This window comes from Zingiber officinale, chromosome 1A, assembly GCF_018446385.1.
Source record: "Zingiber officinale cultivar Zhangliang chromosome 1A, Zo_v1.1, whole genome shotgun sequence".
NCBI classification, from domain to species: domain Eukaryota; kingdom Viridiplantae; phylum Streptophyta; class Magnoliopsida; order Zingiberales; family Zingiberaceae; genus Zingiber; species Zingiber officinale.
This window is the reverse complement of record NC_055987.1, coordinates 118,268,787-118,340,875: the sequence shown is the minus strand read 5'-3', so window position 1 is coordinate 118,340,875 and position 72,089 is coordinate 118,268,787. Positions and strand designations below refer to the sequence as shown.

Here is a 72,089-nt window from a genome sequence, read left to right as displayed (position 1 = left end):
TGGTGACCAAGCAATGGTCGGCCACATCCTCTTATAGGGGCCGGCCCTATAGCTTGGTGACCAAGTTTGTAGGGGCCGACCAATATTAATTTAAATAGGAGGGTTGTTTTGAATTTTTAAAATCTTCTTTTTGTAGAAAACTATAAGTTTTAAAAGAGAGATTTTAATTTTTTAAAACTTTCCTTATTTGAATTTGGCCACATGTTTTAATAGAGAGTTTTAAAAGTTTTAAAACTTTCCTTTTTTAACCATCCTCATGGTTTAAGAAAAAAAGGGAGATAAGTTTTAAAATTAAAATTTTCTATTCTCATGTTAAAAAAGGAAATTTTATAAGAGAGTTTTTAAATTTAAAACATGGTTTTAATTTTTAGAAACTTCCCTTTTTAACTCCTACTTTAGGAAAGAGAGCTTGTAAAATTTTATAAGAGTTTTTTCTCTTGTAAAATTTTATAAAAAATTATTTTTCCTTTCCTTAATATGGTGGCCGGCCACCTTGCTTGGTGCCCAAGCAAGGGATCGGCCAAAACTTAATCCTAAACCATATTGGATTGATCACAACCATTGAATGGTGATTGATTCAATCAAGAGGAAAGAAAAGGAAAAATAAAAAGGGAAAAGAAAAAACTCTTGGATGATTTTATTTTTTGTAAAAGGTTTTTCCTTATTTGCCTTGGGCAAGTAATATAAAAGAAGGGGTGAGGGGGCTTCATGAGATACAACTCTTATTCTTTTGGTTGGGTGATCTCTTGGTGGCCGGCCCTCTCCTTTCTCCCTTTCCCTTTGCTCTCTTTGTTGGTTGCTACTCGGAAAACCTAGAGGTTCCACTGTACAAAAATTTTGTACAAAGGTCTGAACCTTTTCCTAGCTACCATGTGTTCTTTTAAATTAAATTTTGGATCGCCTGCGGAACTTAACACGTTTGATCCAAAACTTAATCTATTTGTTCTTTTAGGTTTTGACTTGGATCTCCTGCGGAACTTAACACGTTCGACCCAAGTCACCTTAAGTTATTAATTCCATTAAATATTAATTTCCATAATTGGTTCCCAGTACTGACGTGGCGAGGCATATGACCTTCTTGGATATGGGAGCAACCACCACCGACTAGACAAAACCTTTTATGGAAAGCTAATATTTAATTTCCTAAAATAACTTTAGGTTAACCGAAAAGAGCAATCAAATCACAAGGAAAAAAAATAAAAGAACACAACTTCGAAAAACATATTCGAAATACTAGAATCGTAAGCCTCTTGTATTTGGTATTATTTCCATAAATAACTAGCATGATGCGGAAAGGAAAAATTACTAGTTATACCTTCTAAAAAGACCTCTTGATCTTATACCGTATTCCTCTTCTAACCTCGGACGTTGTGTGGGCAACGATCTTCCGAGATGAGAACCACCAAGCACCTTCTTCTTCCTTGCAAGTTTCGGCCACCACAATTCTCCAAGAGAAGTAGAGGTCCGGCCACCACCACCAAGCTCCAAAGGATGCAAGAAACAAAACCACTTTTCTCTCCTTCTTCTCCTAGCTAGAACCGACCACCATCAAGAGCTCCAAGAGAGGTTGCCGCCGGCCATAAGAAGAAGAGAAGAGGAAGAAACTAGGGCCGGCCACCAAGGAGGAAAAGAGAGGAGAAGAATAATAGAGTTGATCACCCGTGAAGGCACCTCTACCCCCTCTTTTATAATCCTTGGTCTTGACAAATAAGGAAATTTTAATAAAAAATTCCTTAATTCTTTTGTCATAAAAAAAAATTATTTTAATTAAAAAACAATTTTCTTCTTTTAATAATAATGGCCGGCCACTTCTAATTCCCCAAAACAAGGAAAATTTAATTCACACAAGAATTAAAACTTCCTAATTTGTTTCTAGAAATTTATAAAATTTCTCCAATAATTTTATCCCTTCATGATTGGTTAATAAAAGGAAATTTTATAAATTAAAATTCTTCTTTTAAACATGTGGATAATTTCCAAAAGGAAAGTTATCTCTAAAAATTAAAATCTCTTTTCAATCTACAAATAAGGAAAGATATCAAATCTTTTCTTAATCTTTTGTAGAAACTAATAAAAGAGAATATTTAATTTTTAAACTTCTCTTTTAAATTATTATCATGGTTAAAAAGGAAAGTTTTTCTTAAAAATAAAATCTCCTTTCAATCTACAAATAAGGAAAGATTTCAAATCTTTTCTTAATCTTTTGTAGAAAGCTTTAAAAGGAAAGATTTAATTTTTAAACTCTTTTTTAAAACTATGATATCCACATAAGAAATAATTTTAAAAAATCCTTTTTAATATGATGTGGCCGGCCACCTAAGATTGGGCTCCAAGCTATTGGCCGGCCACCTTAAGGCCAACCTTTAGGCTTGGCCGGCCCTAAGCTTGAGCTTCAAGCTTAGCTTGGCCGGCCCCTATTGGTTGGGTAAGAAGGTGGGTATGTGGTGGGTATAAATCTCTATATACAAGAGGCTACGATAGGGACCGAGAGGAGGAATTGGTTTTGGTCTCCCGATGAAATTAAGCTTCCCGTGTTTTCCCCGAACACACAACTTAATTCCATCAATAATAATTCATTCCACTAAAGAACTATTATTGAACTACCGCACCAATCCCAAATTACATTTTGGGCTCCTTCTTATTATGAGTGTGTTAGTCTCCCTGTGTTTAAGATGTCAAATGTTCATTAATTAAGCGAGTTACTGACAACTCATTTAATTAATATCTTAGTTCAAGAGTAGTACCACTCAACCTTATTATCATGTCGGACTAAGTCCACCTGCAGGGTTTAACATGACAATCCTTATGAGCTCCTCTTGAGGACATTCTCAACCTAGATCACTAGGACACAGTTTCCTTCTATAATCAACAATACACACTATAAGTGATATCATTTCCCAACTTATCGGGCTTATTGATTCATCGAACTAAATCTCACCCATTGATAAATTAAAGAAATAAATATCAAATATATGTGCTTGTTATTATATTAGGATTAAGAGCACACACTTCCATAATAACTGAGGTCTTTGTTTCTTTATAAAGTCAGTATAAAAGAAACGACCTCTAATGGTCCTACTCAATACACTCTAAGTATACTAGTGTAATTATATAGTTAAGATAAACTAATACCTAATTACACTACGACCTTCCAATGGTTTGTTCCTTTCCATTATGGTCGTGAGTTACTGTTTATAATTTATAAGGTACTGATAACATGATCCTCTGTGTGTGACACCACACACCATGTTATCTACAATATAAATTAATTGAACAACTATATTTATCATAAATGTAGACATTTGACCAATGTGATTCTTATTTCTAGATAAATGTTTATATCAAAAGCTAGGCTTTTAGTATACACTCTAACAATCTCCCACTTATACTAAAAGACTAAGCTGCCATATCTGCTGCCATACATCTGATTCCCAACCCTTCAACATGTCCATCAAAAGCTCTCGCCTGAAGGACCTTAGTGAAAAGATCTATAGGTCATCATCTGATGCATTCTAGGCGGCAACAACTTCTCCTCGTTTATACGATTTCTCGTATTGGGTGGTACTTGCGCTCTATTGTGTTTACTTTCCTTATAGACTCATGTTTTCTTCGAGTTTGTTACTGCACCATTATTATTACAATAAATTGTAATAATCTTTGGACAAACTAGAAATCATATCTAAGTCTATCTTGAGGTAATTAAGTCATTCAGCTTTTATGGCTTCCTCAGAGGCTTGCCATATACTAAGCTTCTATGGTGGAGTCCAGAAAAACACCTATGCTTATCACTCTTCCATAGTTATGACTTTACCTCCTAAAGTGAACACAAAACCCCGAGGTTGACTTATTGTTGTCCCTATCCGATTGGAAGTCAAAATCCGTGTAACCCACAGGGACCAAATTAATTGCCTTGTAAGCTAGCATATAATCTCTAGCGCCTCTAAGGTACTTTAATATATGCTTTACTGCAGTCCAATGTCCTTGTCTAGGGTTACTTTGATATCTGCTAACTATGCCCTTGGCAAAACAGATTTCTGATCTCGTGTATAGCATACATTAGGTTGTCTAACTGCCGAAGCATAAAGAACTGCCTACATGTCCTTAATCTCTTTTGATGTCAACGGAGACATCTCTTTAGATAGAGACACTCCATGCTTAAAAAGTAAGAAACCTTTCGAGGAGTTTTGCATGCTTAAAACGAGCAAGGATTTTCCGATGTATCAAGCTTGGGATAAGTAAAATATATTTTTCTTTCGATCCCTTATTATTTTGATCTCAAAAATATATACATTCTCCCAAGTCCTTTATATCGAATTATTTGGACAACCATACCCCTACTTCTGACAACATTTTGATATTGTTTCCAACTACCAAAAATGCTATCTACGTATAGTACAAGAAATACCACCACGTTTCCATCACACTTTTTGTATACACAAGACTTATCTGTTTACTCAATAAATCCAAAGGTCTGGATTACTTTGATAAACTAGATGTTCCAAGACCTTGAAGCTTTACCTCAGTCCATAGACTGATTGAGCTTGCACACAAGATGCTCTTAGCCCTTTACAATGAACCCTTCTGGTTGCTTTATATGGATGCTTTCTTCAAGACTTCCATTAAGGAATGCTGTCTTGACATCCACTTGCCAAATAGATAAAAGAATCCGGATAGATTTAAGCATGGCTACCAGTGAAAAAGTTTCCTTTTTCATCTAGCCTTGCTTTTGAAAGTTTCTACCTTCCTGTCTATCCCTCTTTTCCTATTATAGACCTTTTTACACCCAAAGGCTTCTACACCATTTGGTGTTTCTACAAGCTTCCAGATTTTATTAGAATACATATATTCTAATTCTGTTATTCATTACTCTTTGCCAAGATGTTGCATCTTTATCTTGGAGTGCTTCGTCATATGTCCGGAGATCAGGTTCATGTCCTCCAGGGATCGAGTCCAAAAACTCTCCCAAAACATGAATCCTTTTTAGGTTGCATAACAACCCTCCCACTACGACAAGGCACTTTCTGCAATTGTGTATCATTTGTGATACGTGTTGTAGTTTCCTTGTGGTATCTCATCTTGTACAGTTGGTACTAGATTAGACATGTCTTTTATTATTTCCTTAAGAACAAATTTTCTTATGGGCATTTGGTTTATTACATAGTCCTTTTCTAAAAATCGGTCATTGATGCTAACAATGACCTTCTGATTTTTAAGACTATAAACCTACTTTCATTTCACTAGGATAACCCACAAACAAGTGAATTCCTGTCCAACTTATCATTGTCTCTCTTCTGCATATGTGCTGGACTACCCGAATCCGAATATGCTTCGAAATAGGCTTATGCCTATTCAGCAATTCTATATGAGTAGAGAGTTCTGACTTTAGAATGTACTATATTCACTCCTGTTTCCAGAGTATATCCTTAGAATGATAACTCATCAATCTACTTATTTCCATAAGAGTCCTATACCTTCCTTTTCCTACACCATTCTGTTGGGGTGTACCAGGTGCAGTTAGTTGGGATTGAATCCCTACTTCTGATAAATGACTCCTAAATTCTCCCAAGAGGTACTTGCCACTACGATCTTACCGTAGTGTCTTGATACTTTTACTTTGCCGTTTCTCCACATCAGCCTCGTATTCTTTGAACTAATCAAAGCACTTAGACTTGCGGCACATCAAGTAAATATATCCGTATCTCAAATAGTTGTCTATAAAATAGATGAAATATTTGAAACAACCTCTTGCATGGATGCTCATAGGATCACACAAATCGGAATGAACCAATTCCAATATATCTTTGATTCCTTACCCCTTAGACTTAAAAGCTTCTTGGTTATTTTTCCTTCCAAGTAAGACTCGTAGGTTGGAAAGATTTCCACTACTAATGAACCCAAAAGTTCATCAGCTACCAATGAATCCTACTCGAGTTAATATAACCTAGCCTTAGAAGCCAAAGATATAATTGGTTCATTTTCGAAGGTTACTTTCTCTTAAAGTTAGAAGATGTGTTCCTAATCTCCATTTGTTGCATCGTGAGAGTTATTGGATTTATAAATTGCCAACCAACGTACCAGAACAGATAACTTCCCTCTTTTCCTTAATAACAACTTTGTTATTTAAAAAAAACAGAATATTAAGTTCTTTGAATAGTTTAGAAACTGAAAACTAGTTCTTTCTAAACTTGGTGCGTAAAGACAATTACTAAAAAATCCATATTTTATTCATATCAAAAGATAAACATCTCCCATTGCAACAGCTACCATTTTTACAGTAGTGCCCATGTAGACGGTGTTTTAATTTTCATTTAGTTGCTGGGTTTCCTGGAACCCTGCAATGAATTACGGACATGATTAATGGCATCTGTATCTACACTCTAGGTTCTGGTAGATAACACCACTAAACATGTTTCAACTAATGAATTAAATACACCTATATTGTTTTTAGTTCTAAGAAGACAATCTACCTTAATGTCCAAGTCCTATTTCCAATCATTACAATTGGGATTGCTAAGTCTTTCTTATAGTATGACTACTAGGGGATTGACAAACATTTTAAATCCTAAGAATCACAAAAATATTTGGTCAAGATCAACTCCTTAAAATCTCCATGAATTTTGTGTATACAAAATCGAAGAGGAGATTTTATTCATTAATTTTATTATCTCGTCAACTTTACTTTATGACGAATAAAATTAATAGTTGATCTGTCTTTGATCAAATATTTGGTCAAAACTCTTTGAATTAAAAATAACATTGATTCCTCAAACAATATTATTTAAATTCACCAACACCTCAAACACCGTGAATTTTGCATGCCACGTTAGTGTGGACGTATACAAATTCATCATTTGTAAGAGGAGGGTTTTACCCATTGACTATCTTGTCAATATAACTTTTGACAAATAAAATTACCTCAAACACCATGAATCTTGTATGCCACGTTAGTGTGGACGTATACAAATTCAAACATTTGTAAGAGGGGTTTATTAATTTTATTATATTGCCAATCTAGTTTTATGACAAATCAATAGTTGGTTTCCCTTTGGTCACACAAGTGATAGTAGTGACTCCGTTGGGGAGGATACTATTAAATGTGTCTAAGTGTATACCATTACTTGACACTAAGTCCATTAATAAGATTATGCCCCTTCCGTTGGGGAAGATCACACGCTCTTAATTAACTTCCTATAGTCATCCAAAAATGGAAGTCTATTCTAGTGATCCACAAACAAGCTCATCCGTTATGGAGGAAGGCACTCGGAGCCAACGCCAAGCTTGTTGCATCACTTACAAACCAGTAATGGAGACCATGGGATTTACTTAAAAATCCCTCTCCCACTTAGTTATTTATAAATGAGGAATTTTAACTATGCTAGCCTACTAAACTTGTAAACTAACATGCACACACAGCACAATATAAAAGCAATAAATAGAAAATCTAATTTTCAACTATTATGGCTTTTATCTCTAGTTGTCCTCCGTGTGTTGTCATCCCAAGCTGCTGCCATATTTAGCCACCGCCACCGGGTCTAGCTGTCGCATCCATCTTGCTCCTAGTTCCGCTGCGCCCCTGGTCCTTAGAAGGTTCCACGCTTTGCAAGATTTGATCCGCGACATAAATAGAATTTTACAATTTTGATCCTATATTCCATAAAAGGAATGTACATGTATCTAGATCAAAAATAAAATCCTAATAAAACTAAATACAGCTCTTGCTGTATTTTATAATACAATCATGCACACACATATAAATGCCCTTGACATGCCCAAGGGTCCAATCACACACATAAAACTATAAGCCATAATAGTTGGATCCTGCATCCACAAAGTTAGCACATCCTACTATTATCCTGCCTAAATTATGTATGACATGTGCATAATTAAACTAATACCAAATACACAGAGGCAAAACCCTAGCTCTGATACCAATTGTTGGTTGCTACTCGGAAAACCTAGAGGTTCCATGCAAAAATTTTGTACAAAGGTCTGAACCTTTTCCTAGCTACCATGTGTTCTTTTAAATTAAATTTTGGATCGCCTGCGGAACTTAACACGTTTGATCCAAAACTTAATCTATTTGTTCTTTTAGGTTTTGACTTAGATCTCCTGCGGAACTTAACACGTTCGACCCAAGTCACCTTAAGTTATTAATTCCATTAAATATTAATTTCCATAATTGGTTCCCAGTACTGACGTGGCGAGGCACATGGCCTTCTTGGATATGGGAGCAACCACCACCGACTAGACAAAACCTTTTATGGAAAGCTAATATTTAATTTCCTAAAATAACTTTAGGTTAACCGAAAAGAACAATCAAATCACAAGGAAAAAAATAAAAGAACACAACTTCGAAAAACATATTTGAAATACTAGAATCGTAAGCCTCTTGTATTTGGTATTATTTCCATAAATAACTAGCATGATGCGGAAAGGAAAAATTACTAGTTATACCTTCTAAAAAGACCTCTTGATCTTCTACCGTATTCCTCTTCTAACCTCGGACGTTGTGTGGGCAACGATCTTCCGAGATGAGAGCCACCAAGCACCTTCTTCTTCCTTGCAAGTTTCGGCCACCACAATTCTCCAAGAGAAGTAGAGGTCCGGCCACCACCACCAAGCTCCAAGGGATGCAAGAAACAAAACCACCTTTCTCTCCTTCTTCTCCTAGCTAGAACCGGCCACCATCAAGAGCTCCAAGAGAGGTTGCCGCCGGCCATAAGAAGAAGAGAAGAGGAAGAAGCTAGGGCCGGCCACCAAGGAGGAAAAGAGAGGAGAAGAATAATAGAGTTGATCACCCGTGAAGGCACCTCTACCCCCTCTTTTATAATCCTTGGTCTTGACAAATAAGTAAATTTTAAAAAATTCCTTAATTCTTTTGTCATAAAAAAAGAAAAATTATTTTAATTAAAATTTTCTTCTTTTAATAATAATGGCCGGCCACTTCTAATTCCACAAAACAAGGAAAATTTAATTCACACAAGAATTAAAACTTCGTAATTTGTTTCTAGAAATTTATAAAATTTCTCCAATAATTTTTATCCCTTCATGATTGGTTAATAAAAAGGAAATTTTATAAATTAAAATTCTTCTTTTAAACATGTGAATAATTTCCAAAAGGAAAGTTATCTCTAAAAATTAAAATCTCTTTTCAATCTACAAATAAGGAAAGATATCAAATCTTTTCTTAATCTTTTGTAGAAACTAATAAAAGAGAATATTTAATTTTTAAACTTCTCTTTTAAATTATTATCATGGTTAAAAAGGAAAGTTTTTCTTAAAAATAAAATCTCCTTTCAATCTACAAATAAGGAAAGATTTCAAATCTTTTCTTAATCTTTTGTAGAAAGCTTTAAAAGGAAAGATTTAATTTTTAAACTCTCTTTTAAAACTATGATATCCACATAAGAAATAATTTTAAAAAATCCTTTTTAATATGATGTGGCTGGCCACCTAAGCTTGGGCTCCAAGCTATTGGCCGGCCACCTTAAGGCCAACCTTTAGGCTTGGCCGGCCCTAAGCTTGAGCTTCAAGCTTAGCTTGGTCGGCCCCTATTGGTTGGGTAAGAAGGTGGGTATGTGGTGGGTATAAATCTCTATATACAAGAGGCTACGATAGGGACCGAGAGAAGGAATTGGTTTTGGTCTCCCGATGAAATTAAGCTTCCCGTGTTCGCCCCGAACACACAACTTAATTCCATCAATAATAATTCATTCCACTAAAGAACTATTATTGAACTACCGCACCAATCCCAAATTACATTTTGGGCTCCTTCTTATTATGAGTGTGTTAGTCTCCCTGTGTTTAAGATGTCAAATGTCCATTAATTAAGCGAGTTACTGACAACTCATTTAATTAATATCTTAGTCCAAGAGTAGTACCACTCAACCTTATTATCATGTCGGACTAAGTCCACCTACAGGGTTTAACATGACAATCCTTATGAGCTCCTCTTGAGGACATTCTCAACCTAGATCACTAGGACACAGTTTCCTTCTATAATCAACAATACATACTATAAGTGATATCATTTCCCAACTTATCGGGCTTATTGATTCATCGAACTAAATCTCACCCATTGATAAATTAAAGAAATAAATATCAAATATATGTGCTTGTTATTATATTAGGATTAAGAGTACACACTTCCATAATAACTGAGGTCTTTGTTTCTTTATAAAGTCAGTATAAAAGAAACGACCTCTAATGGTCCTACTCAATACACTCTTAGTGTACTAGTGTAATTATATAGTTAAGATAAACTAATACCTAATTACACTACGACCTTCCAATGGTTTGTTCCTTTCCATTATGGTCGTGAGTTACTGTTTATAATTTATAAGGTACTGATAACATGATCCTCTGTGTGTGACACCACACACCATGTTATCTACAATATAAATTAATTGAACAACTACATTTATCATAAATGTAGACATTTGACCAATGTGATTCTTATTTCTAGATAAATGTTTATACCAAAATCTAGGCTTTTAGTATACACTCTAACACTCTTCTCCTTGGTGGTGGTGGTGACCGAATTCTAGAGGAAGAGGAAGGACTCTTTTGGGTGGTGTTCATCTAGGAGGATCGTCGCCCACACGACGTCCAAGGTGAGGCAAGGAATACGGCAGAAGATCTCGAGGTCATTAGCTTACAAAGAGAAGGTATAACTAGTATTTTTCTTCCGCATCATGCTAGTTATTTTCTTTGTATGAATTCTAAATACAAGAGGCAATTAGATCTAGTTTATCGAATTTATTTTTCGATTTTGTGTTTTCTTCTTTTTTGAATTTGTGATTCGATTGTTCTTTTCGGTTAACCTAGAGTTATTTAAGAAAATAAATATTAGCTTTCCTTAAAAGGCTTTGCCTAGGCGGTGGTGGTTGCTCCCATATCCAAGAAGGCCATGTACCTCGCCATGCAGTCCTGGAAGCCAATTTTGGAAATTAATATTTATGAAATTAATAATCTAGGTAGATTTGAATCAATAGTGTTAAGTTCCGCTTGCGATTCAAATCTAAACCATTAAGAACAAATAAGTTAAATTTGGAATCAATGATGTTAATTTCCGTCTGCGATTTCTAATTTAACTTCTAAAGAACACAATAGGTTATTTAAGGAAAGGTTCGACACTTGTACAAAAATTTTTGTAAGTGGAACTGGTACGTTTTCCTAGGTTTAACCAACAGTTAGTTGGGATTAAATCCTGTCTTCTGATAAGTGACTCATAAACTCTCCTAAGAGGTACTCGTTATTACGATTTCACCGTAGTGTCTTGATACTTTTACATTGATGTTACTCCTTATCAACCTAGTACTCTTTGAACTAATCAAAGCACTTATACTTGTGGCGCGTTAAGTAAATGTATCCTTATCTCGAATAGTCGTCTATAAAAGATACGAAATATTCGAAACAACCTCTTGCCTGGATAGTCAAAGGTCTACACAAATCAGAATGAACCAATTCCAACATATCTTTGGCTCTATACCCCTTAGACTTAAAAGCTCCTTGGTTATTTTTCCTTCCAAGTAAGACTCGCGGGTTGTAAAGATTTCCACTACCAATGAACCCAAGAGTTCTTTGGTTATTATGCTTTGAATTCTACTCAAGTTAATATAACCTAGCCTTAGATGCCAAAAATATGATTGGTTCATTTTCGAATGTTACTTTCTCTTATTTAGAAAATATGTTATTAATTTTCATTTATTGCATCGTGGGAGTTATTGGATTATAAATTGTCAACCAACGTTCCAGAACAGATAACTTTCCTATTTTTCTTGATAACAAGTTTGTTATCAAAATAAACAGAATATCTATTCTTTAATAGTTTAGAAACCAAAATCAGATTCTTTCTAAACTTAGTACGTAAAGACAATTTTTGAAAATCAATATTTTATTCCTATCAGAGGATAAATATCTCCCACTGCAACAGCTGCTACTTTTGCAGTAGTGCCCATGTAGGCCGTGTTTTCCTTTTCATATAGTTGTCGGGTTTCCTAGAACCCTACAATAAATTGCAGACATGATCAGTGGTTCCCGTATCTACACACCAGGTACCGGTAGATAACTCCACTAAAGATGTTACAACTAATGAATAAAATACACCTAAATTATTCTAAGTTCTAAGAAGACAGTTTACCTTAATGTCCAAGTCCTATTTTCAATCATTAAAATTGGGACTACTAAATCTTTTCTATAGTATAACAACTAGGGGATTGACTAACATTTGAAAAACTTAAGAATCACAAAAATATTTGGTCAAAACCAACATCTCAAAATCCCCGTGAATTTTGTATGTCACGATAGTGTGGACGTATACAAATTCTAAAAGGAGATTTTAACCATTAATTTTATTATCTTGTCAACTTATGACAAATAAAATTAATAATTGGTCTGTCTTTAATCAAATATTTGGTCAAGACTCTAAATTTAAAATAATATTGATTCCTCTAACAATACTATTTAAATTTACCAACACCTCAAAACACCGTGAATTTTGCATGCCACGTTAGTGTGGTCGTATACAAAATCAACATTTGTAAGAGGAGGGTTTTACCCATTAATTATCTTGTCAACCTAACTTTATGACAAATAAAATTATCTCAAAAACCGTTAATTTTGTATGCCACGTTCGTGTGGACGTATACAAAATCAATCATTTGTAAGAGGGGTTTTAACCCATTAATTTTATTATCTCGTCAACCTAGTTTTATGACAAATTAATAGTTGGTTTCCTTTTGGTCACACAAGTAATAGCAGTGACTCCGTTGGGGAGGATACTATTAGATGCATCTAAGTGTATACCATTACTTTGATACTAAGTCCATTAAATAGAATTGTGCCCCTTCAGTTGGAGAAGATCACACACATCCTAAATAATTTCCTATAACCATCCATTAAGGAAGTTTGATCTAGTGATCTGCAAACAAACTCATCCGTTGTGGAGGGAGGCACTCAGAGCCAATACACAAGCTTGTTGCTGTTAGGACCAAAAGTAGCTAGAGGGGGGGGGGGGTGAATAGCTCGTCGCGTTCGCTCGGTGCTCGGCGTTGCTTGGCGTTGCTTGTTTCTTCAAGAATATGCAGCGGAAATACAACGAAACAATCACACAACGCTAACACGGTTGGTTTACTTGGTATCCACCTCACAAGAGGTGACTAATCCAAGGATCCACACCAACACACACACCCTCCACTAAATAAAACTCTCCTTTATGGTAACTACCAAGGGCGGAGAAGACCTACAAGACTCAATACAAGAAGAGAGGGAAAGGATACAAGAAATACAAGCTTACAAGCTTACAATGAGTATAAACCCTAACCCTAGCTTCTCTTCTTGGCTTTGATCCGCCTCTTGACTTGGAAAACTTCCAAGATCCTTCAAGAACTGGCGATCTGAGCTTTGTGAGTGCTGTGGAGGAGCTTGCGAGAAATCTGGAGTGAATCGGAGAAGAGATGCCGAAGGATACGACGCAACGGTCGGATCCCGATCGATTCGAATATTCCCAATCGATCGGGAGGCTTTGGATCGATCCACGGATCGATCCAGAGTGCCTTGCTGGAAACGCTGGATCGATCCACGGATCGATCCAGCGCTTATCGCGCAAAGCAGCCGCGTCCCAATCGATCCACTGATCGATTTGGACATCTGGATCGATCCACGAATCGATCCAGAGGCTCTCTGTTCGTTAGGAAAGGCCTGGATCGATCCACTGATCGATCCAGCTCCTGGATCGATCCACTGATCGATCTAGCACTTGATTTTTGCCCAAAACCAAGTCCCAAGCCTCTCAAACCAACATCCGGTCAACCTTGACCTGTTGATACATCATGCCTAGCATCTGGTCACTCCTTTGACCTGCTAGGACTTCCCACCAAGTGTCTGGTCAATCCCTTTGACCCACTTGGACTTTACTCGTCGTGCCAAGTATCCGGTCACTCTCTTGTCCTACTTGGACTTCCACCAGATGTCTGATCATCCTTGATCCATCTGGATTTTCCCTTGCCTGGCTTCACTCACCAGGACTTTCACCTGGCTTCACTCACCAGGATTTCCTTCTGCCTAGCTTCACTCACTAGGACTTTCACCTGGCTTCACTCACCAGGACTTTCACCTGCCTAGCTTCACTCACTAGGGCTTTCCAATCTGCCTAGCTTCACTCACCAGGACATTCACCTGCCTAGCTTCACTCACTAGGGCTTTCCAATCTGCCTAGCTTCACTCACCAGGACTTTCACCTAGCTTCACTCACTAGGGTTTTCACCTGGTTTCACTCACCAGGACTTTCACCTAGCTTCACTCACTAGGGTTTACCTTCTGCCTGGCTTCACTCACCAAGACTTCCCTGTCAAGTATCCGGTCAACCTTGACCTTCTTGACTCTTCTTCAATGAATTTATTATTGTCAAACATCTAAACTTAAACCAAGACTCAGCTTGGTCACCCAGGTCAACCTTGACTTGAGGGATGTTGCACCAACAATCTCCCCCTTTTTGATGTTTGACAATACCACAATAACACTTACAATACCACATGTAAGTTAGGCTAATCCTATAGCCTCAATCTTCATGCCACTAGGTAATGAACATATAAATTAAGCTCTTCATTCTCCCCCTACGAGGGCACACTCCCTCTAGGTAATGAAAGCCTAACTTACACCCATTCATAGGTCCTTTCATTCTCCCCCTATTGGCACACATCAACCCATCTTTGGGCACACATCAACCCATGCCCCAATTTTGGGTACACATCAACAAATCCATTTGTTGACGACTCTCCCCCTGAAGAGTTACTCATCATTGTTCACAACATCACTCGTTGTGATCAACACGATAATGAAGGTCCCATACCCTTCATTTATCCTTAACTTCTCCCTCAATGTAGACAAATACCCAACCTTGAGCATTATCTAACCACTTGAGTTCCCACTTGAAATAATGAGGATATCCACTCCCCATTTCAAGTTCAAAAGCTCATACATGAGTATTTTCTTTAAAGAAGGTTAACCACCTTCCAAGGTTCACGAAAAGTAATTTTTCATGTCTTTAAAGAGTCCCTCCCCCTAAAGACATGGTGGTGACTTCTGTCATTGCACCAACAATGACTTGGAATCCCTAAACCTTTAGGAAACCCAAATTTAGAAGTTTTGAGGTTCAAATACTCAAAATTTGAAACAAACCTCAACCTAAACTTCAATGAAGCCTTCCTTAACCAATCCATCCTTGTTTTCACATGAAAACACCCTTTGTATGTATACAAATGTATTTTAGGGGTTTGGAATGGTTACCTAGACTCAAAGAGGTTCAAAGATGCTGAAATCAAGCCTTCCCAGCCAAAATCAGCAACTTGGATCGATTGGAGTTGGGTTCCAATCGATTGAACCTTTCTGAATCGATCCACTGATCGATTCAGACTACCTGGATCGATCGGCTGATCGATCCAGCGAGCTTCTGCTCGCGGGAGACTTGCCTTCTGAATTGATCCACGGATCGATTCGGGCACTCCAATCGATCCATGGATCGATCGGAGCTCTGATAGTTGCTGAAATTCCATTTCAGTCAACTTCAGAAATCCCTAGAAAATTCTACAAAAATCCAAAAATCATGAGATTTCGTGTAGACAATATTTAGGGCATATACTATCAAAGAAAAATAGTTTTCTATGAAAATACTTCATATTTTCAAAGATTGACACAAACTTGAAAACTTGCAAAAACTTTAGTATTTTTCTTCAAGTTTGTGTCTAACTATTCAATGGTGATTACTATCAAAAGATAGCCTTCACCAAGGTTTTCCAAAAACATTTTAAAAACATTTTCAAAACCAATATCCCATCATGTTCCTTGGGCATAATGCACATGACTTGTACATTAGCTTTCCCAATGATGGGAAAACACATAACTATGTGTTTTGATGAACCTAAAAACTCAAAAGAATGCACTAAATCAACATGTTGAGTTTTGTTCATCATCCTAACATCTCACTTGTATCTATTGTGGACAAAACACATACAAGTCATCTTATAGGTCTTTGTGAGATGTGGGATTTTGATTTTTCCCTAATCTAGGGATCATGCATATCTATCTAGGCATTCTAGAGATATTAGACATCCACCTAGGATGTCACTTGTCAATAATTGTTGTTAAATGCCATTTGTCCTTAATTACAAGGAATTAAACTTAATGCATGATTATGTTATAGCATACATCAAAAGAAAATAATTTTCAAAAGAAAATATCCTATTACTACATGATGTATGAATGTCATGACATGGTATTTTTGGAGTTTTCATAATAAAACAATGAATTCAAAAATAGACATGATGTCATGGCATATGATGGGCAAGCAATCATGGCAATGTTTAGCATAAATAAAATATACCTAGATTACCTATCTAAATATCCTTAATCACTTAGCTAAACTCAAAATATACCACTTGTTTTAACTTAAAACGATACCACTTGTTTTAATTTAAAACATTAAACCTAGATTGCCCTAACTACTTCAAAGAAATGCCAAAACCTAAATTGACATTTCTTATTTCTCTTGATTTGTTTATGCCACTTAATAATTAAACATATCCTCAAATGTTGGCATATTTCATTTTTCCACAAGAGTAGCACTAAGAAAATACCAAAGTCCCAACTTGGTATTTCTTATATTTTTCTAATTTGTGCCTTTTTAAGATAAAATCAATTTTTCCACCAATAGACACATTTTACTCTTTCAAGGAGTAAATAATAATTCAATTTCATTTTCAAAGGTTAACAAAAACCTTGAAAATGCTCCTTGAGTGTCAATTTCTTCATGATTGGGTTAACTACCCTTTCACTTAGAGTTGACACTCTCTAACCCATTTATGGGATAGAGAAAATGCTCCTAGGAACCTAACACCTATTGGTGCTCCTTGGATGCTCTAGGTATTCACTAGGGATAGCTTCCCTAGATACCTTCCTAGTGACCTTGTTTGGCTTCTTAGAAGCCTTGGTCACCTTTTCTAGGTCAACTCTAGGGATAGCCTCCCTTGTGACCTTGTTGGTGACTTTCTTAGACTTCTTAGAAGTCTTAGTCACTTTGGTTGCAAAGATACTTCTAGGGATATCTTCCCTTGTATCCTTGACTTGACCCCTAGACTTAGGGTTTGTTCCATAACTATATGGAACCCTATGATAACTAGGCACATCCTTTTTAGCTTTGGGTTTGTATCCCAAACCTCTATGGTCATTGGATGGCTTTTGTACCCCTAAACCTAAGTTATGCTCATTTTGCCCTAATAGGATATTTTCCAATCTTTTTAGGGTCTTTTCTAATTTATCAAGTCTTGACCTCAAGACTTGATTTTCCCTTACTAAGTCCTTAGTATTTGATTTTTCATTTGATCCATGAGCATTTTTATTCTTGGGCTTGTATCTATTATCCTTAGTGTTTTTGCCCAAATGTCTATCTACCTTCCTAACCTCAGGTTGGGTAGTCTTGGCATGTAGGGCCACATGCTTTTCCTTAATGCCCTCATGCTTTCTATTCTTATGGTAAATTGCATTAAAATGATAAAAATTTGAACTATCATGCTTTTTACCATAACATAAAGGGGTAGGCTCAATAAATGTTACCTTCTTCTTTACCTTGGAGGCTCCCCCTTGACTAGTGCCTCCTTGAGCCTTGACCATCTTCTTCCCCTTGGGGCATTGACTTCGGTAATGCCCTTTTTGTTGACACAAGAAGCACACAATGTGCTCCTTGCTCTTCTTTGTCCCGGGGGTGGTCTCCTTGGGCTTCTCCTTGCCCTTTTGTGCCACTTGGCCCTTCTTCTTGGCCAAGTTGGGACACTTGCTCTTGTAGTGCCCATGTTCCCTACATTCAAAGCATATAATATGATTTTTATTATTAATTGAAATATTTATACCTTTGCTTGTAGGGGTGGCAGCTTTTCCTTTGGATCCGGAGGTAGAAGCTTCCTCTTGATCGATCCTTGATTCCCCTCCATTTGATTTTTCTTGACTTGTGGAGGTAGAAGCTTCTTCCTCCCCTTCTTCTCTTGACCCGGATGTAGAAGCTTCTCCTTCTTCTTGATCCGGTGTCACCAAGAATTGCTCCCCCTCAATCCTAGAGGTGGAGGCTTCATCATCTTGAATATGAAACAAGGAGTATGCTCCCTCCTTGTTCCCTTCGTTGCATTCCCTTGAGGATGAAGCTTCTTGGATTTCTTCTTCTTCGGAGGTTGAGCATCTCTCAACCTTGGAGTCCTCCTCTTGATCTTGCTCCAAAGAGTCACCCTCTCCGGATTCTTCATGATCTTGTACAGTGGAGGGGATCTCTTCATGAAGCTTGGCCAATTTGCTCCATAGTTCCTTTGCATCTTCAAATTCTCCAATTTCGCAAAGGATGGTGCTTGGCAATAAATTGACCAAAAGCTTGGTCACTTTTTCATTGGCCTCGCACCTCTGGACTTGCTCTTGGTTCCACTTGCTTCTCTTGAGAACTTTACCCTTTGAATTTCTTGGAGTCTTGAAACCTTCCATTAGAGCAAACCATTGCTCTATCTCCATCATAAGAAAATTTTCGATTCTTGATTTCCAAGAATCGAAACTCGTAGAAGTGTATGGTGGAGCCACCCTTGTGTCAAATCCAAGTCCATCTTGGAATTGCATCTTGAAGTTGAGCTTGATAAAGTCTTGAACTTGAAGAATTTGCTCCAACTTCTTCACCCTCTAGCTTTTCTTGTTACGCTTGACCCTTCTGGTGATGATTCCGGTGAAGAGCGGCCTAGCTCTGATACCACTTGTTAGGACCAAAAGTAGCTAGAGGGGGGGGGGGGGGGAATAGCTCGTCGCGTTCGCTCGGTGCTCGGCGTTGCTTGGTGTTGCTTGTTTCTTCAAGAATATGCAGCGGAAATACAAAGAAACAATCACACAACGCTAACACGGTTGGTTTACTTGGTATCCACCTCACAAGAGGTGACTAATCCAAGGATCCACACCAACACACACACCCTCCACTAAATAAAACTCTCCTTTATGGTAACTACCAAGGGCGGAGAAGCCCTACAAGACTCAATACAAGAAGAGAGGGAAAGGATACAAGAAATACAAGCTTACAAGCTTACAATGAGTATAAACCCTAACCCTAGCTTCTCTTCTTGGCTTTGATCCGCCTCTTGACTTGGAAAACTTCCAAGATCCTTCAAGAACTGGCGATCTGAGCTTTGTAAGTGCTGTGGAGGAGCTGGCGAGAAATCTGGAGTGAATCGGAGAAGAGATGCTGCAGCCAACGCACGCCTGCAGCTCAAATACGACGCAACGGTCGGATCCCGATCGATTCGAATATTCCCAATCGATCGGGGAGGCTTTGGATCGATCCACGGATCGATCCAGAGCGCCTCTGTGCTCATCACGGATCGATCCAGCGCTTATCGCGCAAAGCAGCCGCGTCCCAATCGATCCACTGATCGATTTGGACATCTGGATCGATCCACGAATCGATCCAGAGGCTCTCTGTTCGCTAGGAAAGGCCTGGATCGATCCACTGATCGATCCAGCTCCTGGATTGATCCACTGATCGATCCAGCACTTGGTTTTGCCCAAAACCAAGTCCCAAGCCTCTCAAACCAACATCCGGTCAACCTTACCTGTTGATACATCATGCCTAGCATCTGGTCACTCCTTTGACCTGCTAGGACTTCCCACCAAGTGTCTGGTCAATCCCTTTGACCCACTTGAACTTTACTCGTCGTGCCAAGTATCCGGTCACTCTCTTGTCCTACTTGGACTTCCACCAGATGTCTGATCATCCTTGATCCATCTGGATTTTCCCTTGCCTGGCTTCACTCACCAGGACTTTCACCTGGCTTCACTCACCAGGATTTCCTTCTGCCTAGCTTCACTCACTAGGACTTTCACCTGGCTCCACTCACCAGGACTTTCACCTGCCTAGCTTCACTCACTAGGGCTTTCCAATCTGCCTAGCTTCACTCACCAGGACTTTCACCTGCCTAGCTTCACTCACTAGGGTTTTCCAATCTGCCTAGCTTCACTCACCAGGACTTTCACCTAGCTTCACTCACTAGGGTTTTCACCTGGTTTCTCTCACCAGGACTTTCACCTAGCTTCACTCACTAGGGTTTTCCTTCTGCCTGGCTTCACTCACCAGGACTTCCCTGTCATGTATCCGGTCAACCTTGACCTACTTGACTCTTCTTCAATGAATTTCTTATTGTCAAACATCTAAACTCAAACCAAGACTCAGCTTGGTCACCCAGGTCAACCTTGACCTGAGGGATGTTGCACCAACAGTTGCATCACTTACAAACTAGTAATGGAGATTGTGGGACTTATATTCTAATCTCTCTCCCACTTAGTTATTTAAAATGAGGAATTTTAACCTATGCTAGCATATAACATATGCACACACACAGTAAATAAAAGCAATAAATTTGGAAATTAATTTTCCAACTATTATGACATTTTCATCACTGTCCTCCGTGTGGTCCAACCCTAGCTGCTGCCATCTTTAGCCACCGCCATCGGGTCGAGTTGTCGCATCTATCTTGCTTCTTATTCTGCTACGCCTCTGGTCCTCCGATAGCACCATGCCTCGCAAGGATACGATCCGCGACAAATATAGAATTTTACATACATCGATCCTATATTCCTTAAAGGAATGTACATGTATTCTAGATCGAACAAAAATAAAATTCTAAAAATAACACAGCTCCTGCTGTATTTGATACATATAATCATGTACACAAAATAATGCCCTTGACATGTCCAAGGGTCCAATCACACATAATATCTATATGCCATAATAGTTGGAGCCTGCAACCGAAGAGTTAGCACATCCTACTATTATCCTGTCTAAATTATGTATGACATGTGCATAATCTATTTGAAAACCAAACACACAGAGGCAAATCCTATCTCTGATACCAATTGTTGGTTAGTCCTAGGAAAATCGTACCGGTTCCACTGTACAAAAATTTTGTACAAGTGTCAAACCTTTCCTTCAATAACCTATTGTGTTCTTTAGAAGTTAAATTAGGAATCGTAGACGGAACTTAACATCATTGATTCCAAATTTAACTTATCTGTTCTTGATGGTTTAGATTTGAATCGCAAGCGAAACTTAACACTATTGATTCAAATCCACCTATGTTATTAATTCTATTAAATATTAATTTCCAAAATTGGCTTCCAGGACTGCATGGCGAGGCACATTACCTTCTTGGATATGGGAGCAACCACCACCGCCTAGACAAAGCCTTTTAAGGAAAGCTAATATTTAATTCTCTTAAATAACTCTAGGTTTAACCAAAAAGAACAATCAAATCACAAATTCGAAAAAGAAAAGAAAAGAAACACAACTTCGAAACAAATCCGAAAACTCTAGAATCATATGCCTCTTGTGTTTGGTATTTCCAAAAATAACTATACAAAGAAAACTAGTATAATGCGGAAAACAATTACTAGTTATACCTTTCTTTGTAAGCAAATAACCTCTTGATCTTCTACCGTATTTCTCTTCTTATCCCGGACGTTGTGTGGGTAATGATCTACCGCGATGAGAATCCACCTAAGCCACCTTCTTCTCCAAGAAAGATTCGGCCACCATAATTCTCCAAGAGAAGTAGAGGTCCGGCCACCACCACTAAGTTCCAAGGGATGCTAGAAACAAAAACTCCTTTCTCTCCTTCTTCTCCTAGCTAGAACCGGCCACCATGGATTTCTCTTGTGTTGATGCCGCCGGCCACAAAGGAGGAAGAGAAGAGAAGAAGATGTCACGCCCCAAAGGAGTCTCTGCCAGACAAAAATCCGACAGCATCTCCTCTGTACGGCTGACAATCTGAAGCATCACTACAAACAAAATACATCAACCACATGCGGCTGGAATATTTATATACACAACCACGCAGTTATAATAACAGCCCACACGGCTGGAATGAAACAATCACAACCACGCAGTTATATATAAAACAGCCCACACGGCTGTACCAAAAACCAACACAGCGGAAAAACGAAAATGGAAAGCCCACACAAGACAAATAGATACAATGCATGCCGGCACGGCTTAAACACAAATACAACACCAAAAGAATAAGATAGACACATGGCTAAACACAAATACAATGCCACGAATAAGAAAAGAATATACAATAGAAAATGAACACAGTCTTCGGATGTGACGTAGGACCCGGCAGACAGGATACTCCGAGCGACACTCCAACCATCTACCTGAAAACATAAATGTACACATGCGGTGGTGAGTATAGGTAACTCAGCGGGTAATAGACAAGATAGTGCATGGTCAATAAACAAACATGGAGATCACAAGTATACAGTCTCAGTAGGGAATAAGAACATGATCATACTATCATAATCAATGCATCTGAACATACCTGACATAAGAACCTGACATAAACTGTACGAACCACAACTAACATAATGACAGATACATACCCAATCTGGAATCCACACATGGTACAATGATCAGTAAACTCACCGGATCTGCAACAGATATACCCCTGACACCTGTGTAATATAAATACGACTGCATATACATGTAAAATAAATGACATGTATGCAGCATGGCAAACAAATGCAACAACCATATCTCAATCAAGTGCAACAACGACAATCACATGCAACTAGTATCTACTAGGCATGTATGCAAATATAACCCCCAGATGCACCGTGCATCATATGCAAAACTGCATGCATGCTCCATGGTCACCCCCGCCACCTCTCCGAACACCACGACCCCTGTATGGCCGAGAGGCTTGGGTCTGTGACGACTGTACTACCCTCCAGCCCACTATATAGTGGTCGAGGCGGACAGTCCGCTAGTAGCTATCAACTACATAGCATCAGGGTCCCTGACTGCTCACAACGCCGAATCTCACTAAACCTCGTGACCGGGTGGCACGACAGGACTAGCAGCAACTGCTCCAACTACCACTACCCATGAGTGGCCGAGTGTGCGGTGTTAAACCAAACCAACTGACGACTCTCTCACCACAAGGGAGACAATGGTCATCAGATGCAATGAATGATGAACATGATATATATATATATAATCATCATTCATGCAATACCCCAAACCTCATAAATACCTCCAACATGAGTATAATCGTCATGATACCTCCACGTATCTCACCAAACATATGTACACACTACACATGTATAATCAACCAAGAATCTCCAATAATCCCACCAGACACATGTACACAAAAGATAAGTATAATCAACATGTATCCTCCACTAACAATACAACAGACATGTGTATATACTCTAAACATACAATCAACACAACTCCTCCAAAAGTACATGACAAATACGTATGTACACACCACATGTAAATGCACGGTCAACTAGATGACTCCTATAACACATACCCATCTATGTACAGTCCACATCATATACCCAATCAGCATGGGAATACCAACAACCCGACAATCCCTATAAGCCATACTCTACACGTGTAATCACAACAGAGTAGATATCAAGAGTGGAGACTGTATATGAATTAAATAGATCATCTCTAAGCTCAAGCAAAAGAAACAAGCAGGAAAAACAGCAACTGAACACGATATAGGGTAAAGTAACCTAATCCGTCAAATAACAACCATGCACTAAGCTCAAAGAAAATCTACATAGAGGCAAAGGAAGAAATACCCGCATTAAATCTGTCGATCGTGATCCGGAAATCCCATGTCGCGACACTCGTCTCAAACCAAAGTCCTGCAATCATATAATGTATTTAGCCAGTTACATATGAAGTAAATAACTAAACAACTTTCCCCCACCCAATTAGGATAACCCTAATCAAACATGATTATGGATTAATCCTCCAACTAACCTTAATCATAATATAACCTAATTAGATTAGGTCATAGATGATACACCTCCAAAACTCCCCCAAAACAACACATTTAATTCAATAATAAATCTATTCTCTTAATTACCAACCCACCACATAATGATATCAACCATAAAACCTATCATAAGCTCAAATCACCATCATAAATCCACATCAACCAAACAACCCAATCATCAACCTACCTCATCTGATAATCCAATCAACAACTAATCCAATGCTCCTAAAAATGATCACATAATAATCTATATCAACCAAAACAATACTTACCACTAGAGGCAAAACCTTAATCCTTAATCCAAAATATCAACCAACCCACATCACACCACTCATAAACTAAGCAAGCACAAAACCCTACAACCCATTAGAAAAACTTAATTTAGCAACCTACAAATGAGTAACCCAGCAATACATCACTGTAAGGCATTTACCTTGACGTAGGGCAGCAATCCAGTAGCTAACATCCAGCCATCCACTATCCGGGAGCTACCACAGAATACCTACACGACCATTCTTCCAAGAACATCAATCCAAGAAGAAACCATACAGCACTGTATCTGCTAGAATCCAATAAACAACACCACACTCATAATCTCCTAAAAACCAGAAATGAAATCCAACCTCTGAAAAATTAATAACATATGTCTTACCTTAACCTAAGACAGATCCACATCCTTTGATGAAGAAATCTGAAGTTGTTGTGGAGAAAGAAATGGAGCTTCCCCACCAATTCACAACTAATCTGGCACAAACAGAGGAGACAAGACTCTTAAGACATTTTGTCGAACACCTGTTAAGCACAAGATCAAAGCTCACCTTTTGGTCACATTGCTGGATCAATACAGCTTGGTCGGGCACTTCACATCAGAACCGGGATCAGGCCTAGCATCAATCTTGAAGCTAGGTTGGCAATTAAAGGTCAAGCTCTGGTGGTCGGCGATCAGGCGCGGGAAAGGGACGGCGACGGTTGGCCGGAGGCGAAAGAGCACCGTCGCTGGTGCTCACGGTGATATGGTGTCGCCGTGTGGTCGGAGAAAAGGTCGACGGCTAGGGTTCAGATCTTCCTTCCCTCCAACGAGGGATTGCTCGGGCGGATGCGTCAACTCGGGAGGAAGAACAACCTCTAAGCGAGCTCGATCAGTGAAGGAGATGAGGTGCTACCGAGGGTCGATCGTTGCGTAGGGGGGGCGCTACTCCGTTGGGCCGGCGATCGTCCGAGAGGGAACCACGAGCAGAACTCGGGAGGAAGGGAGACGCGTGCAAAGGGGAAAAGAATTGGATCGGGAAAGAAAGGAAAAGCAATTAGGGATTTAAGGTCAATTTAATACTTAGGGTTAACTTAATCAAACTCTAAGTTCACTCCTCAATCAACTCCCACTTAATTTGGGTATTCCAAACAGACCTTCACTGTACCTCGAATCCATCCCCTCAAAACGGGCCATACGGACTCCATTTAAATCCCAAAAAATTTCTAAAAATTCCAAAAAAATCCAATACGATTTTTCGTCCAATAACATTTATTATTTAATTTTTCGGTATCTTACATTCTCCCCCACTAATAAAAATTTGGTCCCCAAATTTACTGGTCAACTCAGGGACCCTCCTCCAAGGTAACTACCAATCAACATCCTCATATACCACTCCATCCAAATATCATGAACCAACCTCCAACCCTAAAGGATAGCTCTGTGAGTCATGAGCTCACCCTGCTTCCGCTACTTCCACATTACTATCTAACCCACTGCGGATAAATCAACTACCTCTAAAATCCAAAATCCACTATCAATAAATCCTCTAACACCTGTATAGAGCGCTCAAACTATCCATCAGTCTGAGATGAAAATCTATACCAAAGTGAAACTCCAAATCCAAAATCTGCTGTAACCATAATCAAAACCATGACATGAAATCATTGATCTCCATCCAAAACAATACTCAGAGATACATCATCCAGTCCGATACTCCCTCTAGAGTATAATCCTACTACTCAATCCAAAAGAATCTATCCTACAAATCCATAGCTAGAAAGCAAGTCATCACCCAGCCATGATTACCCAAACCATCATATCCCCTCCGAGTCTTGGGTAATCCCACAACAAGATCCATCATAACATACTCCCACTCCACTCCAGTATCCAAATCAACGGAGGCAATCCTACTAATCTCTGATGTTCCGCCTCCACTTACTGACATAATAGACATCAAGCTACAAAATCCGCGATGTCTTTCTTCAGGTCAATCCACCAATAAGAATGCTCCAAATCTCCATACATCAGGTGTCAACCGAATATATTACAAATCCAGATCAATGTGTTTCCTGCATTAACTCCTCCCGGATAAGAAGTGACTCGAAAACACACACAATCTCCCATAGAGATCTATGAATCTCATTCCCATCACACGATAATTCGATATACTGGCATGAGACTGCTCCGCTCATACTATATCGGAACTACACCAACTCGCAGATACGATACATCTGTGTAGAGTGCAAATCCGTCTACACTAGAAAGCATAAATAAGACGGTGCAGTTATCTAAACTGATCTCACAAACATCTATCCAGGAAAATTCCATACTCTTCCTAGACACTCCGGTCAACTACGTAAATGCTGGAGAAAACCCTCAATCAAATCTCCAGTAATATCCAGCTAGACCAAGGAAGCTGCGAGTCTCCAATATAGACTACGCCCACTCCCAACTGATAATCACCTCTATCTCCTGTGGATCCACCGATATCCCTCTATCAGAGACAATGTGTCCCAGAAATCTCGCAGAAGACAATCGCAATACGTACTACTAACTTCACATATATATGTTCCCATCGAAACATCTCTAAAACTATGCGAAGCTAGTGTACGTGATCCACCTCGGATCGAAAATAGATCACAACATCAACAATGGAGACAATGAAAACTGATCTAAACACCCTAATAATACCAAATACATCGAGTCCATGAAAACATGATGTCTAGGATACTGTAAGCCTAACCGATAAAACCATAGACTCTTAATATCCGTATAACAAGTACACTCAACCGTAAGATCTCTAACAGCAAACCTATGATCGGATCACCAACTATAAATCAACCAATCCATAAATATCACATATGTGTTACTCCCCATATCGCTATCAACGTCAAACATCATATCATAGATCATCAAGTCAAATATCCACTAATAGATCATCACAAGATAACATATCACCACACCTGATCCCACAACATCTACTAATCATAATCATCCTCAGTATCAATCAATCATACCAGATAGTCTCCTAAACAATGATAGAGAAAAACGAAAGCATCCAACCCTCAACACCTACTGCCAACAAACTAAATGTATCCATAAAGTCTGCCAAATCTCATCATCTCATCCTTTCTGATAATCAAATATCCATAATAAAGGAATGTCAATCCAAAGTCAAAGGGTCACACAACCTTCTGACTAAGAGTCTACCCATCTAGGAGATATTACCACAACTCTCATAATCATCCCATAAATATCCCTCGACAAATAGCGATAAAAGGTCGAACCCTCCAATATGAGATATAGCCTACAAGACATGATAAAATGATCATGTGGTCAAGGTCTTGAGCCACCTGATAGAGACAATGTTAGCTGAGCCGTCTAACCATTGTCTTCTACCCCATCATACTGTGATTGCTCCACCCTAAGGTTCAGTAACCTCCAGTATCAAGCAATGAAGACAAATATAGAGGAACGCTATAACTAAATAGCTAATCAAACTATCTGTCAATCAACGCTCAACCCCTCGAAGATCATCATCTGAAACTATACCTAGTTACGGTCGGACCTCCTAGGTATTACTCAACTAACACCACTTCCTCCGCACCATTGCAGGGTATATGTCCCTAAATACATCATGGATATCTAATCATATCTAATAGCTCCATGAGTCAGGATCTCCCATGGAACAACGTTAGGCGAGTCTACTAGTCATCGCCTTAAAACCCATCCTGCTATCAAAAGAAGTAGAGAATTACTCTCTCTCCAAACACCTTAAGGCAATCGCTAAGTGATGACCTGATCTCCAAAAAGCATTCTCTGCTTCCTCCTTCACGTGGTACCGGGTCACGTAAAGGTTAAGCAACTAACTTCAACTCTCTCACGTCAGTACAAATCATATATCCGAATGTACTCTCCAAGTTATACCCTAGTAACAGTTGTATCTCAAAGTGTTAAGCAGGTAGCTTTACACTTTTTCCCACCGTACGGTATTCTATCTGAATGTACCTTCTAAGTCATCCTACCAGGTACAGACAGTCCATGGTCAAAGTCCCCATGGAATCGGATACATCGATCCTCTATAGACTGACTAAGCTGATAATGGTATACGGCCAATTCAGTCATTTCTACACCGATACAAGTCAAAACACCTAACCAAGCATGAAACATCCCAAAGATAAGAATCTTTAAAAGTAGAGTAAGTCAGTTCCCTACTGGTCGGACCAACAAAATAAATCGATCATCTCCTAACTGATCCAATAAGAGTAAATCAATCATCCACTGATGAAACTAACTAAGGCAAATCAATACCCAACCACCAAAGTCAACCTGGGTAAATCAATCCTCTACAGACAGAACTAAAAGAATCCAAATAAGTACTCTACTGATCGAACTAACAGGAACACAGAACCAACTAAAATAAGTCAATCCTCAACTGTCCAAGTCAACAAGGATAACAAGTCAAACCATAACTACACAAGTCAACCAAGTAAATCAATCCTCAACAGGAGTAAACCTGTACTCTACTAACTGAGTCAATATGAGTATACCAACACCATCAACTACCCAGCTAATAGTAATAGAGACTGGTATGTGACTCTAACTCTCAGCCAACTCGTAGTAACAGACACTAAAACTACTGGTAGTAGGATATGGCAAATCCCTTGAGACTGTAATCCTTGATCTCCATTAGGTCAACCGTGATCAGTGATTGACCCAACACATACAATGCATGCTACAAACAAATAGGCATGTACTAACCAGAGGATACTAACACACATCATAACTATATGGGCAACAATACATACATCAATAGAAATGCATGATAACAATATGCAAACATACCTCCAAAGCCTGGAGATGTCCTGCTGCTGCCTGGTCCCAAAGCCCGAAAAGTCACATAAAGAAAATCGAATCACGAAATCCAAAAACACGAATAACAGGCATCATACCTGCTCTGATACCAAAAATTGGTATCAGATAAATCTCGAAAATCCAAAACGCATAGCAAGTATCGTAAACCTGCTCTGATACCACTAAATTGTCACGCCCCAAAGGAGTCTCTGCCAGACAAAAATCCGACAGCATCTCCTCTGTACGGCTGACAATCTGAAGAATCACTACAAACAAAATACATCAGCCACATGCAGCTGGAATATTTATATATACAACCACGCAGTTATAATAACAGCCCACACGGCTGGAATGAAATAATCACAACCACGCAGTTATATATAAAACAGCCCACACGGCTGTACCAAAAACCAACACAGCGGAAAAACGAAAATGGAAAGCCCACACAAGACAAATAGATACAATGCATGCCGGCACGGCTTAAACACAAATACAACACCAAAAGAATAAGATAGCCACATGGCTAAACACAAATACAATGCCACGAATAAGAAAAGAATATACAATAGAAAATGAACACAGTCTTCGGATGTGACGTAGGACCCGGCAGACAGGATACTCCGAGCGACACTCCAACCATCTACCTGAAAACATAAATGTACACATGCGGTGGTGAGTATAGGTAATTCAGCGGGTAATAGACAAGATAGTGCATGGTCAATAAACAAACATGGAGATCACAAGTATACAGTCTCAGTAGGGAATAAGAACATGATCATACTATCATAATCAATGCATCTGAACATACCTGACATAAGAACCTGACATAAACTGTAAGAACCACAACTAACATAATGACAGATACATACCCAATCTGGAATCGACACATGGTACAATGATCAGTAAACTCACCGGATCTGCAACAGATATACCCCTGACACCTGTGCAATATAAATACGACTGCATATATATGTAAAATAAATGACATGTATGCAGCATGGCAAACAAATGCAACAACCATATCTCAATCAAGTGCAACAACGACAATCACATGCAACTAGTATCTACTAGGCATGTATGCAAATATAACCCCCAGATGCACCGTGCATCATATGCAAAAGTGCATGCATGCTCCATGGTCACCCCCGCCACCTCTCCGAACACCACGACCCCTGTATGGCCGAGAGGGCTTGGGTCTGTGACGACTGTACTACCCTCCAGCCCACTATATAGTGGTCGAGGCGGACAGTCCGCTAGTAGCTATCAACTACATAGCATCAGGGTCCCTGACTGCTCACAATGCCGGATCTCACTAAACCTCGTGACCGGGTGGCACGACAGGACTAGCAGCAACTGCTCCAACTACCACTACCCATGAGTGGCCGAGTGTGCGGTGCTAAACCAAACCAACTGACGACTCTCTCACCACAAGGGAGACAATGGTCATCAGATGCAATGAATGATGAACATGATATATATATATATAATCATCATTCATGCAATACCCCAAACCTCATAAATACCTCCAACATGAGTATAATCGTCATGATACCTCCACGTATCTCACCAAACATATGTACACACTACACATGTATAATCAACCAAGAATCTCCAATAATCCCACCAGACACATGTACACAAAAGATAAGTATAATCAACATGTATCCTCCACTAACAATACAACAGACATGTGTATATACTCTAAACATACAATCAACACAACTCCTCCAAAAGTACATGACAAATACGTATGTACACACCACATGTAAATGCACGGTCAACTAGATGACTCCTATAACACATACCCATCTATGTACAGTCCACATCATATACCCAATCAGCATGGGAATACCAACAACCCGACAATCCCTACAAGCCATACTCTACACGTGTAATCACAACAGAGTAGATATCAAGAGTGGAGACTGTATATGAATTAAATAGATCATCTCTAAGCTCAAGCAAAAGAAACAAGCAGGAAAAACAGCAACTGAACACGATATAGGGTAAAGTAACCTAATCCGTCAAATAACAACCATGCACTAAGCTCAAAGAAAATCTACATAGAGGCAAAGGAAGAAATACCCGCATTAAATCTGTCGATCGTGATCCGGAAATCCCATGTCGCGACACTCGTCTCAAACCAAAGTCCTGCAATCATATAATGTATTTAGCCAGTTACATATGAAGTAAATAACTAAACAACTTTCCCCCACCCAATTAGGATAACCCTAATCAAACATGATTATGGATTAATCCTCCAACTAACCTTAATCATAATATAACCTAATTAGATTAGGTCATAGATGATACACCTCCAAAACTCCCCCAAAACAACACATTTAATCCAATAATAAATCTATTCTCTTAATTACCAACCCACCACATAATGATATCAACCATAAAACCTATCATAAGCTCAAATCACCATCATAAATCCACATCAACCAAACAACCCAATCATCAACCTACCTCATCTGATAATCCAATCAACAACTAATCCAATGCTCCTAAAAATGATCACATAATAATCTATATCAACCAAAACAATACTTACCACTAGAGGCAAAACCTTAATCCTTAATCCAAAATATCAACCAACCCACATCACACCACTCATAAACTAAGCAAGCACAAAACCCTACAACCCATTAGAAAAACTTAATTTAGCAACCTACAAATGAGTAACCCAGCAATACATCACTGTAAGGCATTTACCTTGACGTAGGGCAGCAATCCAGTAGCTAACATCCAGCCATCCACTATCCGGGAGCTACCACAGAATACCTACACGACCATTCTTCCAAGAACATCAATCCAAGAAGAAACCATACAGCACTGTATCTGCTAGAATCCAATAAACAACACCACACTCATAATCTCCTAAAAACCAGAAATGAAATCCAACCTCTGAAAAATTAATAACATATGTCTTACCTTAACCTAAGACAGATCCACATCCTTTGATGAAGAAATCTGAAGTTGTTGTGGAGAAAGAAATGGAGCTTCCCCACCAATTCACAACTAATCTGGCACAAACAGAGGAGACAAGACTCTTAAGACATTTTGTCGAACACCTGTTAAGCACAAGATCAAAGCTCACCTTTTGGTCACATTGCTGGATCAATACAGCTTGGTCGGGCACTTCACATCAGAACCGGGATCAGGCCTAGCATCAATCTTGAAGCTAGGTTGGCAATTAAAGGTCAAGCTCTGGTGGTCGGCGATCAGGCGCGGGAAAGGGACGGCGACGGTTGGCCGGAGGCGAAAGAGCACCGTCGCTGGTGCTCACGGTGATACGGTGTCACCGTGTGGTCGGAGAAAAGGTCGACGGCTAGGGTTCAGATCTTCCTTCCCTCCAACGAGGGATTGCTCGGGCGGATGCGTCGACTCGGGAGGAAGAACAACCTCTAAGCGAGCTCGATCAGTGAAGGAGATGAGGTGCTACCGAGGGTCGATCATTGCGTAGGGGGGGGGGGGCGCTACTCCGTTGGGCCGGCGATCGTCCGAGAGGGAACTACGAGCAGAACTCGGGAGGAAGGGAGTCGCGTGCAAAGGGGAAAAGAATTGGATCGGGAAAGAAAGGAAAAGCAATTAGGGATTTAAGGTCAATTTAATACTTAGGGTTAACTTAATCAAACTCTAAGTTCACTCCTCAATCAACTCCCACTTAATTTGGATATTCCAAACAGACCTTCACTGTACCTCGAATCCATCCCCTCAAAACGGGTCATACGGACTCCATTTAAATCCCAAAAAATTTCTAAAAATTCCAAAAAAATCCAATACGATTTTTCGTCCAATAACATTTATTATTTAATTTTTCGGTATCTTACAGAAGAAGAGAAGAGACCCTAGGGCCGGCCACACCAAGGAGGAAAAGAGAGGAAGGAAAAGAATAGAGTTGTTAGCCATGAAGGCATCTCTACCCCCTCTTTTATAATCCTTGGTCTTGACAAATAAGGAAATTATAATAAAAACTTCCTTAATTCTTTTGCCATGAAAAACAAATTTAATTAATTAAAATTAAAAAACTTTTCTCACATATCATGGCCGGCCACTATAAACTCCAAAACAAGGAGAGTTTTAATTAACATAAGAATTAAAACTTCTTAATTTGTTTCCAGAACACTACAACAAAAACCCTCATAGACATCGGTGGAACAACAACAGTTTTAAGCAAAAACCGATGTCTTTGAGTATTTTACACCGATTTTTCCAAAAACCGGTGTCTATGAGCGCAGATTTTAGCTCATAGACATCGATTTTTTAGCCGATGTCTATGAGCGCCCTTTTTTTCGTTAATAGACACCGATTTTAACAGCGGTTTTTTAAAACCCGATGTCTATGCACCAAAATAAAATAATACAATTTTTCCACCAATACTTAGCCAAAATTTTTAACACTTCACTCTTCCCCCCAAACCTAAACCTATATCGCGCCGTCCATCGTATACCATCGCGACACCACCACCACTTTCCTCCTTGCCTCATCTCCCTCTTCCCCTTCCTAGATCTACGAAAGATGGCATCTTTTTCATGGACGGAGGAGGATATGCTACGGTGCTGCGGTAGCAAGCGTTTCGCCAAGGAGCTCGCCTCCACCTCTCCATTTTCTGACCTCCACCACGCAATCCAGTTCGCCCATGGGATCTGGTTCAATAAGGTCGCACTTTTGACCTCTTCTTCTACCTCTTTCTCTTTTTCAATGTTTCTTTTTTATTCTTCCTTCCAACCTCACCACCTTTCTTCTTCCATAATTCTATCTTTATATTTGCTTTTGTTTTCTTTAATCTGAATCTCTTATTTCTGCCCCGTTGTTGTTTTGGTGCTCGATCATCTGGTAAATCTCATTTCTTTTTTCCTTTAATCCATTTATCAAAGGTATACTTTTCGATCTGAAATTTGTCTTCCATCGTATTGCTGTTTTGTTTTCGATCCTTAGGTTTTATGTCTTTTTTTTCTCGATTTTAACTTATGTGACTACTTTGATTTGATTTGGTGAAGAAAAAGTGGAGTTTCCTACTAAGATTTTATGGGTTCTCTATCTATGATGGAGCGAGAGCTGATTTCGTCTCGAGTTTGATGGTATTTTTTTAGCGTTTAGTCTGGCGATTGTTGAGTTGCTTTTCTTTTTGTATCTGGAAGACGAGATCGATTATTTCTCATCTAGTGGCGATGCTACTTATTTTGAGACATTTAATGATGTCTTTAACCTTGTGTTTGATGTCTGCTGTGTAGAACACCTAAGGAAATGGTGAAGGCTGTTGCTGTCTTGGGTAACAGTGAGGGTGTTAAGGGCACAATTTACTTCGTCCAGGAAGGAGATGGTGAGAAATCTCTTGAAATACTACTTGTGGAATGCTAAATTCCTTTCAGATCTAGGGTTTCAACTTCAACCATTTTGATTTTTCTGTGAATTTGTGATCCGATCTAATTTTGGGATGTAAATCTCTGTGATAGGTCCAACCACCGTCACCGGATCCATCACTGGCCTCAAGCCTGGGCTTCATGGCTTCCATGTGCATGCTCTTGGAGACACCACCAATGGATGCATGTCAATTGGTAAAATTATTTACCTTTTCTTTCATGGCGATCTATTGAGTTGCAAGTTTTTGATTGAAAGGATTAAATTATTGATTATGTACTCATGCTCTTGTATACTGCAGGGCCTCATTTTAATCCTGCTGGAAAGTTACATGGTGCTCCTGAAGATGAAAACTGACATGCTGGTGATCTAGGCAATGCCACTGCTAGCGAGGATGGTAAGCTACTTTATCATCAGCTCATGATGTTACTTTTGTTATCTATTTTTACCCATATTTACTATAACGCTTTTTCTCGTAACAAAAAAAAAATCAAATGATTTACCCATTTACTATAACGCATTTACTATAAAATGATTTATGCAGATTGAGGCTTCAGGAGGTCAGACTCTCACTTATGGAGGAGATGTTTCAAAAGAAGAGGATGTGGATTCCATGGTCAAAACTGTTAGTAATGAAGATTGCATAGATCTGGCTTCTTACAATTTCATCTTTGACTTATTTTATTGCATGTGCAATTTTTTTAGGCAGTAGATGCTTGGGGATCAGTTGACATTTTAGTTAACAATGCAGTTGTCTGGAATTATACTTATGTTCATCTTGTCAAGAGACACACTGTTGATGAGAATGAAAAAATCACAATGGAAGGAAGTCATTGACCTGAATCTTACTGGTGTCTACCTTTGCACACAGGCATGCATTTTCATATCTTATTATCTTGCAATCTTTTATGATGAATACTTATTTCACCATGATGACATTTCTCCTGCAGGCAGCAGCAAAAATTATGATGAAGAAGAAAAAGGTATTCTCTTCATATATATATTTTTAGCAGTTGGTTACCAATTAGCTAAGTCATTCAATATAGTATTTAACCTGAAGGATTTATATCTATATGAGCAGTTGGCTTGGTAAAAACCATATTTATGATTATTCATTTGTTATTAGCATAGACATTGTGGATTTCCAGAAGTAAATCTTGTTATTGAGTTGTCAAAATGTTGCTTCTAATTAAACCCTATCATTAAAATTGATTATTACAAGGAAGGGAAAATGCTACCAGAAGAGCTAGAAAATAATTTGGAGGAAATGGATAGAAAAAGATTTCTCAGTTTGTGATTTCTAGATAAAGAAAAAATGGGAAATCATTTGATGTGATTGTTCTTTTATTTTGTTGATCCTTAGCATTAGCTAAGATCAATGTTCCCTTTGGTTCAAATACTACCTAGACCAATCAAGTGTTTGGTATACCTAAATTCTGGAAATAATGGTGCCAAAATTGTTGGAACATTGATGATTTAGGTGGATGGGATGAATAGATGGCATGAAGTTTTCGATAAAACATAAGTCAAATTAAGGTTAGTAGCAAATATGCATGTGTGATAATATCAAGGCTCAGAATTTGGAATCGTGCTAAAGTTTTAGACTTTGACTGAAATGATACAATTTCTTGTTTCATCATGTGGTGTTGGTGTAGAGTTAGAGAGGAAGGAGATAAAAAAGAAGAGAAGATAACTATATACCTAACTTTGATCTGTGTCCGTAACTTCTAACTTTGTGTCCATGTACAGAATTGACATTGTATTATATGAATACAAGGTACAAAAGGATAACAAACATTATTAATTCAGCTTGAAGTATTTTGTAGTGTGTCCAAAATTTTTGGATTTCAATACGACGTGATACTTATCAACATGACTGACACAATAACTTAGGATACATTACTTGTTGTCCGACATTGTACAATATTTTATTAGAACAATATTTATAATATTCAGTTTTGATAATTTATTAGAATAATTTATTAGAATAATTTATTAGAACCATTTTAAAAACTCGTCACTACCTTAAATAAATTCAACATTTACATTCATATAATCATAATTCAGATAGGTTCACAATGGAACTGATAGAATTTTTTGGGAAAATGTTTAAAATGATTTAGTATTCCAAATTCTAATAAAACGCATATTTGCAAATGAAAGTTCAAAAACTTTGTATGGAAATATGTGTTATGAAACTTGAAGTAGCCAATACAAAATCCACAACTTTGTAAAGTTGCATGCTGAATTATGTTTGTTGTAATTATCAGGTGCATTCTAAATTGGTGATATTTAACAGGTGAATTCTAACTTGGTGATAATTAACAGGTGAATGCTATTGTGCCGGGGTTCATTGCATCTGATATGACAGCTAAACTAGGAGAAGATATCGAGAAAAAGATTTTGGAAACTATTCCAATGGGTATGTATGTTTTGAAATATTCATTCCTTGGATATACCGAACTATCATATCGCCTTCACAAGTATCGAAAATACACTTGCTAGATTTAAAAAATGAACTATCGCCTTCACAAGTATCGAACTATCATATCGTCTTAACTCTTATCAGTTCACTTCTATTAATCTCTTGGAGTTGGATAAATATTATTCCTTTTGCTTTGATTCTGTTTAATTTTTATCAAGATTGTAGTTATATCTAAGAGGTCAAGGAATATGCAGGCCAAGGTTCTAGGTGCTCTCTAGCCCACATTTTGCACCTCCTTTGAGCTGGAGCATTGTTTTTTCTAGAAAAATTCATGTTCCTTTTCAATCTCATGTTTAATGAACCTTTCAATAAATTAGTGTTAATGTGAAACAAATCTTGTGCTAGAATCTCTCTTGTGGTTACCAGAAGATTCCTCCTTTCAGCAACAATCATTTATATGAATCCTTCCGAAACTTCATCTAAAGACTTCTTTTTTCTGGTCGGCAACATTAATCTTTCACTAATACATGTTTTGGTATATTGTCTTTCTTTTCTGCATCAAAATCATTTATTTGGTCACTGTCAGTTCCTAAATTAGGCTAGCTTCACTCAGAAAATTCTATCATGTCACTGCATATTTTTTGATTCTGTTCTATTTGCTCAACTGCATTAGATCCCAATAGAGCCCAGTGCTCTCATGGGCTCCGTGTAAATAAATATTTCTTTTTCTTTTCCAATTTAGAGCTAGTGTGCTATTATGCTTTCATTTTGTTTGAAGAAAGCTATACTAAAAAACAGGGCAACCTATTAATCCTTCATGTATTTTTCTTGCTATGAAGGGCTTCCCCTCTGAACGTACTACAACATGGACTCCATTAAGGAAAAATATTATGGCAGTAGGTGAGTCTCTCTCCTACAATATAGTTTGGTCCTATGTGATTTTTTACAAGTTAAGATTCTCAATTAATTTAATCTCTTTTTTCAGTGGTTATTGCCTTCTTGACTTTGCCAAATGTAGATGTCAAGCTGCCTCTAATTTATTGATCCTATAGTGATTAGACCAGGTTTCTAGCTTATCTGTTTGTAGACTTTAAAACATTTTATCCAACTTGCTGATGCACCAATCAAACTTTAAGACATCACCATCTTATGAATTCTTTAAAACGTAAACTGTGTTTTATATGTTTTCCTACTTTTATTCTCCAATCAGGATTGAGTGTAGACTGTTTAAGGATCATATGCAGAACATGTCTTTGTCTCCTCATGTTGGTCATGGGATTCCTACACAGTCCTTTGAGGAAAATCAAGGGGGCAGAAATTAATAGATGCCAGGAAATAGGTGATAGTATTGGAAATATGTTGTCAACATGTAAATTTTTTTGCTTCTTTTCTTACCTTTGTTGAAACATGGATGTATTTTGATGTGGCAATACAATTCCCACTGATTATATGCAAGAAGGGCCTTGAAAATGTATAATGTGGAGGCGGGAAGGAAAGGGAAAAAACAACCAACATGGGTAGTTGTCAAGGTATGTCCTTTTGATTAGCAACTGTTTTACTTCTTTACTTATTTCTTGTTTTACTTGATGTATTATTGAGCATCCTCATCCATATATTATAGGCCTTGGAAATTATATACAGTTATATATTGACCACAATATTAGTAATTTGATTATCAAGTTGATCTCATAGTTCTGTTGGTTCTAAAGGAAATTTATTCTTTGTCACTTTTTATACGTACAAGAGTTTTGGATTGTTTAGGGGAGAGAATTACAAGTCAGAAAAGCTCAAGTTCTTTAGTGGATATATACAGTTGTTTGTTTCACCTTTCTTGATCTCAATGCACACTAATCCCTTAGTTTAGGGAGGTAGTTCATTTTGTTGAGTTGTTGTTACAAATTAATCCCTTATATTTATGTTTCTTTTTTTAAGTATTTCAGTTAGTCATCTTGTTACCTGGTGCCCTTACTGCTTTTTCAACTATGATTTTTTATCTTGGTTTACTAATATATTATTTATGTATTTTTATAGTTTACAAATCTCAAGTACTCCAGAGTTAAAATTGATGAAGTGCGGTTCGAGTGGGCTGAATGCATGTTAGATTACATTTGAAGTGTGGTTCTACCTTGATGTGTTGTTAAAAGAATGTTCTACCTTGATTTTGATATCTATTAGCTAGCTTTTGATGTAAAAAGAATGTTTGGGTATTTTATGGATACTATTGTAAGAAGATTATTTATATAATTTGTGAATATTTGTGTATTTTATGGATATTGTTGAATGAAGAATATTTGTATAATTTGTGAATATTTGTGTATTTTTTTTTATTATTGTCGGTTTTTCATTGTTTCGGAAATCAAATTATTAAAAAATATCCATATTACATCGGTTTTCCACCGCTGCAAAACCGGTGTTATTAATTAATATTACATCGGGCATTTACCGCTGCCAAAACTGGTGTTATTAACATACAATATTACATCGGTTTTACACCGTTGATGAAACGATGTCGTTAAATGATACTACACCGGTTAATAACCTATTCGAAGACCGGTGTCGTTAAGTGATACTACACCGGTTTTAAACTGATGTCTAAAATGGCAGACCTTTTACATCGGCTTCATAGACATTGGTCGAAAATGAAATAGACACCGGTGGAAAACCGATGTCTATGAGGATTTTTGTTGTAGTGGAAATTTATAAAAAATTTCTCCAATAATTTTTCCCTTCATGGTGGTTTGTAAAAAGGACATTTTATAAATTAAAATCTTTCTTATAAACATGTGGATGATTTCCAAAAAGGAAAGTTATCTCTAAAAATTAAAATCTCCTTTCAATCTACAAAAAAGGAAAGATATCAAATCTTTTCTTAATCTTTTGTAGAAACTTATAAAAGAAATATTTAATTTTTAAACTCTCTTTTAAATCATGAACATGGTTAAAAAGTGAAAGTTTTTTAAAAATTAAAATCTACCTTTTAATCTACAAATAAGGAAAGATTTTAAATCTTTTCTTAATCTTTTGTAGAAAGCTATAAAAGGAAAGATTTAAATTTCAAACTCTCTTTTAAAACCATGATATCCACATAAGAAATAATTTTAATAAAAATACCTTTTTAATTTGATGTGGCCGGCCACACCAAGCTTGGGTTCAAGCTAGGGTCGGCCACACCAACTCAACTCATCATATTTACTTGGTCGGCCAAAGCTTAGGTTCCAAGCTTGCTTGGCCGGCCCCAATAGGATGAGTATAAAGGTGGGTAAGAAGTGGGTATGTGGTGGGTATAAATCTCTATACGAAAGGCTACGATAGGGACCGAGAAGAGGAATTAGTTTTGGTCTCCCGATGAAATTAAGCTTCCCATGTTCGCCCCAAACACACAACTTAATTTCATCAATAATAATTCACACCACTAAAGAATTATTATTGAACTACCGCACCAATCCCAAATTACATTTTGGGCTCCTTCTTATTATGAGTGTGTTAGTCTCCCTGTTTTTAAGATGTCGAATTCCCACTAATTAAATGAGTTACTGACAACTCACTTAATTAATATCTAGCTCCAAGAGTAGTATCACTCAACTTCATTGTCATGTCGGATTAAGTCCACCTGCAGGGTTTAACATGACAATCCTTATGAGCTCCTCTTGGGGACATTATCAACCTAGATTACTAGGACACAGTTTCCTTCTATAATCAACAACACACACTATAAGTAGTATCATTTCCCAACTTATCGGGCTTATTGATTTATCGAGCTAAATCTCACTCATTGATAAGTCAAAGAAATAAATACTAAATATATGTGTTTGTTATTATATTAGGATTAAGAGCACACACTTCTATAATAACTAAGGTCTAGTTCTTTTATCAAGTCAGTATAAAAAGAACTTACCTAAAATGGTCCTACTTAATACACTTAGAGTGTACTAGTGTAATTTATCAGTCAAGATAAACTAATCCCTAATCCCTAATCACACTATGACTTTTACCGATGGTTTGTTCCTTTATAAATAACTGATAACATGATCTTCTGTGTGTGACACCACACACCATGTTATCTACGATATAAATTAATTGAACAACTACACTTAATATAAATGTAGATACTTGACCAATGTTATTCTTATTTCTAAATAAATGTTTATACAAAATCTAGGCTTTTAGTATACACTCTAACATTTTTGGGGATATGCTCTAGACACAGCAGCCTTCACACTTAACCGTGTTCCATCCAAGGTTGTGATAAAGACACCATATAGGATATGGACTAGGAGAGATGCTCAGGTGTCTTTTATGAAAATTTGGGGTTGTGAGGCTTACGTTCAACGTCAAGTCTCGGACAAACTGGGACCCAAATCCGACAAGTACTATTTTATTGGATATCCCAAGGAAACGAAGGGATATTACTTCTACATTCCAGTCAACACAAAGTGTTTGTGGCTAAGACTGGGGTATTTCAAGAAAGGGACTTTGTTTCTAGAAAAACTAGTGGGAGTACGTTCAGTCTTGAAGAAGTTCAAGATATGGACCATAGCACTGAAGCCTTGATAGAAGTTGAACTGGAACCACAAAGTGTTGTGGATGATGAGATTGTTCCACAAGGAGTTGAGGAACAACAACCAGTTCAAGTAGACCTACCTCTTCGCAGGTCTGATAGGGTACGTCGTCAGCCTGAGAGATACTCATTTCTCTTGTCTGACCATAATGACGTTATGCTCGTTGAGAATGAGCCTACCTCCTATCAGGAAGCTGTGATGAGACCAGATTCTGAGTCATGGCTAGAGGCCATGAGATTCGAGATGGAATCCATGTACACCAACCAAGTATGGACTTTGGTTGATCCACCTGAAGGCGTCAAACTCATTGGGTGTAAGTGGGTCTTTAAGAGAAAGACAGACATGGATGGACTTATTACCTATAAGGGTCATTTGGTAGCTAAAGGTTTCAAACAAATTCATGGTATTGACTATGATGAAACCTTTTCTCCAGTAGCGATGTTTAAGTCTATTCAGATCATGCTTGCTATTGCAGCATACCACGATTATAAGATCTGGTGGATGGATGTCAAAATCATGTTTCTGAATGGAAACTTGCTCGAGGATGTGTACATGACACAACCTGAGGGTTTTGTAGATCCACAGTATACTAGCAGTGTATGCAAGCTGCATAAGTCTATTTATGGACTAAAGCAAGCTTCTCGGAGCTGGAATTTTTGATTCGATGATGCGATCAAACAGTTTGGTTTCATCAAGAATGAAGATGAACCCTGTGTCTACAAGAAGGTTGTTGGGAACACAGTTGTCTTCCTTGTATTGTAAGTGGATGACATACTACTCATTGGAAATGACATCCCTTTGTTGCACTCTGTAAAGACTTGGCTAGGGAATTGTTTCTCAATGAAGGACTTAAGTGAAGCAGCCTGTATTTTAGGCATAAAGACCTATAGAGATAGATCTAAGAGATTGCTTGGCCTAAGTCAAAGTACATATATTGACACGGTATTACTACGGTTTGCCATGCAGAATTCCAAGAAAGGGTTTCTGTCGATGTCACATGGTGTGAGTCTTTCGAAGACTCAAAGTCCCTCTTCTAGAGAGGAGAGAGACCGCATGGATAAGATCCCTTATGCTTCAGCCATAGGGTATATCATGTACGCCATGCTATGTACTCGTCCTGATGTTTCGTATGCTTTGAGCATGACGAGCAGATGTCAATCAGATCCAGGTGAGCATCACTGGATAGCGGTCAAGAATATTCTTAAGTACTTAAGAAGGACTAAAGAATATTTCTTGATTTTTGGCGGCGATGAAGAGCTTGCTGTAAAGGGTTACAGTGATGCCAGTTTCCAAACTGACCAGGATGATTATAGATCATAGTCGGGGTTCATGTTTTGCTTGAATGGTGGTGCTGTGAGCAGGAAGAGTTCGAAGCAGGACACAGTTGTTGATTCTACAATAGAGGCTGAGTATATTGCTGCATCGGAAGCAGCAAAGCAGGCAGTTTGGATCCGCAAGTTCATTAATGAGCTTGGGGTGGTTCCTGGCATAGCCGATCCTATAGAGCTCTATTGTGACAACAATGGAGCAATTGCACAGGCTAAGGAACCTCGCTCACACCAGTGGACCAAACACATACTACGGCGCTTCCATCTCATTCGAGAGATCATCGATAGAGGAGATGTGAAGATTTATAGAGTACCCACAAAGGCTAATGTCGTTGATCCCTTGACCAAGGCTTTGGCACAGAGAAAGCATGATGGTCACACTAGGTCATTACGCCTTAGAGCCTACACTGATTTGCACTAATGCTAGTGGGAGATTGTTAGTTAGAGCCCTAGAGCCAATCATATGATGATTGTTGTATGGACTTGATGTATCATATTCCTATATATTTATAAAGGCATTTATTTATGGTTATTATACTTACTTGTATTGATGCTAAATAACTAAGTATAATAGTGTCCTTGAGTAGAAGGTTCTTATCTATATCAATCGATTGGTTGAATTGATAGTGAGATGATATAGAGAACACTACTCTTAATCATTCCTAGTGAAGTATTAACATTCAGGGACAATGTTAATGCGTTGAGACTAGCATGTAGGTCAACTCGATGACTTGATCTCACAAGTCATGGATATAGAGATATCAAGTTGACACAAGGGTATGTATTGGAAAATGTATACTGAATGACCTGCCATGAGAAAGTATCATCGATCGTTATATGAGTGTCATATACTTTCTCATGTGACTATTAGTATGACTATCAGTCCTTGGACCTGATGTCATCATGGTTCCCTACATAAGGAGTTGCATACTTTGGCTTCGTCAAACGTCACCCGTAACTGGGTGGACTATAAAGGCGATTACTGGGTATGTAACAAATTATGCTGAGGGATGTGAGTGATGTAGATGGGATCTATCCCTCCTATATGACGGGAGTGACATCATGATTCTTGATAGAGTGAGACCACTTAGTGCCTGGTCATGCCCAAATGAGTCAATATGAGATATTGAGCTCATTTGTTTAGAGTGAGTCTACTTGGAGTTCAAGATTTAGATTGATCAGAGGATGACACCGTCTATGCCTCAAATTGATCAATCTAGATGTAAAGGATAGAAGAGAACTTGTCATATATTGTGAAGAGTCACAATTAGTAGTCACAAGGTGATGTTGGATCTCAACATTCTTGTAACTTGGGTAGTAATGATGTGTTGCTAGATACCGCTCATTACTTATGTTTCTAAATGGGTTTAGGAGCATTGCCAATATTACAAGAACCTATAGGGTCACACACTAAGGGAAATTAGATGGAGATTAGGTTTATATGATGAACCAAGAGGATTAGGTTCATGTGATGAACCAAATTGGATTAAGGGTAATCCAAATTTGACTAATTGAGTTGGACTCAATTTGATTCATGTGTTGAATCAGTCTAATTTAGATTATGACTCATTGAATCAATTTAATTCAATGAATAGAGATTCATTAAATTAAATAGACTTGAATCAAAGGTTGGATTTGATCAACCATGGGAGATTAATGGGTCAAGTTTGACTTGACTTGAGAGGGAAGATGAAGGGTCAAGTTTGACTTGACCAATTGCCACCTCATTGTGACTTGGCATGGGGATGGCCAATGATGATGGTCCACATCATCAAGGCTACATCAAGTGTGTGCCACCTCATGAGGGAGACCAAGAGCCATGACTCTTGGTATTCCATGGAGGTATTAAACCTCATTGAAGTGGTCGGCCACTATAGTGAAGGAATGAATTGATTTTCATTCAAGGCATCATCTTCTTCCTCTCTTGTTCTTCTCTCCCTCTCTTCCTCCATTGTCGTGACTCCTTTAGGGTGCTAGCACACTCTAAGGGGTTTTCTCCATTCCCTTGTCCGTGTGGATACATATAGAGGAGTGTACGCTTGACACTCTCGAGATCCAGCAACCTTTTGGATGAGCGAGATAAGCGAAGGGCTTCGCAACAAGGGTAACGCTTCTTGTTCATGTAGATCTAAGGTAGATCTAGGTTAGAAACATGTACATGATTTATTTTATATATCTTCGCATAGAGCCGTGGCAAGACTTCTAGGTTTCTGCAACGCAAAAAGCGGTTTTTGCGGCTCGAAAGTCCCAACAGACCGTGTGTTGCACGACCATGTTCTTTGGCTCTTGTTTCGGTCCGTAGATAATCACCGTTTTTGCTCCGAAAATCATCCCTGTCAACACAAAACCAAACAAAAAGCAGATATCTGAACAAAAGAATATATATAATGAATACAAGATGAAAGAGGCAATTATGCAACGAATATATATGAATAAAGTACGTGAATGTGCGCTAAAACATGCGTAAATGATCATAATTTTTGCGCACATCAATCTTTGGTTCGGGGGCTTCATCCCTCTCCTTGGGAAAGGGTTTTCTCCTTTAGGGGAAACCCTAAATCTTCATCCACCGCCATCCCTCGACGTTCCGTCCATCTCCAGAGCAAGGGGGGCATCTCCAAGACATCAGAAACCTCGGCAAGCATCGCTTCTTCCCTTTCTTCTCACACCTAGGGTTGTAAGTATGCTCTTCTTTATGTTTTGGGGTTGTTCTTCCCCCACAATGGAGTAGACGTCCTCTTCTAGGATTAGAGAGTATTTGTAATGCGATGGAGATATAGAACTATGTAGATTCACTTTGTTTCTATACGATGACTTGTTAATGTCTTGTTCATGCATGTGTGTAACACCCCACCCTCCTCACTACTGGACTGTGAGGGCGGAGCGCTACTGGACTACTAATTTTTCTCTTAACTAGGGTTGTTCACATGTAAAGATCAATACATAAACTCTCTAAACATGCAATTAACTAGCAGCGGAAGACTAAATGACTCATCTAATATATTCTACTCAACTCTTTGTTAATAAATTCTTATGCTAAATCCCAAGGCTTCTATAGTCTAGGCATCACACATCCATCCGTACCTCCTTGTCGCCTTCCTTTACTATAGCTTTTCCTTTCCTTTATCTGCAGTAAGAGGAAATGCATCTATAAGCAAAATTACTTAGTAAGCGCTATCTAACTCACAAAACTCGAGTATGCATGTAAGCTGAAAGAAATCTAGAAACTGAATGCTTTTCTAATAGCAAACGAAACATAGCATACTGAAATACTAAACATGCAAGCAAATCTAAACAACATGTCAGTATATAAGAAAGCTAAACTTGCTGAATTTTAAACTTATGTGAAGCTTATTTCTTTTGTTTGAAAACTTATACTTTAATACTTCAAAATAATAATCAACTTTCTTCTTGGGCCGGCAACTGTACTTGCTATGCGCGCATCCCTAACTAGACCCGAGATAGCTGGTCCTGAATCTAGTAGGGTTTACTAGGTTATCTAAACCTAGGGACGACTATGGGAGCCCAACCCAAGGACATCTGAGAGTCCAGCATACTAGGTTATCTAAACCTAGGGACTACTATGGGAGCCCAACCCAAGGACAACTGAGAGTCCAGCACAGTGCCACTGATAAAAGTAAAATACTTGTTATCTTTTAATACTTCTAATATATAATGCCTCGGCATTTTAACAAGCACCTTGTGTGCCTAAAAATCCCTAAAGTCTTGACTATGGGATCTACTTAAGGCCTTGGCCTTTCTCTTTCTTTTCTTTATCTTTCTTACACTTATTAATACTTCTAATAAAAAGGTGTCTCATACAAAACTGCACTATAATGCTTATTAACTCTACACTGAAATGCTTAACAGAATTGCATGAAAATACTTAATAGAACTGTACTGAAATGCTTATTGAAATCTGCACTATAGGCTTAATTAAAATCTGCACCTATAAACTTAATTAAAATCTGCACTATAAGCTTAATTAAAAATCTGCACTATAAGCTTAATTAAAATCTGCACTATAGGCTTAATTAAAATCTGCACTATAAGCTTACATAAAAATCTGCATTATAAGCTTAATTAAAATCTGCACTATAGACTTAATTAAAAATCTACACTATAAGCTTAATTAAAATCTGCACTATAAGTCTACATAAAAACCTATAATATAAGCTTAATTAAAATCTGTACTATAGGCTTAAATAAAAATCTGCACTATAAGCGCTTAATTAAAATCTGCAATATAAGCTCTACATAAAAATCTGCATTATAAGCTTAATTAAAATCTGCACTATAGGCTTAATTAAAAATCTGCACTATAAGCGCTTAATTAAAATCTGCAATATAAGCTCTACATAAAAATCTGCATTATAAGCTTAATTAAAATATGCACTATAGGCTTAATTAAAAATCTGCACTATAAACGCTTCTTATGCTTCGAATTCAAGAAGAACAAAGGTCCGAAACTACTCCTACTGCAGGTGAGAAGCACTTACCTTGCTTCTTGGACTCACAACCGAACAAAAAGGGCTTCTAGGACCTTGGTCGGCCGTCGGAGATGATGCCCTACCTCCCTTTCGTTTTCTGCCTGAGCTCCATCATCGTACGCAGAAGAGAAGGAGAGAATGGTTTAAGTCACGGGAAAACAGAGCATCAACTTATCCCTTTTTATAACTTAATATGTCTGTTAACTTCTTAAATAAATTCGCTACCTTTTCTAAACAGACAAATCCAACATCAACTTATCTCTTTTATAATCTAATATTCTGTTAACTATCTTAAATAAATTCGCTACCTTTTCTAAACAGACAAATCCAACATCAACTTATCCCTTTTATAATATTCTGTTAACTATCTTAAATAAATTCGCTACCTTTTCTAAACAGACAAATCCAACATCAACTTATCCCTTTTATAATATTCTGTTAACTATCTTAAATAAATTCGCTACCTTTTTCTAAACAGACAAATCCAACATCAACTTATCCCTTTTATAATCCAATATTCTGTTAACTATCTTAAATAAATTTTGCTACCTTTTCTAAACAAAACTGCCTGCTTGACCACTTGGTCAGTCGGATTTGCTTAAGGCTTGGTTCGGCCGGAGGTTGTAGGTTCGAATCTCGGCTAATTTTCTTTATTTTTTGTAACTTGTTTCTTTTTGTAAAAATACCAAACGAACTTCAAAAATTGCATAAAAATACTCTAAAAATTTCTAAAAATCTCTAAAATTTTTCTAAAGCATTTCTAAATATTTTTAAGTACTATTAGGACTCGAAATGAGGAAATTTGGGTTGTTACAATGTGTGAGATGTTTATATTTCTATTCTTTGAGTGATTGATGTGGAGGATTGTTGATCCCGCAAAGGGGATACCTTAGAGCATATTGACCAAGGTACCCTAGTGACAGGGGTAACCCATTCCAGACGTCTAAGATGTTCCCACAAAAGGAGAGACAATCCCTTAGGAACTGCTGCTCTCATAAAGAGAGTGCTCTAGATCGTATACCTGAGGGGCCCTAGTGATAAGGGTAACCCGTTCACGGACGTCTAGGACATTCTCTTGAAAGGAGAGGCAATTCCTCCATAAGGAAGTAGGTAACCGTACCAAACCTCTACCCTTATCCTTATTGTTCTTTACTAGATATGTATCCCAGTGATCTACCGAGGCGCCATCGTGACAGGGGGTTAACCGTTACAGGATTTCACAGGGATCGTCTCTACGTGATACTTGTTGGAACCCCAAGGTTGTTTTGGTGTGATCAACAAGTTAAGTTAGGTCCTGTGTGTTTCTAACCTTGTGTCTAAGTATGCAGGAGCTTAGGAGCACAGGTACTCAAGTGGAAATCGCAGCTAGCGAAAAGGATGGCACACAGTGCGTCCGAGGGACGAGGTGCTGCGGAAGAGTACCCGGTGGACGAGAAGGAAGCGTACGGTGGTTCCGAGGGACGAAAGCCGGTGCGGAAGATTGTGTAGGATCGAAAAGAATTTAGATATCTCCACAATGGTATGATATTATCCACTTTGGGCCTGGGCCCTCATGGCTTTGCTCTTGGGCTCTCCCCAAAAGGCCTCATACCAATGGAGATATCTTTTTCTCTTATAAACCCATGATCTTTTCCATGTGTTTCCAATATGGGACTATTTTTGCAACCTTGCAACCCCAGCAATCCCCCCCTCAAACAAAGGACCATAGGCTTCCCACGTCCGATCCTCGACCCACCAGGTCTTCCTGCCCCTCGGTCCACCCGACCTACTAAGACTTCCTTGCCTAATCGCAACTAGGACTTCCTGCCTGGTGTCTGGTCATCTTGATCCAAACATAGGAGCCCCCACTTTCTTTGTTCGAGGTCAATATTGTACCCACATGGCTCAATCAGACCATAGCTCTTGTGCACAGTCGGCGGTTAAACCTTCTGGCATTCCGGGCTCTGATACCAATTGTAGGATCGAAAAGAATTTAGATATCTCCACAATGGTATGATATTATCCACTTTGGGCCTGGGCCCTCATGGCTTTGCTCTTGGGCTCTCCCCAAAAGGCCTCATACCAATGGAGATATCTTTTTCTCTTATAAACTCATGACTTTCCCATGTGTTTCCAATATGGGACTATGTTTGCAACCTTGCAACCCCAACAGATTGCTCGGGGAGCAAGAGATGCAGCTAGCGAGAAGGTCAGCACGGGGCACGAGAAGGAAACATGCGGCGATTCCGATGGATGAGAAGCCGGAGCGGAAGGCTGCTCGAGAAGACCGGAAGTTGGGTTCGGGTGAGCCCTTTTCCAGATGGCAGAGATCACCCAAGCGAGCGGATCCGGAGATGAAGACCCGGACCAAAGGCGAGCTGAACCGGAGCAGAGAGCCTGGATCCATTCCAAGCGCCCGGAACCATTCCGGGCGCCCAGAGTTCCATTTTGACCAGATCAAGTCTTTCGCTCGTTTGAACGTTGGGGGATAAAGTTTTATCCCCCCAGGGTGTCCGGGACCCTTTGGGGCACCCCGACCAAGGCTATAAATATAACCTTGATCCAGAAGCTTTTTAATGAATTCCAAGTAATCATTTCCAACGCTTGTATGCTTTAGAGTTGTAGTTAAGCTTCTGTTTTTGCGCTTCAACGTTGTAAGAGGCTTCTCTGCCTGAAGGAGTTTTTAGTGCTTAATCTTCCTTGGATTAACAACCACATCGGTTGTAACCAAGTAAATACTTGTGCCTCGTTCTTTATGTTTTTAATTTACTACTTTACATTATTTATGCAAGTGTTAGCTTAAAGAGTTCGAGAAGGGTTGTTTGCTTTTGTATTTACAGGACTATCCAACAACCCCCTCCTAGCCGACCGCAACGGTCCTACAAGTGGTATCAGAGCCAAGACGCATCAGAAGGACTAACCGCCGTCTGAAGCAACAAAACGATGGCCGGAGCTAGCAACTACCCACCTGTATTCGAGGGGGAGTTTGCTGTTTGGAAACAAAAAATGGAGGTATATCTATGCTGGTTGCTAATAGAAAAATCCAATGGCTCCACAGTACAAAAATTTTGTACGTGATCTGAACCTTTCCTAGCTACCATGTGTTCTTTTAAGTTAAACTTGTATCTCCTACGGAACTTAACAAGTTTGATTCCAAGTTTAACTTATATGTTCTTTTAGGTTTAGATTTGGATCTCCTGCGGAACTTAACACGTTTGATCCAAATCACCTAGGTTATAAATTGAATTAAATATTAGTTTCCAAAATTGGCTTCCAGTACTGCATGGCGAGGCACTTGGCCTTCTTGGATATGGGAGCAACCACCACCGACTAGACAAAGCCTTTTAAGGAAAGTTAATATTTAATTTCCTTATATAACTCTAGGTTAACCAAAAGGAACAATCAAATCACAAGGAAAAAAGAAAAAGAACACAACATCGAAACTAAATTCGAAAAACAAGAATCGAATGCCTCTTGTATTTGGTATTTATACAAAGAAAAATTAACTAGTATGATGCGGAAATTAAATACTAGTTTTACCTCTTCCTTGTATGCTAAAAACCTCAAGATCTTCTTCCGTATCCCTCGCCTCCTCTTAGACGTCGTGTGGGCGACGATCCTCCAAGATGAACACCACCCAGAAAGCTTCTCCTCCTTCTCTAGAATTCGGCCACCACCACCACAAAGGACCAAAAGAGAGCAAAGGGAAGAGAGGGAGAGGGGCCGGCCACTTGATGATCTCCAACAACACAATATCAATAGTTATGTTTTTCAAAGCCTCCCCTTCCCCCCTTTTTATATTAGTTTCCCAATGGAAAGTTATGGAAAGAGTTTTATAAAAATTAGACTCATTCCTATTTCCTTTTAATTTTTTCTTTTTCTTTCCTTTTAATTAATCAATCCTAGATTGATTTATTAATTAAACAACTATTTGTTGATGTTTAATTATTTGACCGGCCCCTTGCTTGGGCACCAAGCAAGGTGGTCGGCCACTTATTAAAAGGGAAAGAAAGAAAAAAATTTTATAAAATTTTAAAAGAAGAAAACTTCTAATAAAATTTTACAAACTCTCTTTTTTTTTTATAATGTGGATATCAAAAGGAAAGTTTTAAAATTTAAAACCAAGTTTTAAAATTTAAAACATCTCTAATAATATTTCTTTTTAAAAGAAAGTTTTATAAATTTTACAACTCTCTTTTAAAACCTTGTGGCCTAATTTAAATTAGGAAAATTTATAAATTTTTAAAATCTCTCTTTTTACAAATTGTAAATATCTGAGGAAATTTAAAAATTCAAAAACAACCTTCTTAATTTAAATATTACAGCTGGTCCCCTTTCCTAAGGCAAGGGTCGGCCACTTCTAGGGAATATGTGGCCAGCCATTGCTTGGTCACCAAGCAATGAACCGGCCCCTTCTTGGACCCCAAGAAGGCTTTTCTTTGGATGAACTTGAGGCTTTATTGATGCTACAACAGGGACCTAGAGGAGAAATTGGTTTTGGCCTTCCGATGAGCTCGAGTATCCCGTGCTCGCCCCGAGCACACAACTCAAGTTCATCGATAATAACTCATTCCACTAGAAAGTTATTACCGCACTACCGCACCAATCCCAAATTACATTATGGGCTCCTTCTTATCATGAGTGTGTTAGTCTCCCTGTGTTTAAGATTACGAATGTCCACTAATTAAGAGAGTTACTGACAACTCATTTAATTAATATCTAGATCCAAGAGTAGTACCACTCAACTTTATTGTCATGTTGGACTAGGTCCACCTGTAGGGTTTAACATGGCAATCCTTATGAGCTCCTCTTGGGGACATTGTCAACCTAGATAACTAGGACACAGATTCCTTCTGTAATCAACAACACATACTATAAGTAATATCATTTCCCAACTTATCGGGCATATTGATTTATCGAGCTAAACCTCACCCTTTGATAAGTCAAAGAAATAAATATTAAATATACATACTTGTTATTATATTAGGATTAAGAGCACACACTTCTATAATAACTAAGGTCTAGTTCTTTTACTAAATCAGTACAAAAAGAACTTACCTAAATGATCCTACTCAATGCACTTAAAGTGTATCAGTGTAATTTATTAGTCAAGATAAACAAATACTTAATTACACTACGTCTATTCTGATGGTTTGTTCCTTTCCATCTTAGTCGTGAGCAACTATTTATAATTTATAGAGAACCGACAACATGATCTTCTAAGTGTGACTCCACACTCCATGTTATCTACTATATAAATTAATTGAACAATTACATTTAACAAATAAATGTAAACATTTGACCAATGTGATTCTTTATTTCAAAATAAATGTGTACAAAAGCTAAACTTTTAAGTATACACTCCAACAATCTCCCACTTATACTAAAAGTCTAAGCTACCATATCTGTTGCCATACATCTGATTCCCATCCCCTCCACATGCCGATCAAAAACTTTCGCCGGAAGGGCCTTAGTGAAAGGATCTGCCAGGTTATCTGCTGATGCTATCTTGGCGACGACAACTTCTCCTCGCTTGACGATGTCTCGTATCAGGTGGTACTTGCACTCTATATGTTTACTTGCCTTAAGGGCTCGTGGTTCCTTCGAGTTTGCAACTGCTCCACTATTATCACAATAAATTGTGACGATCTTGGGCAAACCAGGAATCACATCTAATTCCATTAGAAAGTTCCTGAGCCATACAGCTTCTTTGGCTGCCTCAGAGGCTGCCACATACTCAGCTTACATGGTTGAGTCTGAGACGCATTTCTGCTTAACACTCCTCCATGCAATGATTCCACCTCCTAAAGTAAACACATAGCCTGATGTAGACTTACTGTTGTCCCTATCTGATTGGAAGTCCGAATCCGTGTAACCCATAGGGAGTAAATCGTCTGCTTGGTAAACTAGCATATAATCTCTAGTCCTTCTCAGGTACTTTAATATATGCTTTACTGCAGTCCAATGTCCTTGTCCAGGGTTACTTTGATATCTGCTAACCATGCCCACGACAAAACAGATATCAGGTCTCGTACACAACATTGCATACATAAGGCTTCCTACCGCCGAAGCATAAGGAACTGCCTTCATGTCCTCAATCTCCGTTGATGTTTATGGAGACATCTCTTTAGATAAGGCTACTCCATGCCTAAAAGATAAGAAACCTTTCTTGGAGTTTTACATGCTAAAACGAGCAAGGATTGTATCTATATATAAAGCTTGGGATAGACACAACATTCTTTTCTTGCGATCCCTTATAACTTTGATCTCAAGGATGTGTGCACATTCTCCTAAGTCCTTCATATCAAATTGTTTGGACAACCATACCCTTACGTCCGATAATACCTTGACATTGTTGTCAATTAACAAAATATCATCTACGTATAATACAAGAAATACCACCATGTTTCCGTTACACTTCTTGTATACACAAGACTCATCTGGACACTGAATAAACCCATATGACTGGATTACTTCATTAAACCGGATGTTCCAAGATCTTGAAGCTTGCTTCAGTCCATAAATGGACCATTTAAGCTTGCACACTAGATGCTCTTTGCCCTTTTCAATGAACCATTCTGGTTGCTTCATATGGATGTTTTCTTCAAGACTTCCATTAAGGAAAGCTGTCTTTACATCCATTTGCCAAATCTCATAATCCATATAAGCGGCAATGGATAAGAGTATCCGGATAGACTTAAGCATAGCTACCGGCGAAAAGGTCTCTTCATAATCGATTCTCTCTTTCTGAGTGTAACAACCCAATTTTTCTCATTAGGAGTTCTAAAAGTTCTTAAAAATATTTAGAAATATTTTATGAAAATTCTAGAGATTTTTAGAAATTTTTAGAGTATTTTTATGTAATTTTTGGAGGTCGTTTGGTATTTTTACTAAACGAAGGAAGTTTCGACAAAAAAATGTCCAAGTCGAGAATTGAACCCACGACCTTTGACTCGGTCAAAACCCAACTGACCAGGTGGGCAAACGGATTTTTCTATTTAGAAAAGGTAGCGAATTTATTTAAGATAGTTAACAGAATATTGGATTATAAAAGGGATAAGTTGATCTTGGATTTGTCTGTTTAGAAAAGGTAGCGAATTTATTTAAGATAGTTAACAGAATATTATATAAGGGATAAGTTGATGTTAGATTTGTCTATTTATAAAAGGTAGTGAATTTATTTAAGATAGTTAACAGAATATTGGATTATAAAAGGGATAAGTTGATATTGGATTTGTCTGTTTAGAAAAAGTAGCGAATTTATTTAAGATAGTTAACAGAATATTGGATTATAAAAGGGATAGGTTGATGTTGGATTTGTCTGTTTAGAAAAGGTAGCGAATTTATTTAAGGAGTTAACAGAAATATTAAGTTATAAAAAGGGATAAGTTGATGCTCTGTTTTCCCGTGACTTAAACCATTCTCTCCTTCTCTTCTGCGTACGATGGCGGTGCTCGGGCAGAAAACGAAAGGGAGTTAGGGCATCGTCTCCGGCGGCTGGCCAAGGTCCTAGAAGCCCTTTTTATTCGGTTGTGAGTCCAAGAAGCAAGGTAAGTGCTTCTCACCTACAGTAGGAGTAGTTTCGGACCTTTGTTCTTCTTGAATTCGAAGCATAAGAAGAGCTTATAGTGCAGATTTTTAATTAAGCCTATAGTGCAGATTTTAATTAAGCTTATAATGCAGATTTTTATGTAGAGCTTATATTGCAGATTTTAATTAAGCGCTTATAGTGCAGATTTTTAATTAAGCCTATAGTGCAAATTTTAATTAAACTTATAATGCAGATTTTTATGTAAAGATTATATTGTAGATTTTAATTAAGCTTATAGTGCAGATTTTTGGTGGAACTTATAATGCAGTTTTTAAAGAAAAAGATTATAGTGCAGTTTGATTAAGTATTATAGTGCATAATTTATGTTTGCATAGTATGCAGAAATAGTGTAGCATAGAATGCAGAATCTTGATTATAATAGTATGTAGAATTTTGATTTGCATAGTATGCAAATTTTTGTTTATGCATTTCAAAGTTAGAATTTGTTTAAACATTTTAGTTTTTAAAGAAGCATTATTTTATTAGAAGTATTAACAAGTATAAGAAAGATAAAGAAAAGAAATAAAAAGGCCAAGGCCTTAAGTAGATCCCAAAGTCAAGACATTAGGAATTTTGGCACACAAGGTGCTCGTTAAAATGACGAGGCATTATATATTAGAAGTATTAAAAGATAACAAATATTTTACTTTTATCAGTGGCACTGTGCTGGACTCTCAGTTGTCCTTGGGTTGGGCTCCCATAGTCGTCCCTAGGTTTAGATAACCTAGTAGTAATGGCACAGCCGACGGTCGACGGTCGACGACCCGAGGGTCGCTAAATGGGCCACCAAATGGGTCAGGTCGTTACAAAGTAAACCCTACTATATTCGGGACCAGCTATCTCGGGTTTAGTTAGGGATCCACGCATAACAAGTACAGTTGTCGGGCCCAAGAAGAAGTTGATTATTATTTTGAAGTATTATAAGTATAAGTTTTTGAACAAGTAAAGTAAGTTTTACATAAGTATAAAAGTATTAAAGAAGAAGTTTTTAAACAAGTGAAATAAAAGAATAAGTTTAGAACAAATGAAATAAGTTTCATTTTGTTTTAAAAGCAGCAAGTTGAGTTTTCTTTTATGCTAGCATGTTATTTAGATTAGCTTACTGTTCTTTGCTATTTTCTGAGCATGAGTAGCTTTACATGTTTAGGATTTCAGCCTGTTTGATTCCTTTATTATTAGATGAGCATGAGTAGTCTTCAGTAAGTAATCAGTTAAATCATGTTATAGATATATGTACATGCATATCAAGATTTTGTGAGTTAGATAGCGCTTACTAAGCATTTTGCTTATAGTTTGCATTTCCTCTTACTGCAGATACAGATAAAGGAAAAGTTATAGCAAAGGAAGGTGACAAGGAGGTGCGGATGGATGTGTGATGCCTGGACTATAGAAGCCTTGGGATTTAGCATAAGAATTTATTAACAAAGAGTTGAGTAGAATGTATTAGATGAGTCATTTAGTCTTCCGCTGCTAGTTAATTGTATGTTTTGAGTTCTCCGAGAGTTTTAGGATTTTCTATCAACATGTGAACAAGGATAGTTAAGTAAAGTTAGTAGTCCAGTAGCGCTCCGCCCTCACAGTCCAGTAGTGAGCAGGGTGGGGTGTTACAAGTTGGTATCAGAGCAGTTCCTATTCTCCAGCATCACACATCAGCACCATCCTTGTCGTCTTAAAGTAAGAAAGTATTTAAATTTTTTTTTTGTATTCTTTCTTTATTCTTTACGGTAAAGAGAAATCCTTAGAAGTATTAGATTATATGTACAGAATAGGGAGATGTTTAGAAGTGCTTATAAAGTTAAGAATTCTACTTAGTTTCTTTTTACATAACAAGATGTGTTCTGGGATGGTGGTATGATCCGGGGACCTAAGCCCGGTGAGCACGCCAGAATCAAACAAGATATGTTCTGGGATGGTGGTATGATCCGGGGACCTAAGCCCGGTGAGCGCGCCAGAATCAAACAAGATATGTTCTGGGATGGTGGTATGATCTGGGGACCTAAGCCCAGTGAACGCGCCAGAATCAAACAAGATATGTTCTGGGATGGTGGTATGATCTGGGGACCTAAGCCCAGTGAGCGCGCCAGAATAAAGGGGAACTCCGGTCCTAAGTTCGGACCCCTACCAACCTAGCGCTAGGGTAGTTGTCTGATCAACAACTTATGTTACGGTACTACTAAGTGCAACTAGGCCACCACAATAGTATGTTTATAAGTATGCATGCAAGTATGTTCAAGTCATGTTATATTTATATTTACATTTATGTTTAGGTCCACGTTATGTTCATGTTATGTTCTTGCCTATGCATATGGGCATGCTTGTGATCGAGTCTATCATTATGTTTAGTTCATCTACCATGCTTACATTTATGTTGTCATGCGTATATCACTGCTTATGCTTATGTTCATTGAAAGTAGGTTAGGAGGTCCTAAGATACCTTTGATGTGGTTTTCCTTAGTACATTAGATTATGGACACTAACTAATGCATGTACAAGGTAGAGAACATGCTATAGAATTATTCTAAGTTCGAGGATGAACTTTTTATAAGGTATGGGGGATTGTAACGACCCAATTTTCCTCATTAGGAGTTCTAAAAGTTCTTAGAAATATTTAGAAATATTCTAGAGATTTTTAGAAATTTTTAAAGTATTTTTATGTAATTTTTGGAGGTCGTTTGGTATTTTTACTAAACGAAGGAAGTTTCGACAAAAAAATGTCCAAGCTGAGAATTGAACCCGCGACCTTTGACTCGGTCAAAACCCGACTGACCAGGTGGGCAAACGGATTTTTCTGTTTAGAAAAGGTAGCGAATTGATTTAAGATAGTTAACAGAATATTGGATTATAAAAGGGATAAGTTGATCTTGGATTTGTCTGTTTAGAAAAGGTAGCAAATTTATTTAAGATAGTTAACAGAATATTATAAAAGGGATAAGTTGATGTTGGATTTGTCTGTTTAAAAAAGGTAACGAATTTATTTAAGATAATTAACAGAATATTGGATTATAAAAGGGATAAGTTGATATTGGATTTGTCTGTTTAGAAAAGGTAGCGAATTTATTTAAGATAGTTAACAGAATATTGGATTATAAAAGGGATAGCTTGATGTTGGATTTGTCTGTTTAGAAAAGGTAGCGAATTTATTTAAGGAGTTAATAGAAATATTAAGTTATAAAAAGGGATAAGTTGATGCTCTATTTTCCCGTGACTTAAACCATTCTCTCCTTCTCTTATGCGTACGATGGCGGAGCTCGGGCAGAAAACGAAAGGGAGTTAGGGCATCGTCTCCGGCGGCCGGCCAATGTCCTAGTGTATCGACCCAATTTTTCCTATTTCAAGTTCTAAAAGTCCATAAAAATATTTGAAAATATTTTTAAAATATTCTAGAGATTTTTAGGAATTTTTAGAATATTTTTACGTAATTTTTGGAGGTCGTTTAGTAGGGTTACAAAAAGAAAGAAGTTTTAAAAAAAAACGTTGAAGGTGAGATTCGAACCCACGACCTCGGGTCGGACTGCCCCAAGCAAAACCGGCCCAACCAACTGAGCTACACGGTTTTGTTAACCTTATATGGTGAGAACTAAGTTTATAGCAAAGTTAATGATAGGGAATAAATTGGAAAAAAACCGCGCGGCTGAGGGATTGAAGCCGAGACCTTTGACTTGGTTAAAACTCGGTTGACCAGCTGTGCCAGCGAGTTTTGATAATTAAGGAAAGAATGGATTATATTTAAGGTATACTAATTAATAAAAATTTTAGTTATAAGAAAAGGGTTAAGTGTTTTCCCGAGCCCTAAAATCCTTTCTCCCTCTCGTGTGCTCGCGACGGCACTGTTCATCTTCTCGGGCGGAATCGTGGCAGTGAGTGAACATGTCTCCGGCCGGTCATCACACCGCCGAGCATCTCTCGACGAGGAGCACACGAAGGCGCACGAAGAGGAGCCGGAAGATTGGAGTTGACCGAAACCCTAGGGTTTTTTTTCTTCTTCCCGTCGGTTGTAAGTCCAAGCAAATCGATGTGAGTTGCTACTCACCTGCAGTAGGATAGCTTCAAGATTTTCATTCCTTGTTTTCAGTTTTGCTGTGCTAATTTGCTGTCCTAAGGGTGCTGGGCTGAATTTACCATGTTAGGGCAATAGGTTTCGGTTTTATATGCTAGGGTTTCCCTTTGGAGTAAGCTTGGGTTGCTGTTGAACAGAATTATAAGCTAGGGTTTTCCCTTTCATTCCTTACCTTCTGTAGCATACATATTAAGCATGCTAAATTATGGATTAAGTAAGTGGAGTGTTTTGCTCTTATTGGTTTCTTCAGGCTTTGTAGATGGAATTCGAATTTGTTTATATGTAGATTGTTCTGCTTTGTACTGAAGTTTGCTGCCATGTTGTTCCCTTTTTGATTAGGGTTCTATTTAATTGAAGTTTAGTAGCATGCATTCTTGGTTTCCTTTCTTTTAAATTCTGTGGCAGCTAGAATTAGTATCCTGTTGCTAGTATGGGTTTTGATTTTGGAACGAAACAAGCTTTATATAGGTTCCAAGTTTCCAACAGGTTTAGTGGAAGAATTCAGCAAGCTTGATTCAAGTATCCTGTTCCAAGTGTTCTGTTGCAAGAATTCAGCAAGCTTGATTCCTTTATGTTGCAATTTATTGTGCAGAATGGTTGCTAGGGATTTAGCTGAGTAGTTAGTGAACATTGAGTTTTAAGTAGAAGCAATATCCATTTTTCTCTAGCTCATTAGGCATGATTTTGGTATAGAATTCAGCCTAGTTTTCTTAGGTGCATATATGCCTCAATAGCTTCCTCTCAAGGTAGGAATGTTTACAAAATGAATAGAATGATTAAGCATTGTAGAACAGAATCTTGTTAAGCATTGTAGTGTAGAATTTTGTAACATTCACAGCGCAGATTTGTATTAGTCTTATATGCAGATTTTCTAGTTTTCATTTGCTATTATTGAGCATGTGCAGTTTTTAATTGCTATGAGTTGAGCATGATCAGTTTTCTTTATTACTAGATACACATGAGCAGTTTCTTTGGTTTTTATTTGTTATTTTAATAAGCATGAACAACCATGTATTCTAGTGGGAAAATAAGAGTTCTATCAAATTCTTTTAGAAGCATTAACAAGTAAAAAAAAAGAAAAAGAAAAGAAAGAAAAGGCCAAGGCCTTACGTAAATCCCAAAGTCAAGACTTTAGGGATTTTGGCACACAAGATGCTATTAAAATGCCAAGGCATTTAAAGAAGAAGTAATTAAGATAATAAGTATTTTACTTTTAAGAAGAGGCTAGTACCCGATTTCCAAGGTTGTCGTTAAACAAATCCAGGTGTCCAATTCCAAGGTCTTGGCCCTGGTAGACCAATGTCTGCTCTTTTAGGATTGGCGGCTCGCTACCCCAACCTATTAGGGAACACGCATAAGATGGTACTATGCCTGGGCCCAAGAGAAGTTGATTATTATTTTCAAGTATTAAAGTATAAATTTTAAACAAGTGAAATAAAAGAATAAGTTTAGAGTAAATGAAGTAAGTTTCACTTTGTTTTAAAGATCAGCAAGTTTAGCTTTCTTTTATGCTAGCAGCTTTTACATGTTCAGTTTCTTACATGTTATTTATTTGCTAGTTGATGAGCATGTTTAGCTTTATATCTTAGCTTTTCAGTTAGTATGATTCCTTTGCTATTTATGAGCATGAGTAGCTTATATGTTAGTATTCAGTTTTAGCATGTTTTTATTTATATTCATGCATATCGAGTTTTTGTGAGTTAGATAGCGCTCACTAAGCTTTATGCTTATAGACTGCACTTCCTCCTACTGCAGATAAAAGATAAAGGAAAAGGATAAGAAGGAAGGCGACAACGAGATGCTGTGACGGTGTGTGATGCCAGGACTATGGAGAGATCTTGGGACTTAGCTAAGAAAAATTTATTAAGATTGCTTCCATCGTATTGTTAAAAGAATTTAGAACTTGTATATGCTATTTTCATTGGAGTGTTTTTATCATGCATTGATAGAGTTATTTCTTTCAGTATTTTGATTCTTTTTCATATATATAAACTGGGTGTTTGTCTGATATATGTTCCAGCCGCCTGTGGCTGATGTATACAGTGTTTGTATATCAGTTTAAGGTCACCGGTACAGGGGAGATTCTGTCGAAATTTTTCGGTAGGGTTTACATGTGGTTTTTTAATCACACCGGTTAAGTAGAGTTAGTAGTTAAGTAGCGTCCACCTTTAGAGAGTAGTAGTAGTGTAGAAGGTGGGTCGTTACACCTAGAAGCCCTTTTTATTTGGTTGTGAGTCCAAGAAGCAAGGTAAGTGCTTCTCACCTGCAGTAGGAGTAGTTTCGGACCTTTGTTCTTCTTGAATTCGAAGCATAAGAAGCGCTTATAGTGCAGATTTTTAATTAAGCCTATAGTGCAGATTTTAATTAAGCTTATAATGCAGATTTTTATGTAGAGCTTATATTGTAGATTTTAATTAAGCGCTTATAGTGCAGATTTTTAATTAAGCCTATAGTGCAGATTTTAATTAAGATTATAATGCAGATTTTTATGTAAAGCTTATATTGCAGATTTTAATTAAGCTTATAGTGCAGATTTTTGGTGGAACTTATAATGCAGTTTTTAAAGAAAAAGATTATAGTGCAGTTTGGATAAGTATTATAGTGCAGAATTTATGTTTGCATAGTATGTAGAAATAGTGTAGCATAGAATGCAGAATCTTGATTATAATAGTATGCAGAATTTTGATTAGCATAGTATGTAAATTTTTGTTTATGCATTTCAAAGTTAAAATTTGTTTAAACATTTTAGTTTTTAAAGAAGCATTATTTTATTAGAAGTATTAACAAGTATAAGAAAGATAAAGAAAAGAAAGAAAAAGGCCAAGGCCTTAAGTAGATCCCAAAGTCAAGACTTTAGGGATTTTGGCACACAAGGTGCTCGTTAAAATGCCGAGGCATTATATATTAGAAGTATTAAAAAATAACAAATATTTTACTTTTATCAGTGGCACTGTGCTGGACTCTCAGTTGTCCTTGGGTTGGGCTCCCATAGTCGTCCCTAGGTTTAGATAACCTAGTAGTAACGGCACGGCCGACGGTCGACGGTCGACGACCCGAGGGTCGCCAAATGGGCCTCCAAATGGGTCGGGTCGTTACAAAGTAAACCCTACTATATTCGGGACCAGCTATCTCGGGTTTAGTTAGGGATGCGCGCATAGCAAGTACAATTGCCGGGCCCAAGAAGAAGTTGATTATTATTTTGAAGTATTATAAGTATAAGTTTTTGAACAAGTAAAGTAAGTTTTACATAAGTATAAAAGTATTAAAGAAGAAGTTTTTAAACAAGTGAAATAAAAGAATAAGTTTAGAACAAATGAAATAAGTTTCATTTTGTTTTAAAAGCAGCAAGTTGAGTTTTCTTTTATGCTAGCATGTTATTTAGATTAGCTTACTGTTCTTTGCTATTTTCTGAGCATGAGTAGCTTTACATGTTTAGCATTTCAGCCTGTTTGATTCCTTTATTATTAGATGAGCATGAGTAGTCTTCAGTAAGTAATCAGTTAAATCATGTTATAGATATATGTACATGCATATCAAGATTTTGTGAGTTAGATAGCACTTACTAAGCATTTGGCTTATAGTTTGCATTTCCTCTTACTGCAGATACAGATAAAGGAAAAGTTATAGCAAAGGAAGGCGACAAGGAGGTGCGGATGGATGTGTGATGCCTGGACTATAGAAGCCTTGGGATTTAGCATAAGAATTTATTAACAAAGAGTTGAGTAGAATGTATTAGATGAGTCATTTAGTCTTCCGCTGCTAGTTAATTGTATGTTTTCAGTTCTCCGAGAGTTTTAGGATTTTCTATCAACATGTGAACAAGGATAGTTAAGTAAAGTTAGTAGTCCAGTAGCACTCCGCCCTCACAGTCCAGTAGTGAGGAGGGTGGGGTGTTACACTAAGTGTACCCCTTCGCAATAAGCCTTGCTTTGAAGGTTTCTACCTTCCCATCTGTCCCTCTCTTCCTTTTATAGATCCACTTGCATCCAATGGCTTTTACACCATCAGGTGGTTCTACAAGCTCCCAGACCTTATTAGAATACATAAATTCTATTTCGGAATTCATTGCCTTTTGCCAAGATACTGCATCTATATCTTGGAGTGCTTCATCATATGTCTAGGGATCTGGTTCATGTTTGCCTGGGATCAAGTCCGAAGACTCACCCAAAAACATGAATCTCTCGGGCTGCCTTACAACCCTCCCACTACAACGAGGCACCGTCTGTGGTTGTGTACATGTGTGATACGTGTTGCAGTCTCTTGTGGTACTTTATCTTATACTGTTGGTACTAAAGTAGACGTGTCCTCTCTAAATTCTTCTAGAACAATTTTACTACTAGGCTTGTGATCCATTATATAGTCTTCTTCTAAAAACTGGGCATTGGTGCTAACAATGACCTTCTGGTCTTTAGGACTATAAAATAAACCACCTTTCGTTCCTCTGGGATACCCCACAAACATACGAACTTCTGTATGAGATTCTAACTTATCAGCATCTTGTTTCAGCACATGTGCTGGACTACCCCAAATCCGAATATGTCTTAGACTGGGCTTCCGCCCATTCCATAATTCTGTGGGAGTAGAAGATACTGATTTAGAAGGTACTAGGTTCAGAATGTGCGCTGCTGTTTCCAGAGCGTATCCCTAAAACGAATTTGGTAATTCTGAATAACTCATCATCGATCTAACCATCTCCATAAGAGTCATATTCCTTTGTTCTGCCACACCATTCTGTTGGGGTGTACCAGGTGCGGATAATTGGGATTGAATCCCGACCTCTGATAAGTAATTCCTAAACTCTCATAAGAGGTATTCGCCACCACGATCAGACCGTAGTGTCTTGATACTTTTACCTAGACGTTTCTCCACATCAGCCTTGTACTCTTTAAACTTATCAAAGCACTCAGACTTGCGGCGCATTAGGTAAATGTATCCATATCTTGAATAATCATCTATAAAAGAGACAAAATATTCAAAGCCACCTCTAGCCTGGATAGACATAGGACCACACAAATCAGAATGAACCAATTCTAACGCTTCTTTGGCTCGATACCCCTTGGCCTTAAAAAGGTCTCTTGGTCATCTTACCTTCCAAGCAGGATTCACACGTTGGAAAGTTTTCCAACTCTAATGGACCCAAGAGTCCATCAGCTACAAGCTTTTGAATCCTACTTAAGTTAATATGACCAAGCCTTAGATGCCAAAGATGTGTTTGGTTCATTTCCGAAGGTTCTTTTCTCTTATTAGAGTTAGAAGATGTGTTATAAATTTCCATATTTTGCTTTGTGGGAGAAATTGGATTTAAAGTATATAAATTGCCAACCAATACACCAGAACAGATAATCACTTTATTTCTCTTTATAACCACATTGTTACTAAAGGAAACTGAATATCCATCCAAATACAGTTTAGAAACTGAAATTAAATTCTTTCTAAAACTGGGTACATAAAGACAATTCCTTAAAACCAATTTCCTATTCCTATCAAATGATAAGTAGACGTCTCCCACTGCAACAGCCGCCACCTTAGTAACATTGCCCATGTAGACAGTTATCTCTCTATCAAATAGTCGTCGAGTTTCTTGGAACCCCTACAAAGAATTGCAGACATGATCAGTGGCTCCCGTATCTACACACCAGGTGCTGGTAGATAACACCGCTAAATATGTTTCAACTACTAGAGTATGAGATATACCTTTATTGTTCTGTTTCCGACGAGGACAACCCACCTTCCAATGTCTAGTCTGCTTGCAAATAAAGCACTTGCCCTTCGGCTTCTTTATTCCAGCTTTTTTTCCTGCACCTTGAGGTTTATTCACCTTCTTTGCTGAGTCATTTTGTTTCTTCTTATTCTTGCCTTTCGGCTTAGAAGTAGAACCATTTTTAGCATAGTGAATTTGAGAATGTTGACGAAACAACCCTTCGGCTGCCTGAAGTTCTGTCAGAAGTTCTGCCAATGAATACATCCTTTTATTCATATTATAGTTCAGGCAAAAATGCTCAAAACTTCTGGGCAGCGTTTGGAGGATGATATCGACCTGGGTTTCCCCATCAATTTCCCCTCCAAGAACTTATATTTCGTTTAAGTAAGCCATCATCTTGAGAATATGATCCCTCACGGGAGTCCCCTCAGTCATGGTGGCTGTCATCAGTTTTCACATTGCCTCTTGCCTAGCAGCCCGATTCTGATGTCCGAAGAGTTCCTTGAGATTGTTCATTATATCATAGACTGTTGGTAAGTCCTGATGCTGATGTTGCAATACATTTGACATCGAAGCCAAGATGTAACACCGTGCCATCTCATCAGTTTTTACCCATTTACTATGATGCTGAATCTCCTCTGGGGTAGAATCATTGCTAGGTGTTTCTGGGCATTCCTCTGATAGTACAAACTTATAGCCCTCAGCAGTTAAAACAATGTCCAGGTTTCTTTTCCAATCTATATAGTTGGGACCAGTAAGTTGTTTTCTTTTAGAATAATGGCCAGTGGGTTGAAAGTTATCCTAAGAATCACAAAATAAATTTTGGTCAGAACTCTAAATTTAGAATAATATTGATTCCTCAAACAATACTATTTTAAATTAACCAACACCTTAAAACACCGTGAATTTTGTATGCCACGATAGTGTGGACGTATACAAATTCAACATTTGTAAAAGGAGGGTATATCCCATTAATTTTATTATCTTATCAACCTAACTTTTTGACAAATAAAATTAATAGTTGGTTTCCTTCGGTCTCACAAATAATAGCAGTGACTCCGATGAGGAGGATACTATTAGACGTGCCTAAGTGTATACCATTAATTGACACAGTCTATTAATAATATTGTGCCCCTTCCTATGGTGAAGATCACACGCTCTTAATTAATTTCCTATAGTCATCTGAAATGGAAGTTTGGTCTAGTGATCCGCAAACAAACTCATCTGATATGGAGGAATGCACTCAGAGCCAACGCGCAAGTTTGTTTGCATCATTTACAAACCAGTAATGGAGACCGTGGAATTCACTAAAATAAATTCCTCTCCCACTTAGTTATTTAAAGTGAGAAATTTTGATGATGCAAGCCTACTAAACATATACACTAACATTCACACACAACACAATACAAAAGCAATAAATAAAAAAAACTAATTTTCAACTATTATGACTTTTATCTATTGTTGTCCTCCGTGTGTCGTCATCCCTAGCTGCTGCCATCTTTGGCCACCGCCACCGGGTCTAGTTGTCGCATCCATCTTACTCCTTGTTCCGCTGCGCCACTCTGATCCTCAAAAGGTTCCACGCCTTGCAAGATTCGATCCGCGACATAAATAGAATTTTACATTTTTCGATCCTATATTCCTCGAAGGAATGTACATGTAAACTAGATCGAACATAAAATAAAATTTACATCCATCGATCCTATATTCCATAAAAGGAATGTACATGTATCTAGATCAAAAATAAAATCCTAATAAAACTAAATACAACTCCTGTTATATTTTATAATATAATCATGCACACATAATAAATGCCCTTGACATGTCCAAGGGTCCAATCACACACATAATAACTATAAGCCATAATAGTTGGATCCTGCATCCACAAAGTTAGCACATCCTACTATTAACCTGCCTAAATTATGTATGACATGTGCATAATTAAGCTAATACCAAATACACAGAGGCAAAACCCTAGCTCTGATACCAATTGCTGGTTGCTAATCGGAAAACCTAATGGCTCCACTGTACAAAAATTTTGTATGTGATCTGAACCTTTCCTAGCTACCATGTGTTCTTTTAAGTTAAACTTGTATCTCCTGCGGAACTTAACATGTTTGATTCCAAGTTTAACTTATATGTTCTTTTAGGTTTAGATTTGGATCTCCTGCGGAACTTAACACGTTTGATCCAAATCACCTAGGTTATAAATTTAATTAAATATTAGTTTCCAAAATTGACTTCCAGTACTACATGGCGAGGCACTTGGCCTTCTTGGATATGGGAGCAACCACCATCGACTAGACAAAGCCTTTTAAGGAAAGTTAATATTTAATTTCCTTATATAACTCTAGGTTAACCAAAAGGAACAATCAAATCACAAGGAAAAAAGAAAAAGAACACAACATCGAAATTAAATTCGAAAAACAAGAATCGAATGCCTCTTGTATTTGGTATTTATACAAAGAAAAATTAACTAGTATGATGCGGAAATTAAATACTAGTTTTACCTCTTCCTTGTATGCTAAAAATCTCGAGATCTTCTGCCATATTCCTCGCCTCCTCTTAGACGTCGTGTGGGCGACGATCCTCCAAGACGAACACCACCCAGAAAGCTTCTCCTCCTTCTCTAGAATTCGGCCACCACCACCACAAAGGATCAAAAGAGAGCAAAGGGAAGAGAGGGAGAGGGGTCGGCCACTTGATGATCTCCAACAACACAATATCAACTGTTATGTTTTTCAAGGCCTCCCTTTCCCCCCTTTTTAAATTAGTTTCCCAACGGAAAATTATGGAAAGAGTCTTACAAAAATTAGACTCATTCCTATTTCCTTTTAATTTTTTCTTTTTCTTTCCTTTTAATTAATCAATCCTAGATTGATTTATTAATTAAACAACTATTTGTTGATGTTTAATTATTTGACCGACCCCTTGCTTGGGCACCAAGCAAGGTGGCCGGCCACTTATTAAAAGGGAAAGAAAGAAATTTTTTTATAAAATTTTAAAAGAAGAAAACTTCTAATAAAATTTTACAAACTCTCTTTTTTTTCTAATGTGGGTATCAAAAGGAAAGTTTTAAAATTTAAAACATCTCTAATAATATTTCTTTTTAAAAGAAAGTTTTATAAATTTTACAACTATCTTTTAAAACCTTGTGGCCTAATTTAAATTAGGAAAATTTATAAATTTTTAAAATCTCTCTTTTTACAAATTGTAAATCTCTGAGGAAATTTAAAAATTTAAAAACAACCTTCCTAATTTAAATATTGCAGCTGGCCCCCTTGCCCAAGGCAAGGGCCGGCCACTTCTAGAGAATATGTGGCCGGCCATTGCTTGGTCACCAAGCAATGAACTGGCCCCTTCTTGGACACCAAGAAGGTTTTTCTTTGGATGGACTTGAGGCTTTATTGAGACTACAACAGAGACCTAGAGGAGAAATTGATTTTGGCCTTCCAATGAGCTCGAGTATCCCGTGCTCGCCCTGAGCACACAACTCAAGTTCATCGATAATAACTCATTCCACTAGAAAGTTATTACCGCACTACCGCACCAATCCCAAATTACATTATGGGCTCCTTCTTATCATGAGTGTGTTAGTCTCCCTGTGTTTAAGATTACGAATGTCCAATAATTAAGTGAGTTACTGACAACTCATTTAATTAATATCTAGCTCCAAGAGTAGTACCACTCAACTTTATTGTCATGTTGGATTAGGTCCACCTGCAGGGTTTAACATGGCAATCCTTATGAGCTCCTCTTGGGGACATTCTCAACCTAGATAACTAGGACACAGATTCCTTCTATAATCAACAACACATACTATAAGTAATATCATTTCTCAACTTATCAGGCATATTTATTTATCGAGCTAAACCTCACCCTTTGATAAGTCAAAGAAATAAATATTAAATATACATGCTTGTTATTATATTAGGATTAAGAGTACACACTTCCATAATAACTAAGGTCTAGTTCTTTTACTAAGTCAGTACAAAAAGAATTTACCTAAATGATCCTACTCAATACACTTAAAGTGTATCAGTGTAATTTATTAGTCAAGATAAACTAATACTTAATTACACTACGTCTATTCTGATGGTTTGTTCCTTTCCACCTTAGTCGTGAACAACTGTTTATAATTTATAGAGAACCGACAACATGATCTTCTATGTGTGACTCCACACTCCATGTTATCTACTATATAAATTAATTGAACAATTACATTTAGCAAATAAATGTAAACATTTGACCAATGTGATTCTTTATTTCAAAATGAATGTGTACAAAAGCTAAACTTTTAAGTATACACTCCAACAATCTAAACTCTAATTCTGGTATTTTTTTTCAATAATGAAATTTGGTTATGAAGAACCGAAGAACGCGAATGGAGAAGAAATCAATTTACGCCTATGGACCAACAAACAACGTAACGAATCCATGGCAAACGGTCGGGCATAATTTCACATTCTGACCATAATTCCGAATGAAGATCTCGATAGAGTTGGCGAATATAAAAGCACAAAAGAACTTTGGGAAAAGTTCTTAAAGCTCTACGAAGCACCTTTTGAAGCTGAAAACTCAATGGACACCAAGCCGCTGACAGAACAGTCCGAGAACGAGGAAACTACCGAGAAAGCCAAACTCCATCCCAAAGCCACAGAAAGCTCTTCCCAGATTAGCATCAATGAAGGGGGAGAGATTTCAAAAGAAAGTAATTCAACAGGGAGAGAACCAACGACTGACGAGGTAAGTAAGGTATGACCTCTACCCTCTGAACAATTTGTTCAATTAATCAAAAAATTACCTGAAGATTTTTATGAATTAAAAATTGAATCATCGAAAGAATTTTTCGTATTAGAAAATCAACTGCCAAACACTTCTTGCAAATTAGAAATATTATCGAAAGAATTTCTTGAATTACAAAATATTTTGATGAAAGATCCTTGCAAACTAGAAATATTATCGAAAGAGTTTCTCAAATTGCAAAAAGTTTTAACGAAAGATTCTTATGAGTTACAAATTATTTTGTCAAAAGAATTTTATAAATCAGAAATATTGCCAAAAGATTCTTACAAGTTACAAAATATTTTGTCGAATGAATCTTGCAAATTAGAAAAATTGTCAAATAATTTTTACCAATTATTTTGTCAATACAATTTCTTGCATGTTTAATATTTGTTGCTTTAAAGCTGAAAGAAATAGTCTGTCGATTAAAGTATCTCGATAAACTATTAACAGAGATTAGCATGATACAATTCTTCGCATATTCAAATTTTCTTACTTCAAATTTGAGAAATTGTAATAATTTAAAATGGAAATTTAAAACGTTCTGATAAAAGCAAAAAAATAAAAATAAAAAATAAATGCATAGAAAATTTTTAATTATTTCTACATGTTCTAAAATTTTTTTTATGGATAAAGTTTTCTACTGAGAAAATTCTTAATTTTCATGACGAAAACATAGAAAATTTCCAAATTTTATTTTTTAACTTAGAAATTTTCCTTGACTTAGAAATATTTTCAAGAAAATGATTGAAATAGATCTTTATAAATTTTGTAAATGTCAACTCTTAGATTTTTCTTGCAACCCTAAATTTTTATGTGATCAAAGGGGGAGAAGAAAAAGTATAAGTCTAGGGGGAGGTAGAAAATTAAAAATTAATGTTTCTATCTTGAAATTTAATGTTTTTATCTTGTTGCACGTTAGTACAAAATAAACTGTTTAATTTTCATATCTAATTTTGACCCTAGCTTAACTTGGGTTGATCACATCAAAAAGGGGGAGATTGTTGGAACCCAAAGGTTGTTTTGGTGTGATCAACAAGTTAAGTTAGGTCCTGTGTGTTTCTAACCTTGTGTCTAAGTGTGCAGGAGCTTAGGAGCACAGGTACTCGAGCGGAAGACGCAGCTAGCGAGAAGGACGGCACGCGGTGCGTCCGAGGGACAAGGTGCTGCGAAAGAGTACCCCGGTGGACGAGAAGGAAGCGTACGGTGGTTTCGAGGGACGAAAGCCGGAGCGGAAGATTGCTCGGGGAGCAAGAGACGCAGCTAGCGAGAAGGTCGGCACGGGGTGCAACTGAGGGACGAAGACTGCTGATGAGTACGCTGGTGGACGAGAAGGAAACACTCGGTGATTCCGAGGGACGAGAAGCCGGAGCGGAAGGCTGCTCGAGAAGACTGGAAGTTGGGTTCGGGTGAGCCCTTTTCCGGATGGCAGAGATCACCCAAGCGAGCGGATCCGGAGCGGAAGACCCGAACCAAAGGCGAGCTGAACCGGAGCAGAGAGCCCGGACCAAAAGTCAACCAGAAGTTGACTTTGGGTTCGAGCGCTCGGAGTTCAATTTTGACCAGATCGAGTCTTTCGCTTATTTGAACGTTGGGGGATAAAGTTTTATCCCCCCAGGACCCTGGGACCCTTCGGGGCGCCCCGACCAAGGCTATAAATATAGCCTTGGTCCAGAAGCTTTTTAACGAACTCCAAGTAATCATTTCCAACGATTTTATGCTTTAGAGTTGTAGTTAAGCTTCTGTTTTTGCGCTTCAACGTTGTAAGAGGCTTCTCCGCCTGATGGAGTTTTTAGTGCTTAATCTTCCTTGGATTAACAACCACATCGGTTGTAACCAAGTAAATACTTGTGCCTCGTTCTTTATGTTTTTAATTTACTGCTTAACTTTATTTATGCAAGTGTTATCTTAAAGAGTTCGAGAAGGGTTGTTTGCTTTTGTGTTTACAGGACTATCCAACAACCCCCTCCTAGCCGGCCGTAACGGTCCTACAATACTTAGGGATACTGGCAAATCTAACTTCCTGCAAGAGCATTGACATAGAGGATAGAAATTAAGCAATCTATGTAGTATCTCCTAGCATTACAATGAAATCGAAATCCTAGAATCCATCTCCCGAAGCTCATTCCATCCAAGATCAGTTCTTTCTCTTTCTCTCATCCTTCTCTTTCCCTTTTCAATCACCCTAGTTAGTTTGCAAATGCCAAAGCCAGCTTTCGACCTCTAGATAACTTATTTTGTGACATCTCTAGTGCTTAATCAACAGTCCCTGTGGATTCGATATTTTTATTACTGACGACGAAATCATACACTTGTGGTTGTGTAACAAGAAACTCGAGTGGTCGTGCAACCTTGTTAATGTGTGTACATCAGCTCCAAAGTTTTTGGCTGAAACAGGCAACCGTATGATCATAATATTTACACACAGGCGGAGGTAGCTAATGTGCACAAATATTATGATCATTTACACATGTTTTAGCGCACATCCACGTACTTTATTCATATATATTTATTGCATGATTGCCTCTTTCGTCTTGTATTCATTATATATATTCTTTTGTTCAGATATCTACTCTTTGTTTGGTTTTGTGTTGACAGGGATGATTTTCGGAGCAAAAACGACAATTATCTACGCACCGAAACAAGCCAAAGAACACGTCCGTGCAACACACGATCGTGTGACCAGTAGCACACTCAATAGATGGAATTCGGCTTGTCTATTTGCCACAAAGTCTGCTTGCTCCTTCTTTGATCCACTGATACTCCTCTTTATCTTTCGGTGCTACAAATCCATATTTTAATATTAACAAGAAATCAAAATAAGTTTTAAAAAATATCT

The 72,089-nt window shown here is 37.8% G+C and overlaps 2 protein-coding genes across 2 annotated transcripts; both read left to right on the top strand.

Annotated features, from left to right (window-relative positions):
* The first annotated feature begins 34,196 nt into the window (after nucleotides 1-34,196).
* On the top strand, nucleotides 34,197-34,722 carry LOC122009490 (superoxide dismutase [Cu-Zn]-like). Its single transcript, XM_042565675.1, has 3 exons — nucleotides 34,197-34,297; nucleotides 34,431-34,532; nucleotides 34,637-34,722. Exons 1-3 carry the CDS (start codon nucleotides 34,222-34,224, stop codon nucleotides 34,690-34,692), a joined length of 234 nt encoding a protein of 77 aa, XP_042421609.1. The 5' UTR covers nucleotides 34,197-34,221; the 3' UTR covers nucleotides 34,693-34,722.
* Nucleotides 34,712-37,804, top strand: LOC122002115 (3-oxoacyl-[acyl-carrier-protein] reductase, chloroplastic-like). The gene is made up of 6 exons (XM_042557180.1): nucleotides 34,712-34,732; nucleotides 34,880-34,960; nucleotides 35,041-35,130; nucleotides 35,286-35,318; nucleotides 36,664-36,757; nucleotides 37,746-37,804. The coding sequence occupies exons 1-6, from the start codon at nucleotides 34,712-34,714 to the stop codon at nucleotides 37,802-37,804; spliced, it is 378 nt and encodes a 125-aa protein (XP_042413114.1).
* The last annotated feature ends 34,285 nt before the right edge of the window (nucleotides 37,805-72,089 follow it).

What these genes read in the sequence shown, in the direction of transcription:
- LOC122009490 (XM_042565675.1), top strand. Translation starts at nt 34,222, where the DNA reads ATGGTGAAGGCTGTTGCTGTCTTGGGTAACAGTGAGGGTGTTAAGGGC. An exon ending in CTTCGTCCAGGAAGGAGATG is followed by an intron (nt 34,298 to 34,430) that starts GTGAGAAATCTC and finishes TCTCTGTGATAG; the next exon opens with GTCCAACCACCGTCACCGGA. An exon ending in CAATGGATGCATGTCAATTG is followed by an intron (nt 34,533 to 34,636) that starts GTAAAATTATTT and finishes TGTATACTGCAG; the next exon opens with GGCCTCATTTTAATCCTGCT.
- LOC122002115 (XM_042557180.1), top strand. Translation starts at nt 34,712, where the DNA reads ATGCCACTGCTAGCGAGGATG. An exon ending in TTATGATGAAGAAGAAAAAG is followed by an intron (nt 35,319 to 36,663) that starts GTATTCTCTTCA and finishes GATAATTAACAG; the next exon opens with GTGAATGCTATTGTGCCGGG. An exon ending in TTTGGAAACTATTCCAATGG is followed by an intron (nt 36,758 to 37,745) that starts GTATGTATGTTT and finishes CTCTTTTTTCAG; the next exon opens with TGGTTATTGCCTTCTTGACT.